At 34.0% G+C, this 72,089-nt stretch overlaps 4 protein-coding genes across 7 annotated transcripts in view; 2 read left to right on the forward strand and 2 right to left on the reverse strand.

Moving 5' to 3' along the window:
• Positions 1-349: 349 nt before the first annotated feature.
• LOC125053382 (membrane alanyl aminopeptidase-like) lies at positions 350-17,719 on the reverse strand. Its single transcript, XM_047654730.1, has 15 exons — positions 17,649-17,719; positions 14,404-14,957; positions 13,700-13,864; positions 12,669-12,983; positions 11,630-11,813; positions 10,346-10,584; positions 9,736-9,928; positions 8,800-8,989; positions 8,230-8,330; positions 7,131-7,307; positions 3,338-3,522; positions 2,839-3,009; positions 2,140-2,286; positions 1,387-1,456; positions 350-717 (listed from the first exon to the last, which is right to left on the reverse strand). The coding sequence occupies exons 2-15, from the start codon at positions 14,955-14,957 to the stop codon at positions 403-405; spliced, it is 3,006 nt and encodes a 1,001-aa protein (XP_047510686.1). The 5' UTR covers positions 17,649-17,719; the 3' UTR covers positions 350-402.
• A 2,370-nt stretch (positions 17,720-20,089) lies between these two features.
• On the reverse strand, positions 20,090-46,945 carry LOC125053383 (aminopeptidase N). Of its 2 annotated transcripts, XM_047654731.1 has the most exons (15): positions 46,857-46,939; positions 37,082-37,084; positions 33,162-33,893; positions 31,849-32,004; positions 30,569-30,862; positions 28,259-28,442; positions 26,866-27,022; positions 26,208-26,467; positions 25,407-25,605; positions 24,568-24,848; positions 22,845-23,044; positions 21,962-22,129; positions 21,263-21,406; positions 20,743-20,821; positions 20,090-20,242 (listed from the first exon to the last, which is right to left on the reverse strand). In XM_047654731.1, exons 3-15 carry the CDS (start codon positions 33,875-33,877, stop codon positions 20,093-20,095), a joined length of 2,988 nt encoding a protein of 995 aa, XP_047510687.1. In that variant the 5' UTR covers positions 33,878-33,893; positions 37,082-37,084; positions 46,857-46,939; the 3' UTR covers positions 20,090-20,092. The 2 variants fall into 2 exon arrangements, with proteins under 2 accessions (XP_047510687.1, XP_047510688.1); XM_047654732.1 differs by lacking the exon at positions 37,082-37,084 and having other exon boundaries at positions 46,857-46,945.
• A 2,583-nt stretch (positions 46,946-49,528) lies between these two features.
• The window catches only part of LOC125053419 (cytochrome P450 6k1-like), a 31,622-nt gene continuing 9,061 nt past the window's right edge, over positions 49,529-72,089 (forward strand). Inside the window, exons 1-10 of one of the 2 annotated variants that reach the window (XM_047654793.1) lie at positions 49,529-49,641; positions 51,151-51,316; positions 51,998-52,195; positions 52,774-52,923; positions 60,663-60,847; positions 61,316-61,473; positions 63,103-63,221; positions 64,528-64,633; positions 65,231-65,479; positions 66,053-66,439. In XM_047654793.1, coding sequence (XP_047510749.1) covers positions 51,158-51,316; positions 51,998-52,195; positions 52,774-52,923; positions 60,663-60,847; positions 61,316-61,473; positions 63,103-63,221; positions 64,528-64,633; positions 65,231-65,479; positions 66,053-66,222 — 1,494 coding nt within the window. In that variant the 5' untranslated portion in view covers positions 49,529-49,641; positions 51,151-51,157 and the 3' untranslated portion in view covers positions 66,223-66,439. Of the gene's footprint in view, positions 49,642-51,150; positions 51,317-51,997; positions 52,196-52,773; positions 52,924-60,662; positions 60,848-61,315; positions 61,474-63,102; positions 63,222-64,527; positions 64,634-65,230; positions 65,480-66,052; positions 66,440-72,089 lie in introns of those variants that run through there. The other variant, XM_047654794.1, reaches the window with a different exon arrangement.
• LOC125053420 (cytochrome P450 6g1-like) overlaps positions 67,358-72,089 on the forward strand; it is a 7,544-nt gene continuing 2,812 nt past the window's right edge. The window contains exons 1-5 of one of the 2 annotated variants that reach the window (XM_047654795.1): positions 67,360-67,651; positions 68,212-68,409; positions 68,723-68,872; positions 70,455-70,639; positions 71,862-72,016. In XM_047654795.1, coding sequence (XP_047510751.1) covers positions 67,493-67,651; positions 68,212-68,409; positions 68,723-68,872; positions 70,455-70,639; positions 71,862-72,016 — 847 coding nt within the window. In that variant the 5' untranslated portion in view covers positions 67,360-67,492. Of the gene's footprint in view, positions 67,652-68,211; positions 68,410-68,722; positions 68,873-70,454; positions 70,640-71,861; positions 72,017-72,089 lie in introns of both variants that reach the window. The other variant, XM_047654796.1, reaches the window with a different exon arrangement.

A 72,089-nucleotide genomic window follows, 5' to 3' on the forward strand; every position in this document is an offset into this window, starting at 1 on the left:
ATCCAATAAGTTTTTACATTACAAATCGTGATACAACCGTGTTTTTTTTTAAAGACAATTCACACCAATTGACCTAGTCCCATGCTAAGCTGGTGAAGCTTGTGTTATGGGTACTAGGCAACGGATATACATACATATTATAGATAGATAGACATATAAATACATATTTTAAACACCCAAGACCTAAGCACTACACCAAATGCTCATCACATCGATGTTCGTCTCAGCCGGGGATCGAACCCGGGACCCATGGATTCGCAGTCAGGGGTACTAACCACTAGACCAATGAGTCGTCAAACAAAACTCTTTATCTCAAGGCTTTTTATAACTAAAATAACTAAAACAAACCTTTAAAAAACTTTTTTTTTAATTAAAATATAAACTTTAATAACAAAAGCTTAACTATAGAATTATGTTAGTGATTGCAGCAAATGCAATAACAATGATCGATACCGCTGCTGTCATAGCTGATCCAGGCAAATCTGGTGTTGGTGGAGGGGTGACATCTGGTCTTGGAACTGTTGAGGGATCGACAATGGGGTCTGGTGGTGGGGTCGATGGCCCAATATTATCATCTCCATTTGTCAAATAGTTATCAAGGTCATTTTGAATCTGGTCTGCGAAGGTTAAACTATTGCGAGCAGATTCTGCCGCTCTATAGATGCTTGTGTAGGCGTCACCCAAGTCAGCTTGTGTTTGGTTCAGCCATAATTGAAACTGAAAGACAAAAATACATACACAAATAAAATATGCAAAGTGGAGATTAATTCATAATAACCGAAACAACAGAAGCCACAGTTTGTTTAAAATGCCAAATGTTGATCTATTTTAAATATTGGTTTATATCTTATGAGAGAGTTAGATAATTCGGTGTCAGTATCTCATCCCGAAGACCTGCGTTGTTCTCCTTCCGTATTTAATGGTTTTTATGGAGGAAAACATCATAAAGAATAATCATTGAACTTGTATTTATGAAAACTTATCAAGGAAACAGAAACCTAAGGCAAAACCCCGTAGTTTGTAGTAGTAGCTATTGTTTTCTATAATAAATGTTTATTTATTTATTTTATTTATTTATTGCATTTTAGGAAGATTTACAGTATTTTAACAGAAGGTAAATTATGGTTACAATAAAATAAAGTCAGTACTAATTACAAATCTCCACCTATAGATAATCCATAAATACCTTAAGGAGATAGGAGGAATAAAATTAACATTTATTAATTTATAATACTATGAAACAATTAAAGAACTTAAGTTAATTAAAAAATTAAAAAAATAGTATGACTATTCTAATGGAAATAGTTGTAGTGTAGTAATGTTGCCAGTATTAAATGTTTTATTAATTCAGGTTGTATTTCAAATACAATAAATATTACACTTTACCTCGGTGATTTGTTCTGTTGATCTAAGTCTTGCAGCAACGCTTCGTAACGGAGACGAAACCGAGCCGAAGCTAAAATAAGTAAAATTCAATTACGTACTTGTTGATATAATATTAACCATATAAATAATATACAAATTGTGTATTCAAGCACTGAGCTGCACTGAGTCGTCCAATTGTCAAAATGGTTTGAGAACTTTGGTACAATTGTGAAAATATTTTTTCATATAAATTATTGCATAGCTAATCCGAGGTCTTAGAATGGATGAAAAGAACTGACAATAAACTTTAGGTCAATTTATTAATCGGCAAGTGTCTTTAATAATAATCGATTATTAAATGATATATTACAAAAGTAATTAAAGATCGCACCCAGTTCCGAAATTTAAGCGAGTTAAGGCATTCAATTTATCGGAAACTTTTTAATCTTTACCAACAGTTGACTTTTAATTGAAGCCTCTGAGTGCAGATATCAGTATGAAATTTATATTTTTTTAAACTAAATATATAGAATACTAGCAAACTCGGCGAACTCCGTTTCGCCACCAGATGGCTTCGTTTTATGTAACATTTCGTTTGGTGATCCCGCTTTTCTGTTGAAATTTTTCCTGAATTTTCTTTACTATAAACCTCACGGAGCCCGAGACCTTTCCAACGAATGCAAAACCGTGGAAATCGGTTCGTGCGTTCTGGAGTTATAGCGTCAGGAAGGAAAACACGACTTATTTTTATATAGTAGATTTCACAAAACTTACGCATTCTCAATATCTGTTAAATTACTTTTAATAAAGTTCCACACGATCTGGGTATTTCCTTCATTCCCTGTTAGAGCTGTGTTGAAAGTTGTGGAATAGTCTTGTTCTCGAATTTCATAATTATCTTTTACTAGTGAAGTAAGCAACCTGTATAAAAAAGTAGATATAAATCCCCCAACCAGTAATTATTGTTTAAAAGGCATTCGACGCAGAAGCAAAATATACGGTATCTCTTATTTAGAATGGGCCCATTAGACTAAAATTGGGTTAGCTGATGACGACGCGTATCTCGTTCGTATATACTTAATATTAAATTTCTCATGTAAATAAAAAATAATTTTTGTAATGAGAAATAAAGTTCTTTAAACATTAGTATCGCACAACTTATCATTTGTCAAATTAGCCACGTCATAAATATAATTCTACTATGTAGCTACAAAAACAAAATATATATTTCCTCTTTTTCTGTCCAAAATACTATTCATTTGTTGTGTAAAATACTGCTATTACACACAGTACAGTTTGTATTTTCATTTAGCTGTTGTTTTTGTACAGGAAACATTTATATACCTTAATTGTGTTCACTGTGATTGTTGTAAAGAATTATTATTGTAGCGTGAAAGATACATAAAAGCCTATATGGATATAGATCCATTGTTTAAATTAAAAAAAAACTAAATTTTGTCAATAACTACTCACTCATTCAGCGCTCTTTCCAGAGGCGTGCATCCTAGGGTTTGAAGCAATACAATTTTCTCAGTGTAAACGTTGTGTTCTATGAATCTCTTCCACATCGTTGCATAGTCATTGTAGTTATTGCTGGCGCGGAGTCCATTACAGTACACCCAGTTACGATTGTTTACTGCTACTCTGAAAATCCATTACATACAATTATTATATGGGAACAAGCCCTGCGATTCTGTAACTCACTTTTCGAACTCACACAGCGGTTTTCGCATCGGCGGTCGCTCTCAAATCAGTCGTGAAGCAGTCATTTTATGATTTGGCTTTCTGATAAACAATAAACTACAAGCTCCCACCTTTTCAGAATACCAAATCATAAAATGACTGCTTCACGACTGATTTGAGAGCGACCGCCGATGCGAAAACCGCTGTGTGAGTTCGAAAAGTGAGTTACAGAATCGCAGGGCTGATGTGAAATATATGCAATGACGCAATAGTTTTAATATTTACATACTCCAATTGATCGTCGATAAGCCGCCGGAATTGTGTAGTTGCTGATGTTCGACACGCTTCAACGCCCATATTACACATCACTGGGGCAATTTGACGTCTCAAGTACGACCTTATGAAGCTTTCACCAGAGATTGGAGTGTATCCCAATTCGTTCATAAGTGGTGTGGCCCATCGTATAATTTGTCCCTGGTAAATAATGTTAATAGTTTTTTTTTTTTTTTTTTTTTTTTTATAGAACGGGGGGCAAACGGGCAGGAGGCTCACCTGATGTTAAGTGATACCGCCGCCCATGGACACTCGCAATGCCAGAGGGCTCGCGAGTGCGTTGCCGGCCTTTTAGGAATAGGTACGCTCTTTTCTTGAAGGACCCTAAGTCGAATTGGTTCGGAAATACTTCAGTGGGCAGCTGGTTCCACATAGTGGTCGTGCGCGGCAAAAACTGCCTTGAAAAACGCTCAGTTGTGGAACGGCGGACGTCGAGGTGATACGGGTGGAATTTCGTATTCTGTCTCGACGTCCGATGATGAAATTCAGCTGCAGGTATTAATCCGAACAACTCCTCTGAACACTCTCCATGGTAAATGCGGTAGAAGATGCAGAGTGACCCCACATCTCTACGCAACGCCAAAGGATCAAGCCGCTCGGAGAGGGATTGGTCGTCGACGATTCGAACCGCTCTGCGTTGTATACGGTCAAGTGGAAGGAGCTGGTACTGGGGAGCCCCCGCCCAGAGGTGAGAGCAGTACTCCATGTGGGGCCGAATTTGCGCTTTATATAGTTGCATGCGGTGGCCCGGAGTGAAGTACCGCCTCGCCTTGCTGAGCACACCAAGCTTTTTGGAGGCTAATTTAGCCTTTCCCTCCAAGTGACCGCGAAACTGAACGTCGTTCGATATGTCAACGCCAAGTATTCCAATGCTGGCTGTGGCATTAAGAAGAGTGTTTTCGAAAAGAGGAGTAGCGACAAAGGGTGTTTTTTTAGCGGAAAACGCGCAAACTTGTGTCTTCTTGGGGTTAAATTGGACTAGGTTTTGTCTGCCCCAGTCTGAGACTCCACGTAGTAGAGTTTCAACTTCAGACACAAGTTTGTTCCGGTACTCATCAACAACTGCCCGAGAAATACCTGCCCGGCCAGTGTAAAGAATATCCCCAGTGCTGTCATCCGCATAGCAGTGAATGTTGCTAAGTTGCAACATATCATTGATATGCAGAAGAAATAGGGTCGGGGATAGAACACAGCCTTGTGGGACCCCAGCGTTCACAGGTTTAAGGTCGGAGCATGCTCCGTCGATGACGACCTTGATGCTCCGATCGGCCAGAAAGCTGGAGATCCAATCGCATAATTTCTCGGGAAGCCCATAGGCTGGAAGCTTCGAGAGCAGTGCTCTGTGCCACACCCGATCGAAGGCTTTCGCTATGTCCAAACTTACCGCCAGCGCCTCCCCCTTGGACTCGATTGCCTCTGCCCACCTATGGGTAAGGTATACAAGGAGGTCACCAGCTGAGCGACCACGACGAAAGCCGTACTGAGAATCGCTAATCAACTGGCGGCCTTCTAGATAACTCAAGAGCTGGCTATTAATAATGGTTTCCATTATTTTGGAGAACAAGGAGGTTATAGCTATTGGGCGATAGTTGGACGGATCAGAGCGATCGCCTTTTTTTGGGATCGGATGTATCGAAGCGGTCTTCCAGCACATCGGGACAGTGCCGAGCGAGTACAGGTACCGGAAAAGGCGCGTTAAGACCGGAGCCAACTCAGGAGCACAAGTACGCAGCACAATTGGGGGGATACCATCCGGCCCGCTCGACTTATGAATGTCCAAGGAAGATAGTGCTTTGCGGACAGCACGTTGCCGGAATGTGATTTCCGGCATCGAGGAATCACACCGCGAAATGGTCGGTGGTGATCTCCCTCGGTCATCCAAAGTCGAGTTGGACGCGAAGAGACAGCCCAAAAGGTCGGCTTTCTCCTTCGCAGTGTGGGCCAGAGAGTCATCCTCCCTGTGCAGTGGCGGAATGGAGGGCTGACAAAAATTCCCCTGGACAGCTTTGGCGAGAGACCAGAAGGCTCGAGTCCCTGAAGGGAGTTGGGCCAATCTCTCGCCAAATCTGGCAATGTGCTCTGACTTTGCCTTAGTGATTTCCAGTTTGAAGGACCTGGAGGCTGAGTTATATGCTGTTTTAAGTTCGCTGGTATTGGCATCACGAGATTTCGCCGCTTCCGCCCATGCCTTAAAGCATTCTCGCTTTCGACGCGAGGCCGCCTTGCAAGAACGTTTAAACCAGGGCTGAGACTTGCCACCGATCGGCACCGCAGAAAATGGAATAAAGAGTTCCATGCCCTGCAGAACCACTTCGGCGACAGAGGCGGCGACGGAATCTGGAGCTTCCGGCGAAAAGCACATAGGCCCCCAAGGGTAGGACGCAAAGAAAGACCGCATCCCGTCCCAATCTGCTGACTTATAGTGCCAAATACGGCGACAACCCATAAAGCGGGGCCGTGAAGGGCGCGTAGATGGCACAGTACTCCGGACCACACAATGATCTGATGAACCCAATGGCGGGTCAACAGAGACTTGATAGTTCTCCGGATGTGAAGTCAGCAGAAGGTCCAACAAAGAGGGTTTATGACCATCCACATCTGGTATTCGCGTAATCGCAGGGACCATTTGTGTCAGGTCGTAGGCTAAAGCAAAGTCGTGAAAGGATCTTCCCGCGTGATCGGTAGTTTCAGAGCCGAGCCAATCGGCATGGTGGGCGTTAAAATCGCCAAGTATCACGATTTCAGCGGTAGGAACCCTTTCGAGCAGGGAATCTGTAGCCATTTGGATGTGCTCAATGAGTCGGTCAGTTTCGGTATTTCCGCTATGGGACCTATACAGGCATGCGTAGAATCGCGGATGGTCATCGCAGTCTACGCGCAGCCAGAGGTTAGATAGGTCCCTTCCTTCAAGCGTCCCGAGGCGACGAGAACAGATATCCTCCCTGACGTACACGCAAACTCCCGCCCGCGGCACAAATGAATGTTCCAATTTGTACCCCGGGTAGGAGAGGTAGGAAGTATCAGCCGGAGAGGAAATCTGAGTCTCGGTAAGAAAGAGCAAGGCCGGCTTCGCAGTCTCTAAATGGTAGTGGACTGCGTTGATATTGGTATTGAGCCCCCTAACATTTGTGAAGTCCACGGCGAGTGTGGACGGGGGTGCCTTTGTAGGATTGCTCCGTTTGCCCCGAGAACGATTAATGTTATTTTTTCCGAGCGCAGAATTGCCCCCCCCAGAATACGAAGGGCAGCCTGTGCGTCCACCACCGGGCGCAGAGTGTCCCGGTGTTGGACGCCCAGAGGGGGATTCTCCACCGCAAGCGCGTGTGGTACCCCCCTGGGGTAGTTTAAGAAACACATTGTTTCATACATTGGAAGTTTATTTAATTGTTTCTTTGGTTACATTGGTATTGACAAGGCAAGAACGAGCCCTCCATTTCTATAGCGCTGAAGTCGCAAACTTAACATATCGTGACATAAAACTAAATTAAACTCAATACTGACGTTGTTATTAAAATTATTAAGGTCTCTGTATTGTCCCTATAATTAAAAGTAGCAAGTACCAAGCAACAGTATCCTAAGCGTGATATTCTAACTTCTATATTCGTCTGTTCAGATCTTTGGTGTATGTTACAGTAACATATGCTTTGCACAAAAAAATATCTTGCACAGAAAGGTTGACGTGTAAATGAAGCGCTCCATAAAATTATTATAAATTAAAAGTACTTAACGTATATTGAAGTAATAGATACCTCTAATCTCGCTAACAGGGGGCTACCAACTAGTCTGTTTCTTATCCAAGTGAAACCAGTCATGGCGGCCACCCAGGGGGCGTAGTCCTTCTCATATTGAAGGAAAGATAGGATGTTGAAAGCTCGTGTGTAAGTCATAAGTCCTGATCGCGCGAATTGAAGAACATCGTCTACTATCTGTGGAACATAAACAAATGATAGCAAGTGCACTATTTGCTTAGTTCTGATGAGGCATCTTTAAGGACCTATCGGGTCGCCAAACTCCAAAAAGTACATTGTTTCTTTCCATTTTTCATCGTTTCTTGGAGTAGGGCGAATGGAAAAAATATGGTGGTGAGTTCATGTATTAATTTTGAAAGATACATGATTTAAATAACTTCGCTCGATAGAAAAAAATCCAAACATTGCCAATTTTTGACACTTTGAATTCATTTTATGACGAAAATGTATATGGAACATGATTTTGAAATTTAGACGATATATTTTATCGCAAGCCAAGTAATCCATTTCAGAATATAAAATTGATAAAACTACATTAATTTAATGTTTTACATAACTAATTGTTAATACGGGCCGGCGCGCCTCAGTGCTCCAGCTCTCCACTGCGCACCGCAGTCCACCCCGAGACACTGACACAGCAATTCGTGCTGGGATAGGGCCTTAAGATCGTGCATTCAAATTTCAATGCAATTAACAATAACTGTTATGAGTTTTGAGAGAGATTAACAACGTTAAATCACATCAAATTAATGGTTTTAAATGATTTTTCTATAGGCCATTGCGACATAATAATCTATGTACATGACAGTAACACCATTACCATATTTGCAAAAAATACACAGGGATAGAGCGGGTGATTATTGTGAAACAAACTGTGATATACGTCCTTGTAACAAGATACCACAAATAATATTAAGTTACTAATTTGACCAACATTTCTGAAAAGTACTCGAAACGTCAAAATATTTGTAATTACACTTGTTTGATCCGAGAATTTAATACTAATGGAAATTCAGTATCACGTAAAAGAGTAATTTTTTTCCTATTCTTAAAGTTAGTAGCTTGGTAATTATGAATAAATAAATTTATAATCACTTACTTGGGCACGATTATGTTCATGTATTTTGGTTCTGTCAGCACCTCTTAGTGCCACGATAATCAAGTTCCAGGTGTAGTCGTCGTAGTTTACTCTGTAGTAACCTGAAACATACTACTTACTAAGAACTCATATACTATATAATTGTCAACTACTGCTATAATCAAGTTTTTAATGTTAATATTTTTTGATATAAATATTTCTTATACATACACACATTCGTATGCCACAAGGAAAAACATTTGAAAAGTGTTTCAATTTTCTTATTATAAGTTTTCAATAACTAAAAAATATTTCGTTAACTTACTGAAATTAATATGAGTTTGATGTAACTATTACATTAACGGCTTAATATTTAATTACATTGGACAAGATTCGTATAAATAATATGACTTTATTTATGTTTTTAAAAATTGATGCGGTGAATAAGAAGAAATTAAACTAATCATATATTTTAAAAAAATATGGTTTCAACCGCTTTAATTCGGCCATTTTTTTCAATATAGCCCGGTACCATGATATTTCACAGAAGAAACAACATTTTAATTATCATAGATAATTTATAATTCTGACCTGTTTGTTGTTTATTAAATATGACCCATTCGTCACCCACAGTACCACGGTTCACAACAGTTACTGTTGAAGTCAACACATGAGATGGCTTCGTGTCCGTAAAGTTGGCATTACTGGCTGTAGTGAACGAAATTGGTATTTGCCAGTTATAATTAACTCTCGCGTAACCCGTGTTTATGTCAAAACGACGCTGAAATTGAAAGAAAATTCGTGTAATGTCTAATATAATTGTTAAGTCAGATTTATCCCTAGCTGACCCGGCAAACGTCGTTTTGCCACGTATATTTTTTCTAGGAAACATTTTAGTTCAATATAAATATATAATAATACTATAATAAATAATAGGGGTTAATCATAGAGGGGTGGCAATCTAGGGTTGTAAGTATTATTGTATGTTGTATCAAAAAAAAATTGTCAATCTATTATATCTATATATCTATAATTGATCAAAATAGATGATGTCCGATTCTCAGACTTACTGAATATGGATAAAAAATACATAAGAATCGGTCGAGCCGTTTCGGAGGAGTATAGGAACGAACAAGGTGACTCGAGAAATAATTATATTAGATAATAAATTAACCAACAAAATGAGTGTAGGTTATAAAGTGGAATGAAATGTTCTTGCAACAGAATTTCGAATGAATAAGCGCACAATTACAAAATAAAAAATTGTATGTTTATAACGTGAAAACTACTGAACAACAATTAATTTAACTAGTTAAAAAGTAATGTCAATCTAGCAGACTTTTAGGATTACATAACATATCTGAGAAATTCTTTATTAAATAAATATTTAAATAGTTTTTGCATACTCATATAGACAGTAGCTCTACGATTGGAGAATAAAAATTTGATATGTATTTTATATAACAATACAATATTTATTAAGATATTTTATTTCACATACACGAAATACGTAAAATTTAATAATACCTGTGTAATAGTCATGTCACCAGTTGTATGGTTAACATCGACGTAGATAACTGGTACTCCTGGTTGGTCATGCCATGTCTTATAATACTCAACAACTGAGAAGTTTCTGCCATATTCTGAAATCGCACCCGCTTGCACTGCAGTATTGTGCAGCGTTTGTGACAAGTCGCTTGGTACGACCGTTTTGTAGGAGCTGTGCAAATTTTAGGTTCATCAGAGGGATTAGGTCGATGGCTAAGTGTACTTAACATTTACCATTTTTATATCTAACCTTTGATCTTTACAGACGTGAAATCTTTACTAAAATTATTTATTAATTAAAAAAGCTATTGTTCAGTCTATGTTTTTCTTATAAGAAAGAAGGTGATCAGCCTTTAGTGCCTGACTTGCACTTTTTCGGTCTCGGATGTTATCACCGCATCAGCTAGTGTTAAAAGTTGCCTAAATTATCGCAGTATAGCAGTAGCTCTAGACAGAAGATGAGTAGATGCTTCCAATGGGAAGTCACTCCACATGACAGCACCACAGAAAAAATCAATCATAGCCTTAGGGCTGATTGCAAATAACCGCAGAAAAAAATTAATCGCAGTATATTCAAACAAAAACCTACTTGTTCTTTAAATAAACTCGTAGGCCTTGTGTGTGTACGTCAGTACCGAGCAAATGTTCCGTCATTCTGATTATTGCTGCTCCCTTGTTGTACGAAATTGTGGAGAACATGTTACTAATATCACTAGGGCTACCAACATTTGGGTTGGAGAGAGGATGATTGTCTGCTGAATCCGCGAGCATAGATGTATGCACTTGTTCCGTTATGAAACGTATGTCAAAACGCATTTCATATTCAACCTACAAATAAATGTATATTACAGACTTAAATAAAAAAATATCAGTTGTAAAAGTAATGAATGTAAGTGCTGTAAAGCGTTTAACTCCCGAACCCAATAAGTTATCCACAATCTCGGATTTAAAACAATCTGAGATCAGACCGTCACAGTCGATCGACCTCCTATCTGCATCCCAATAACCAAACCCTACGAAGACAATCCATTTTTGGCGACGGATAAAATGCTCTTTGTCGTTCAATTTTACCGAGTTTTCACTCATATTTGATAATCAATGTAAACCAAATAAAGTAAATAAAACCATACAAATAAAATTAAAATACACATGAGTATGTTTAAAACATAACAGTTTTTTAATTATTTAAAAAACTGGTGTAAGTTCAAATCTGTTAAAATAATTAACTGTTGAAATCGAGCTTTCGTCAACTGTTTTTCATACAAAGGTCTATCACCGATACGACCTCCCATGGATAGCTTGTATCGACATATGGCTATTACAATCCGTCCATTGGTTATTGGCACACTTGTTACAACATTTGGATACTACTATCTCAGATAGTGGTTTATCGATTGAGATAGGTTATTGGGCTCGGGCATAAAACTTTGTGTTTAGGTAAATTAGTAGATAATAAATTAATGTTTTACTATGAATTTGTTTATATTTAAATTATACTTCCATGTTTTGTTATTCTATAAATCACAATGATTATCAATATTATAAATTGTTATATTCTATTAGTTAAGCAAGTTATTAAATATGTTAAATTGTTTTCTATAAAATGCGTCTAATAAATTAGTATATCAGAGCAATGGCGCTGGTGTCAGTACATACGTAGTTTAATAAAATCAAAGTCAAAGTTTCAAAAAGCCTGTTAATGCATAGATCTACTAATATTGGCAAATAAAATAAACCATATATAATAAAATAACCACGACGGTTTCGAACTAATTTGACTTTGTTATTACATTATAAATACAATTGCAGCTGAAACCAGCGCCATTGTTCCGACAACTATAATCCAATTTTCTATCTATTCTCTAGCACTCACCGAATGTGTAAGATAATATTGGTAGTATCTAGCGAAACCCTCATTTAGCCAGGTGTGACCCCACCAGTCACAAGTAACTAGGTTACCAAACCACATATGGGCTATCTCGTGAGATAGAATATAAGCGATAATTTGCTTGGCTTGATCGTGAGTTTGTTCAGGGTCGTACATTAGGTATGCCTCTCTGAAACGGGACGGTTGCTCTTTATGCTGTATTTAAGTAAGGTAGGTATATATTTTACATCGAAGACCAATTCGCCTTCGAAAACATTGTAAAAAATAAAGTATTTCCAATTGGTCATTATTTATGGTTTTATCATCAAGTATTGTAAGTGATTTTTTTATAGAACAGGGGGCAAACGGACCGGAGGCTTACCTGATGTTAAGTGATACCGCCGCCCATGGACACTCTCAATGTGAGAAGGCTCGCAAGTGCATTGCCAACCTTTTTAAGAATTGGTACGACATTTTAATATGATTTTGTCATTAATTTACCAAAATATCAAATACTTAACACAAGCGATTGATATTTTAACACAGCTGTTCGGAATTTGTATGATACAGTTCAAACTCAAACTCATAATATCTTTATTCATATAGGTAAACAAGTAGAATCGTCAAAAAGAAGTTAAATTAATTGTAAATTTACATTTACTGCCAGTTTGCAAGTCAAGGGCGTAGAGAGGGTAAGAAGAACTGGCATGAAACTTTCCGCCACTCTTTTGAATCGCCAAGTATTGAGTCATACAAATTCTTTGAACTGGAGCAAATCAATCCCAAGGATTAGAATTATTTCAATATTCGTCAAATTTATAAAAAGCTTTATTGATTAATTTTCGTTTCGAGGGCTTTGAATTTATTTAGTGACAATTCTCTAATTGTCACCGGTACAAAGTCATATGGAAAGTTTGTTGAAAAAAAAAGGTTTTTGAGTAAAACTAGGCAATACTGGTCACTTGCCTTTAAAATAGTACACTGATTGCATTCTTTTTTGATTGTATGTATTAAGCCAAAAATACCCTAGGTATAAGTAACTCACCTGTAAGTGAGCAATCCCCAGTTTTCCATGGCCCCTGCTGAGAAATCCGGAATGGAAGCTTGAGTCATTTTAAGGTTTGGTGATAGGCTAAAGAAATCCATATCCGTGTGTTGGCTCATATTGTCTAACAACTTTTGCCCCACGTCAAACGCGTAGTCACTTTGATTTTTACCCATTGCTCCAGGCCGAGCAATCACTTCGTATTTCAATAGACCATCCTCCGGTGTTTTATTGGTATCATACTCAGCAACAATTAGTGCTATTAGGTATGTTGACATAGTCGGTGTTATAGTATAGACATCTTCATCAAAGCCGCTTAAACAAAATAAGTCCTTATGAAGTTTGATAAAGTATTAAAGGGATTGTAAAATTAATAATTTGACCAACAACCGTAGCTCGTAAACAAATATATTTTATTATATACAGTACTAGCGTCCCACCGCTTCGCTTACCGCTAACTTGCGTACCAAATATATGTACGTGAAAAAAAAACAGTTGCATGGTTTCGACTGGAGGACCCGAAACACTGAGATTTTTATACAGATACTCATAGATAATGCGTATATAGTATTCTTTTTTGAATTTAATATCATTGATAATTTAAAATATTAGTAACTTAAAGAAAAAACTTTTTAACCGGATTAAAGTTATACAGTATTATTATAAATTTACAATTATTTAACATAATAAGTCACCGTGACCACGCACGCTATAAAGCACGCGAAACGTCGGTTAAATTTAAAATTATGTTAAATAATTGTAAATTTATAATAATACATAACTTTAATCCGGTTAAAAAGTTTTTTCTTTAAACGTGTAAAGGTTATTTATCTATTTATTTACAGCCCAATGGCCAAACTTAGACTAAAACAATAAAATACAATTAAGATTTACAAAATTAACAATAAATGCTACCCCAGGTATACTCTGAAATCGCAGTATACTACCTCCATAAGCTTCCCAATTTGTTATGTCAATAAAAGACAATACTATATTAGTAACTTACTAAATAGTCATAGGAAATTACTTACTTCATTACGTTTACGATGGTAGTGTTTTGGCGGGTACAGGACCAACTCTTGAATCCAGTGGGTCGGCGAATGCGAATGCTAAAGGTCGCTTTAAAAGATGGTTCATCGTAACAGGGGAAGGCAGTCCGACCACTAGTCGGCTGGAATTGTGTAGTTGCCATCCAGCTAAATATTTCAACAACAATATTTTGTGCATAAGTAAAAATATAGTCGCTGAAGAATGATAACCTCGTATGTCCAGAGAAACAAACATTACAGGAAACGAACAAAAATGTTTAATTTCGTCAATGTTCGTTAAAATATTATTATGTGTTTGTCCATAGTTTTAGATGGTAAAAAGAACGTATTTATTAATAACGTAATTAAGTCCTTACTTCATGATTATACCAGTTAAATGACATAAGAGATTAGAATAAAAAATAAATGGCTTTTTGACATACGAATTTTTTTTTTATATGCAAACGGGCAGGAAGCTCACCAGATGTTAAGCGATACCCACCGACCATGGACACTCTCAACGCCAGAGGGCTCGCGAGTGCGTTGCCGGCCTTTTAAAATACATACAAAACCTACAATAAACTTAATTTTAAGCATATCTTGCATACTTCCCAAGTATTCAAGTTTTTTAATGAGAATTTTCTTGAACCTAGTAAGTAAATAAAATTGAAAAAAAAAACCTTTACATTATGACAAAAAAAACTAACCTTACGGATTCATTATAAGAATTTCGGAACCAACTTCTGTATAACCCCGCCATATCTTTTCTTAACCCAGCTCCAAAGCCAAATTGTAGTGTGTATTGAACAGGATTTGTTGCATTGTACTCTAAAGCTGCACCGGTTCGAACTTTCAAAAGTTCCAGCTCTACATCCCGCACCATATTTCCTAGTCCTTGTACTAATACAGTATCTCCTCGAAGAAGCCTTAAGGAAGTTATATCTAAATCCTTAGAATGCAATACAATTTCCTGAACATTCGCTTGAGTGGCAACAAGTGTTATTTCCACCGTGCCAGAATATGTTAGCTGATCTATGTCAACAACCCAAAGTACGTCATAATGGATAGGTCTGGTGGTAGTGGGAAGTCTGTACTGGGAAGTGCTTCTTGCGGCAAGGTCAGTAATATCTTCAGATTTGACTTCAAAGATTTGTCCCTCAAGTTGTTCGTCGATGAAAATAGTATTTCTTGAGCTTGGTGGTGGTGGTGGAATTGCCGAGGCAGCTAAGGCCAAGGACAATACTAGAAAAAGTGTCGCCATCTGAAATATCAGAATGCTAAATCTTTACACAGAAAGTCACTTTTTACAATGGATACCTTTAGTTTTAGTCAAATACGCAACGCAATGCGTCAATAAATTGGTTAAAGATAATAGATATGTTTAGTCATTTCGTAAACAGGCGAAATTTGCAAGCTTTAGTTTTTTCTTAATAGATTATTTTATGAATTAGGTCTACCAATGGGCATTTTAACTGGAAACACAGCTTGCTTTAAATGTGCAAACCACTAACAAACCAATGCTTGAAAACTATGATGATATTGACATTTCGCCTTTTGAGAGCAGCCTTGCGATTCTGTAACTCACTTTTCAAACTCGCTAAACTTCGCGATAAGGAAGAAGCTTGTAGTTTATTGTTTATCAGGATGCCAAATCGTAAAATGACTGCTTCACGACTGATTTAAGCGCGACCGCCGCTGCGAAAACCGCTGTGCGAGTTCAAAAAGTGAGTTACAGAATCGCAGGGCAGGGATTTTTTCACGTTTATTGGTGAAAGCAATCGTGAGCAAATATCAAGTCTGGGTGGGTTCTTCAAAATCTTAATTTGAAATCAGACATTGATTAAATAATTTCACCTATCGACATTTAGAACTTATTCTAAATTCACTCGGCAAGTCATTCAAGCGAAATTGATACTAATATTAAAAATAGCAGAAGTTTTCTATATTTCCGAATTTACTGATATATTTTATTCACATTAAAAACTAGATTATTCTGGTATCATTTATTAGCCTTGTTCCTGATACTAACTTATCGTTTCGGTATATTTATATTATCGTACTTTTATAATCATAAACACGTGACAAATGACAAACAAAAGACCCCGCTTCGTCTACGAAAACAAGGATACAATTTCTTCTACTATTTTTGAATGTTTGGACCAGGTTTAGAGCGAGTGCAACAGTAGGGTAGCGAAAGGGGATATGAAAATACCATTTCCATCTCGTATTTAAAAAAAGGCAAGGAACATTATTGTTTCGCTAGGAACTGAAACCCGCTCTTTTCCACGTGCCCTTTTTAATGTAAAGGAATACATAAAGAAACGTAAAGATCATATTTATATAAAATTAAATATATGCAAACCAATGTTGAAAAATTACATTAAAATAATTTATTGATTATTTTCCTTATCAATTAAATTCTCACTTTTTTTTCGGTGTGTCGTAAAATTAGGTATAATATTATTTAATAACATTGATAAGATCTATAAAGAATCAACTTTTAGATAAAATATTGAGTATGTCTTTATATTAAATATCAAATTCTTTATCGTGACAATCATTATGATAAAGCTATATAATTGATACAATTAGGTTGCAACTCTGAAGTAGTTATTCATAGTCTAAATTACTTAAGTAGAGCAAGTGGCTCTTGCCTAATAGGGGTAGATTATTATTCTTTTCTTTTCGATGAGAAAATTTAAAAATCAATTTACAATATAATTGAAAGTATCAGTTAGAAGAAGTTTTTATTGCAATTGTGCGCAAGAGTAAATAATAATAAACATAAGTATGAAATGGGTGTTTACTTTATTTAGTAAATAAGTTAGTAGAGGGATTTAACCGAAAGCTGAAAGAAAGTAGTTTATTTAACAAAGAAAATAGTAATTTTATTTGCTAACTAGTTTTGAAGTAAAGCTTACTTTTATTAAAATAACCGACAAAGTAATAATAAAAATAAAAATAAATCAATGGCGCTACAACCTCTATAGGTCTTTGCCTCAGATTTCTGGATCTGTTTCATGATCATTTTTAAATCTAATAGGCAAGTAGGTGATCAGCGTCCAATGCCTGACACATGCCGTCGACTTCTTGGGTCTAAGACATGTCGGTTTCCTCACGATGTTTTCACGATGAAAGAAAGCCGGGGATCGAACCTACGACCTCAGGTATGAGTGTCTCTCGCTGAAGCCACTAGGCCAACACTGCTCAAAGTAGTAATAATAATAATTAAAAATGGATAAACAGAAAAAAAAATCTTGTCAACGTGGCAGTGTATCGTTGAGCGAGGAAAGCGCCGACTCCAGGTTCATTGGTAGGTTCTATCTACTAGGCGCCAACTGAAATCTTTAATTAGCGCCTGTGCAGTTAAACCCCATGGTCTAAGAGTATTTACTTCCAAAGATACAAAGTTCTCTTATATTTTAGTCGTATATTATTTTCAAAAAACAAAATTATTTATCAAATAACTTGGAAAAAGTTATTATTATAGTGTCAATATGATGAGTTGACTAACACATGTAAGACAGTGACACCCGGTTTATATTAATTAATAGATACTGTGCGCAGCCGGGTTTGAACACTTCTAACACAATGGAAATTAATTATTTCAAAGAATGTATATTCCTTCAACTTTCAGGCACATTTAAATTCCGACCGTCCCTTTTTTGAGGATTATTCTTTTGTATTGCGCAATAAACGGCAAAAAAATGTCGAGAGGAATATTTTAGCATGTTTCTGGAATAGGCAGTGTACAAAATGGGGAGAAACAAGTGATTAATATTTTTGAGAATAAGCATCATTGCTGGGTTTAAAGGTCATCTAATACTACTATTAAACTATTACTAAAGTATCTTATATCGCATAGAAATATATAATTCCTTATAGATTTAAATATACTTATCTTTATAATAGAACTAGCAGATATTAAAGTACTGTAAAAAAAAGGACTCACCTTAAAGCGACTCCACCAGTCGACTTCTCCAATCCTTGTAATTATGTTTGATCCAATTTCATATCACCAATATCTCATACTATCTTAGATAATCATATTGTAGTATAATTGTACTTAATGATAAAATTTTCGTCGTCGGTTTTCACGGAAAATCCTGTTTCATATTGTTATCTCACTTCGGAAAACATTTAAAAAGAATAAAAATATTAAAAGTAAAATTAGTATTAAAATTAAATTAATTATTACCACCCTTAAAATTTAGGGGTTTAAAAGATAGACAGTAGCCGATTCTCAGACTTACTGAATATGCATAAAAATATCATAGGAATCGGTCGAGCCGTTTCGGAGGAGTATGGGAACGAACATTGTGACACTAGAATTTTATATATTTTTTAATGAAGATACGTGTGTATTTATGCAACTGCTAAATTATTTATAATTTTTAATAATTAATATTGTAGAACCTGAAGTTGTTAAAGTTTACAAGTTGAATATATATAGGTAGAATTACAGGACATATAGATATCAAATCTTTTTATCAAACTATTTTTGGAAAGCATGTAGCAATATAATGTATATGTCACCGTAAAATTGTAAAAACCGTTAGATTGTAATCTATCTCGCGAGATTGTAAACTGTCGAAAGATTGTCAACTCAACATACTGCTTGCAATTTAACGTATTATTATTCGGTAGTTATATGAAATTGTTGGGAAGTAAAATTAATCTGTAATTGACCAAAGAAGTTTGAATGATAACTAAGTTAGTGTAGTACAATCTACCGAATACCGATAACCGATAGATTACAATCTAACGGTTTTTACAATTTTACGTTAACATATATAAGAAGATCATTTTGATTTGACGTAGTCAAAGTGTAGACGCCACGAAAGGTTCAACTACGCTTTGGAGGTTTGCCATTATTTATAGTTAAATGTATTAAATGAAGTAACTCGATGTCTTCTTTTATTATTATATAAATTCTTATACAAAAATCTTTTATTATATATCTCTGAAGTATATTGTTTTTGAAAAAGGGGAAGGGCGAACAGGCTTAGGTTGTTGTTTATTTAAGCGTCACCCATAGACAACGACAGTGCTACAAGTACACTGATATCAGATTTAATGATTAAGTAATATACCTTATTAATTAATTTTAAAAAAATACTTTGTGCAGACGCTGGTGGACCCCACAAAGCAGTTATCCCTGCATTGTGGGTAAACTCATCCTAGGTATATGTATGTATGGGTATATACCACATGTGTGTGAGAATGTGCGTTTGTCTCAGCCAATGTATATGCGTATCTAAGAGAATAAAAAATATTGTCAGGGAGATGTTTTTATAATTTAGTTTATTTACATGTTTTTTCACGAGATTGTAAGTGCGTGCTCCTATTTCACGATGCCTCCTGCTCATAGAGGACAAATCTTTGTTTTTAATTTATTTTATTATTATTAATTACTTAAGATGTCAATTGGAACATAGTTCAAACAAACAAAAATCTTGGCGATTAAAGAGTGGCGGAGAGTATATTGCCAGTTCTTCGGTTCCGTTCTACGCCCTCGATTTGAGAACTAGCAGTAAATGTAAAATTAGAAGCATTTCATATATATTTACTTTTTGACGTTCATAAGTGTACATTGTGTTACCTATATGAATAAATGATTTTGAATTGAATTTTTTTTAAACATCGCTTTAAAATTTTGTTTTTGAGATACTATAGAAAATTTTACAAAATTGTCGATTTACATACAGACATTATTGGGCCAATAGCTACGAGCATGGCTTGTCCATAAAATAAAGACAAATAAAACGACATAATTGTGAATAAATTTTTACTTATATTTACATAAGGTGAGAATTACAAAATGTTTTAATCATTAATTATATGAACATCGACAATACAAAATAATTATAATATAACCCTAATAAAATACATCTTAATAAGATTTAGGGACTACAAAAATACATGTCATGGAGTTTTACGAATCATAAAAGTTGGATAGCTATTTCTACTAAATTGCACTGATCAAATAAAAATTATTTAAATTATTATCAAATTAAAAAAATCTTATTTGCGAAAAGCAATCATTATGATATATTCATTAAAAAAATATGTACAGTGTCAGTAATATTATTAATATATTTAAGCTATTAAATCTAAATTTTACTAAAATAATAATATAGTAAAAAATAGTACGACAGTTACATTACAAAATTTGCATTAGCTTTTTATCATTACACTGCTACGCCGTAGAATGCAACGTCTACGACGCAAAGTTTGAGTATTCCATTTACATTACAACTTAAGGTAGTATATAAATAACTATGCAGTGTTACTTAATATTTCTTACGATCAGTTTCACATGCTCTACGTAAATTTGGTGAAAGAGCAAAAGGCTCTTTGGTAAAAGATATATTACAAAACCGTATATTTCACTTATCACTCAATAACGGATTCAGCTTTTAGGAGCCAAGAAACGATAGTTTTATAATTCCTATTCATCCATTGCACGTTTGCTTCTGTTCTTTCAAGAACTTGCTGTACTGGACGACCAAGCTCCTTGTCGTAAGACGATACGAATCGTTTTAACTAGAAAATGTTTAAGTGTATTAGTATTATGACGCCTTGAAAACAAACAAAATACATAGTCCTCCTTTATTGACACCTCGGATCAAATATTGTTTGGCATTGTATCAACGGTACTGGTAGCATTATTAAATTTTATTAAATTTACGGCGCCAAAGACACAATCCTTAATCGGACCAGCCTTGCGATGCAGGCAGATTTGGCATTCTGATAAGAAGGGAGCTTGTAGTTTATTGTTTATCAGAATGCCAAATCGTAAAATGACTGCTTCACGACTGATTTGAGCGCGACTGTCGCTGCGAAAACCGCTGTTAGAGTTCGAAAAGTGAGTTACAGAATCGCAAGGCAGATGTTAAAGAGGACTCCATACTGAATGATAAAACAATATTATTTACCGATTTGAAGATTCAGTAAATTCGTAGAACATAAATTTTCTGTACCTTATTAATAAGAAACATCTAAAGACACAATGTGACACTCGTGCCACCAAACAAAGAACTTACCTCGTCAAATTCATGAGCTTGATTTATTCTTCTCGTAACTACCTTCAGTATTGAATTCATGGTTGATACAGAACCAACACTGAAACAAAATCAATATAATAAATATCTCGTTTTTTTTACAGAGTAGAAAAAAAATGCATTTTCATACATTATAAAATTGGCTCAGGATTCACGGGCACTTTCAGAAATAAATGCATTCAAATCCGGTTTTTAAATAAAAAATAATATCTCTCAAATGAGTATAAATTATTTTTAAAATCTATTTGATGACAAAGACATTATTTTTATATGCATAGTTACCACTACACCATTAGGATATTACAAAACAAAACACATCTTCAATAATAATGAAATATTCAACGCAATAAAACTGTCACTCTACACGCCAGAGTTAGAACTTATAATGCAATTGGCGAAAGAATTTACGAAAACAATCCAGTATTTTCAGAGTCTCAGTTACATAGATTACGTCTATCATATTACAATTTAATCATCATGATTCAAATATATTTATTCTTACAATTCTTTAAGTCTCTGCCAATTGTCTCTGACGAAACTAAATGCGATGGGTTCTCCGATAGACGAACTGGCAACGGCTGAGAACACTCTTACTGTATCCTGCTTCCGTATTCCGCTATCATTTCGCAAGGACAACTCCAGGTATCTGTTAAAAGGGTTTATTAACATTGGTGTAAAGTAATCAGTGAAGTAACCAAAAGACTTAGGGTAACGTGCGACGAGTGTTTCATTGGTATTTTTTCTCCATGGATAAGTAAGTAACCTCTGCTTAAAAAACGTCGTGTATTTGTTGGGTCTTCATGATTCTATACAAATCAATTGGTGTATAACCTATGCCAATTTACTTTTCTAACAGAACCTCTCACATCAAGAAAAGAGCGTACCAATTCTTGAAAGGCCCGCAACGCACTTGCGAGGCATCTGGTAATGTGAGTGTCCATGGGCGGTATAACTTAACTTCACTTAACCTTTGCCTCCTATTACATTAAAAAACCTATCATTCTGTATCGGAGATCATGCGAAAATATAAATAATTGTATGAGTAATAATCTCATACTATTGAGTTTTTTATTAAGTTATTCTGCGTAATATAAATTTGATTTTTGAAATAAACATCAAAAGGTTGGTTTTTAATTCATTATAATCTTAGAATTCATAAATATAAGGTACTTTACATTATATGTACAACAAATAGTAATACCTGTACAATAAGTATGGCGCCCTGGTACATCCGAGAACAGACAGCAGAAGTTCCCTTTCCGAGGGCGCACTGGCGGTCATGAACCTCTCCCAAGCAAAGTTCCACTCACGGGCACCACCAGCTTGAACTCCAACGCAATATACAGTGCTCCTTATATCAGCGTGAATTCTGAAAAAAATTTTGAAACGTTAAATTTGTGTCCGTTTTGGTTTTTTCATAATGTTTTTCATATCGATACAACTTCTCGACTTACTCGCCTCTGGAGCCTTCAGGCCAGTCAAAGGTTAAACGAGTAGGTATCCTCCATTTAGGAGGAAGACAACAACCTTTCTTCCTAAAGTAATTCCCTACTTATTCTGTAGTTTGGATATGGTAGAGTATAAAAATTTGTTTAAAAAAAATAACTCTAAAAATGATGATAGGCGTGTACGGGGAATCCCCTAGTTTGTGCTGTCATTATGATATGTACATAATATTATGTTTAACTATCTACATAGATATGAAACATTGCTAAAGATTACATACACTAATTAAATATACTCATTCATTATCAAATGAAACTACCTAACTAGAAATAAATCGAAATAAAATTGCTAAAATCATGTTAGTTAACAGCAAAAAAGTATCAATAAATGAAATCTTATAAAATTTCTAGACAGACATAATTCTTATAATGAGTTTACTCAATTAAGAGTCAATAATTTGACTCCCATCAAATATTGCGTAAGTTTATTTAAATATGGCCTAAACTCGAGCTCATTCATTGTGTTGTATGGTTAAGTTTGATTGAGCGGTCGTTCAAAGCAGAAACAATTATAGAAAGGGTGACGTTTCGAAGGCTTCCGCACACAAGATACTGTTATAATCTTCAAAAGGAACCTACTCGTTAAATGTATCAGGATTCGGAGTCAGCATCCAGTTTGTGTACATTCTTACAGCATGCTCCAAGCATTCCACTTGTTGAAGGTGACAAGCAGTTGATAAGAGATCGACTCTGTGTTGTGCGCGTACTACACTCTCGTTGGTGGATACTTCCCAGCCGAGGTCCTTAACTGCCCCGTTTAATAGGCGTAGAACGTAACGCTGAAAAGATCACATTATCTTTTGGTGGTCACACAACTTACAATAATAACCTATTGTATTTTAAATATTAGACCAAACATTTATTTTTTTAGAATATGAGATCACATATGGGGGGGGGGGGTGTTTAAACTACCAATAGCAAATTTTTTTTTAAAGTCCAAAAAAAGTAAATAGAAAACTTACGTCATTTATTTAGCAATAAAATAATTGTATGTTATTAAATGGATATTAAGACGATATAATATTACAAAGATTATATTATCATAATTGCAACAATTCTACGATTTATTATCTTTATTGGTAGATATAAAAGTTATAAAACATTAAGAATTTAATAATGATTATGGAAATACACACATAGCCAATAAATTATGCGTTATCTTTGAAGCTTAATAAATTAATACTTTTATGGTGTACGTAACGCCATCTATTGGCATAACAAAATATTTTAAGGAACAGGAAAATAATTTAATCTTTATCAAAATTATAGATTTTTGGGTTATCATCCCTACTTTTATAATATTTAGGTGAAACTAGATAATATGGATTTTTCAATTTATCTATAAAATATATATTTTAAACGACAGAATATTATATTTTGGTTCCGTCATTTTATTTTTATGCGGTATAACACTAGAGGTCGTAACAGTGTTAAAAAATAATTTAATTTAATAATTCTAACATCAAATAAAAAAAAATCGGCGATTAAGAAAGCCTGACGGAGAGTTCATAGCCAGCTTGGTTTCGTCAGTTTTACGCCCTTGATTTGAGAATTGGCAGTGAATATCAATTTAGAATCTATTAATTCTTTAACGTTGATAAGGCTATTATTATTTTAATTTGATTAAGTTTTAATTTTTTCATCGTAATCACAAATCGATATATTTTATAATTTCGGATAAATTAATTAACAAATGAAGACCAAAGACTTTGACGATAACAAAGGGCTGGCAACGTTTACGATTTCAAAATTACCAACTCTGACAGAAGTATAAAAAGTAGACCTTAAATTATGTTGCTAAGCGCGAAACACGTAGAAGGATGGGCCAATCCGTTTTTAAGCGAGATTGAATTAATATCAAAGAAAAAAACTTGCATTAATATCAAAGAAAACAAAATTACTGCATAAATAAAAATAAATAAATAATTATAATAGCATAAGTTGAGAAAAATATCAATGCAATAGCTTAACCGCGGCAGTCCCCAAGTGCCACGCGTTTTTTTTTTTCTTTTTTTTTATGGAGATGATTTTTTTGTAATTGTGAACGCAACTTCAGAGGCGAAAGAAGTTTGCACTATTTTAATTCTTTATCTTTTCATTACAGCGTAAGAACAATTTACATATAAAGAGAAGAGTTCAATTAGACTAATTAAGTTTTGCATTGTAATTTGGCTTACGTTATTGTAGATTTAACCCAAGATCAATTTTAATTGCTACGATATCTCTTTACAAAACTTGTAGAGAGTAGAGAAAAAATCTCGTAGTATCTGACGATTGGTAATTGAGACACGAAAACTCTCACCTGGTATTCAAGATAATAAGCTCCTTTGGATAACATCGTGTCTATATAACCCAGTGCTACCAGCCCAGACTTCCAGGGTACGTAACTTCTCTCGTGTTTCAAATAACTAGTTATATCCAGAGCTATACGATAGTCCAAACGACCGGATAGGGCCAAATTCATCGCATCATCTATTATCTGCGCCCGGTTTATTGGATGAATCTCCTCGAACCTCTTCGGGTCATTTAGAATTTTTATAAGCATCTCCCAATTTCGTTGATCGTAATTGATGCGGTAAAATCCTGGAAATTTTGAAACAGATTTCGAGATTTAATGTTCAAGATATTACATATTTTTTTTTTAGAAACACTAAAATATACTTTATTTATATAGGTAACAATGTACACTTATAAACGTCAATAACGAAAATTGTTTTGTTTTTGTTGTATGAAAATAATTCATTTACATTTACTGCCAGTTCTCAGCACATGGACGTAGAATAGACGAGAAGAACTGGCAATACCCTCTACGTTGCGTCACATCATTTATTTAAATTATAACGAAAAAAGTTATCTAATAAACAAATGCTTGCGCAAAACTACACTAATTACGCACAAAGAATATAATACACAATAAATTTCAAGTATTTGGTATACAAGGGTGTAGCTATTGAAACGATATGTTTTTAATTTGAATATAGGACAAAAAATATAATATAATTTTTTAAATTGCATTTATGTAAATATTTGCAAATAGTTTATGCATATTTTAATTAATGATGGAATTCAAGTGATATTATCAAATATTACATATCATAGTGAGTATCAAATATTTATCAACGAATGTGAGTTAAAATTCACCTGTCTGTTGTATATTCGCAATGATCCAGTCATTTTGGGCAAGAGATATATTTTTCGCTACTGACGATCTCTCTCCTTTTAACCATAATTTTGGTTGAGTCGACTCAAAGTCTTTTTCGGAAGCGGTAGTGTAAGAGATTGGAATCCACCACACTGGTTTCTGATCATCCACAGACCCGTTGATGAGGATGAATCTCTCCTGAAAACATTATATATGTGATTGAAATGCTATTTGTAAAAATCTAATTCAGTTCAATTATTATTAATGTCAAATATTGAAAAAATGCTTGACTCTTCTTGAAGGTACACAAATCCTTGGAGTTTTAAATAAAAAAATTAATTTAGCACCTTTGAAGAGAAGTTTTCTTCAATATTTTCTTCTTTTGTGTAAAATTCTCATCCACCGTAAATTGTAGCGACTACTTTTTACTTTTATATTAATGTATATTTTACGGTTTGAGCAGTGTTAACCTATTGGTTTCTGCGTGCGACTCTCATCCCTGAAGTCATAGGTTCAATCCCCGGCCGTGCACCAATGGACTTTCTTTCTATGTGCGCATAACATTCGCTCGAACGGTCAAGGAAAACCGACATGTCCTAGACCCAAAAAAGTCAACGGCGTGTGTATCACTGGAGGCTGATCACCTACTTGCCTATTAGATTTAAAAATGATCATGAAACAGATTCAGAAATCTGAGGCCCAGACCTAAAGAGCGAGACTGATTTTTATTTTTAGAGTAGCGCCACTGTTTTTTGTTTTTATATGTTACGATTCATAAATTATTACTTAATAAAGGGTACCTGTTTAAACATTACTGTCCCTGTTTCGTAGTCTCTGGTTACAGTCAAAACTGGGAAGCCAGTCTGCAAAGTCCACGAGTCCATGATGACGGCGACATCTAGATCACTGTTGCCTCTTTCCCTAGCGGCATTTGTGAGGGCGCTCCACAGATCCTTTTGCTCTGCGTCACCATACTTCTTGGCATTCAGGTAGTCTGTGATGCCGGCATTGAATACGTCATCCGTAAGAAAATGATTCATCATTCGAAGTATTGCTGAACCTAAAATAGTTGTCATAATTACATATCAGAATCTAGATTAGTCGTGATTAATTTCAATTTTGAGTTCACGCGAACTAAAATGCCTTAAATGCTTACAAACAACGAAAGTTAAATTACTCACTCTTGGTTTGAGGCAATATTAAACCCGCAATTTTTTTTGTTAAATATCATACAATTTATTAGCTAACAACTTGTCCAAAACAAACATCAATATGCCTTGTGGAATAGAGAATATAAATCCTCTTTTTTCAGTTTTTAAAATATAACATTGTTTATATATCAGAACAAATTTGTTAATTTATTTGAGTAGAAAATACAATCTCATCCTATTAGTGCAATCAGTTATTGTAAAATAGATATTTTTACGTATCTTCTATTTTCTTCTTCTATATATTTACCTTTTCCATAAGATATCTTATCGAAAATCGCTCCTATTTCTTCTGGGTTTCCAACTTCGACTGATATTTGGTGTGATGATGTTAGCGCGTCCAATTTGAATACACTTTGAACTTCATTTAGCACGAAAACTTCCATCAACTTCCAAGTTTTTTCTACCTAAAAAACGAAACAAACATACTTTATTTTCTAGTTTCATTATTAAAACAACAGACTCAAGTCGTATATTGGGATCGTTAGATCAATCAAAAATGTATCTTAGTGAGAAATGCTTTCTTAAATTAATCTTATCCTTAGCGGGAATTTAACTGTAGATAGGGGCACCGTTCCTTTGGTATATAATTATGAAACTTACGAATATTAATAATTTAACGCTTATGGTAAACAAGAAGGGGATAGCCGGTACCATGCTTTAGGGTCTGCTATTGGCCTTAAAGCATACGTTACACTCTTATCTCGAAGGTTCCTAAGTAATTTCGTTTGTTTTCCTAACATTCTGGTAATATATAGTGCAAGGGAAATATATACCTGTTTATTATTTTAGTAATTTAAATTCCGACGATAACATGGATCAGATAATAGTTTTGGCTTTGATCACAATCAATACTTCTAATCAATATTGATAAGCTCTTACTCATTATACAAGTAGGATAACCTTCACTAGCGCATTGTATACAACATATATTGTAAGAATAATGGTGTTTAGTGGCGCCGCACCACTGCCTACACTCTTCCCTGTCTTCGGCAAGCCTCTGCGCCTGGGTAAGACCTGTAAGGGCCTTGGCTTGATCGGTCCAGCGAGGTCTGGTGCCCCCACTTCCCAGCCACGATGAGTTTTTGTAAACTTACTGGATCTCTGCTTGTTATATGCCCAAAAAGCTCACGATGCGTTCGTAACAAAGTGTCGAAAAACGATTTTTTATCTGTAACCGTCTTAGCATGGACACGTTTGTTCCTTAGCTGTCATGGGAATCCTTAGCATGCACCACCAACACCACATTTCCATTACATTTTTTTTTATAGAATAGGGCGCAAACGGGCAGGAGGCTCACCTGATGTTAAGTGATACCACTGCCCATGGACACTCTTAATGCCAGAAGGCTCGCGAGCGCGTTGCCGGCCTTTTTATTTATAGGCAAAGGACCCAAACAAAAAATGCATGCCCAAGCTTATGTGTTGGAGGTCCGTAGCGTGCATTGCTTTTATTAAATTATCTACTTAACATTTTATAGTAAGTTTTATTGTTATACTAAATGTCAAGAAAGTTTTTATAACATTGCATGTTGACAATGTTTCGACATTCCTCATTCTTTTACCAGCAACAGAAAAAATTATAAGCATAGAAATTATGAGCTGGGACACGAATGATCATTCTTAAATAGGAATGTTACTCACAGCATCAACAGCAACATACTCTACGTAGCTCGCGAATCCTTCGTTGAGCCATATATCAGACCACCAGGCTGGCGTCACCAGGTTCCCGAACCACTGGTGAGCAATCTCATGGGCAACTACTGCAGCCACTCTAGCTTTTGCCGTGGTTGGTGAAACTCCATCGTCATACAGCATTGCTATTTCTCTGAAAATCGTTTTATGTTTTAATCATATTATTATTTATGAATCAAATTAAACTAGGCAATAGATAAAAAAAAAAACAAAAAAACTCTTCCGAAATGGCTCGACCGATTTTCGTGAAATTTTTTGTGCATATCGGTTAGGTCAGCGAATCAGCCAACATATATTTTTCATTTCGCATTTCATGGTCCACCCCTAAATTTTATTTTGTTTTATTTTTTTATCATACAGCATTCAAAAATACATACAACCCTTAATGTTCCCTCTGCAATCAACCGCGTTTTTTTATTATAGTAGATAGTTATTTTTATTGAACTAAATTTTTTTTTCCCAGAAATAATATAACCGAACATGGCAAAACAGCGTTTGCCGGATCAGCTAGTAATAATATACACTGTTTGTTTGAATATCTTCTCCTGAATAAGTCTGGGAATCTTTCTCTGGAAAGTAACATGTTAGGAAGACTTTCACTAAACGTCATACGCTCAACTGACGAATCATTGTTGATGCCATAAGTTGTTTTAAAACATGTTTCGAAAAAACGTGTAACCATTTTTATTACCATCATTAGATGCAATATTTGCATTCTATATTTTAGCAGGCGTTAAATTTTTCTTACATTATTAAAACTCATTATTTGTAACATCATTCAATTAACGCTATACAATCTCATGTTTGGTTTGATTTTAAATTGACTATAATAAAAGTTTAAAGTCAAAATCATTTACTCATATAGGTACAACAATGTACATTGTACACTTACGAACGTCAAAAAATAATGCTTCTAATTTTACATTTACTGCCAGTTCTCAAATCTAGGGCGTAGAACGGAAGAGAAGGCACTAAACCCTCTGCCACTCTTTTTAATCGCCAAGTTTTTTGTTTTACACAACGTTTGTAAGGAGCTGCAACCATGTACCACATGACATCTTAAATAATAGATAATAATAAAATAAAATAAAATAAATCAGCTAATAGCAGAATATACCAAGTGTTAGTCTGGCATTTAATATACAAAGTACCCTTCTACTCAATTGTCTCACCCCAATGGCAAAAACGTGATTGATGATCTTAGATAATAAGCTTTCTCGTCACGCTAGTAATCGATTGACACCCTCATCCTGATTTACGATTAATTTTAACCACTATTTGTCAAGCCCTCTGCGGTTAACTTATACATTAGTTTGCTATTTATGCTATTGTACCACAGACCACTAGTGAAATTTGTATACCTATATTAAGTTACAAATACAGTATCATTCACATAATATATGTGTTTAAGGGTCTGTTTCACAATGTATGGATAAAGTACCAAATAGCTATGCAATACATAAAATATTAGGAAGATAAATTGTGCTATTTGCCACTTCATCGGACTCATAACTTATGATGAACTTTAGGTATGTGACGAATAGCGGTATCTAACAGTGGTGAAACGCAACAATAGTGTTTATCCTACCAATAAGTAATAAATTGCTAATTTCGAACTTATTATATGTAGAACTTATCCGTACATTGTGAAACAGAACCTAAATGTTTTTAATTGATGTCGTCGTTCAGTCTGGTTCAGACAATTATAGTGCCCAAATTCTTAGTATAATTTAGTATATTAAGGCAGAACTCGGAGTCGATAATAAACGCTAAGCACGGCAGTAAGTGAAAAACCTATTGGATTTTTAGAAGATGGAGTCTATAGTATTTTTTTATGTTACAGGAGGCAGACGGGTAGGAGGCTCGCCTGATGTTAAGTTATACCGCCGCCCATTGACACTCGCACTGCCAGAAGGCTCGCAAGCGCGCTGCCGGCCTTTTAAGAATTGGTACGCTCTTTTCTTGAAGGACCCTAAGTCGTATTTGTTCGGAAATACTTAAATGGCTATAATATTATAACTTTCAAGCTTATACCACGAGGTCAGGCGCAGAACTTAAAGCTTTTCGTGCTTTCAATTACCTTCAAACACATCCAGCATAGAGCTATGATACAAAAATAACATCGAGAGGTTTAAATAAATTCGACTTTTGGGCCTTACTCCGTGATCTACAGTAAATAAGAGAAAAATAAGCCAATCAAAATTAAACAATCTAAAATATATCCACTTAACTTAGGTATAAAGAGAATTAAATATTTACCTAAATGTCAAAAGTCCCCAATTCTCCATGGCGCCGGCCTTGAAATCCGGTAACGCAATCATGTCAATCTTCGGCAAGGGGAATTTAATCTTATAATAATCTTCCAGGAACTTGAGTATCTTCGGGCCAATATCTAAGGCATAAGCTGCAGAGGATAGAGCGTCTTTTCTCGCCCATACGGAGAAGTTATCGCGACTCATATTACCAAAGTCGGTCACCGCAAATGCGACAAGGTAAGTTGACATAGGAAGAGTTTCAGCATAGTGGTCCCATATGTAACTATCCAGATGGTCGCTGAAACGCATTTTTTTAATTATTGTTTATGTTTTTATTCAAAACTCGGTGCTACAACGCTAATACTCTCTAGCTCTTTTAAGCGGCTGGTACGGAAATGGCCTTCAGTGCCGTACAGACTTTGCTCTTTGGGTCAAATGTCGCGGAATATACATTCACCATTCGTTAAAGTTTTGTTTGCCAAACAGAAATGAAAATAGACTAAAACTCCTATTCAATAATGCAAATATTTATAGGTAATTTCAAAAGGAAGACGAAACGATGGCATGATCCGTTCCAGCTTTAGTACAACATTACATGAAACGTCAAAATGGCTATCAACCAAATATAATATTTATTTGCCTTATTAGACTTAGGGTCTGTTTCACAATGTATGGATAAAGTACCAAATAGCTATGCAACACATAAATTATTTGGAAGATAAATTGTGCTGTTTGACATTCATCGGACTCATAGCTTATGATGGACTTTATGTGACGAATAGCGCTATCTGACAGTCGTGAAACGCAACAATAGTGTTTATCCTACAAATAAGTAATAAATAGCTAATTTGGAACTTATGTAGAACTTATCCGTGCATTGTGAAACAGACCCTTACGTTTATAATAACTCTATCACCATGATACGGTGCGTTCATCTTTTGTTTTACATTCTCCAAGAGGTAAAAAGGGACGAAGGACGTTACGAAAAGATTCTACGCTACGTTCGATTTTGATAGCTCAACGGCATCCTATACGCGATGATTCACCCTGTTGATATGATATGCGTATATGTTGTCGTAGTTCTGTTATATTTTAATTACTTCTAAAATACAATGACGAAAACAAAGGCAGTAACTTTTTATAGAGGTGTAACCATATTATGTATCATATATGACTCGTTATATCAAAAATAATACGTTGATACTACAGATTTTGTAGGACTGCTAACGAGAAAATGTACTATACAAATGTATGTTTTCTTATACTTATTGTTATTTTACTTACTGCCCCTGATGTCCAACGATGTTCATATTCGATATGGAACTCATATTCGCAGGTCGAGCGATGCTGATCGTAAACCTGGCCTTAAGAGCTGGTTCATCCCAGCAGGGAAATGCTCTTCTTGCGTCGGTCGCTTGAAACTGCGTCACAGCTATCCATCTGCCGCAAAGTTACTTTTAAGAATCCTTTTAATAAGTCCTAGTAAGGCTTCAATTAAAAATATTAAATTCTTTTAGATGTAACACGAGATCTTAACACTAAAACAAACTTGAGACCTGAAAAATTAAGCTTTGACATGTGATTCTAAATTACACTTATTTTCTTTTCAATTTAAGTTAATATATAGATTAAAGGTGTATTAACCTCGTTAAATATACTGTCACAGAAGACATCCTATCAACAAGATTCAAAACAATCGCAATTAAAAAAGGCATTACTATTCCGGAAGGATTGCCAATAGAACGCAAGTGACCGTCAAACTTACTAAATGTTTAGTTCATCGCCGCGCTCTGAATATTAATGAAAACAGTAGCCGAAGTTTCCGATTTGTAATGAATATTTTGTTTTATACAAGTATTTAAGATACTTGTATAAAACAAAATATTCATTGATTGATTTGGTTCGTTACCTCTTATTACTACTAAGTACAATATAAAAAAATACTACTAAGACTTTAATCCAATATCCGTTCAGTATCTTCTATACAAACAAGCTTTACAAAATTTTATTGACAATAAAGTACACAACAGCGACAAAATAGACGTAAGTTATGTAACTATTAACTAAATAAGATAATGACCAATACGACCTGACCAGGACCAGATCCCTACAAACGAAATTATATATTTAAAGGAATGTTTTTATGGATATCAAATCAAATGTTTCATTTGTCAAAATGCTCATATGCAAGTGTTATATACAAATGGGAAGGCCACAACATTTGCAAAGATTTTGCATGTAAGTACATTATAATTACTAACATGCCTATAAATTACTTAGGTAAATTAAGACCATACAACTCACAGGAAGCATAAGTATCAAAATAAATAAATAAGACTATATATAACACAAATCTTACGATATACTTTCGTAAAGACAACTAGACCTGCTCTTCAACAAATTTAGGCTAAGATCCAGCAGTAGCTTGTATCAATCAATGTCTGGATTCGAAACTGAATTGGATCAATTTTTAACTATATTTTTAGGAAACCCTTTATTGATATTGATCATGCTCAATGAAAACTTAATTAATAAACAGAGAACAAATGCGTATTATATACTGTATTTTATAAAATTTTGATTACACAAAACCTTACCGTTTGTCCTTTTTTTCTTCGTATGAACTCCTATAAAACCCATGGAGATTGTCATTTAAAATCCCAGTATACGTTATATTTAAAACGTATTGCTGTCCCGCCTTCAATGTCTCCGCAGTTACCAAAATATGGAACTGCCTTTCCATATCCTCCGTCCTTTGCTCTATGTCGATCTCTTTTCCATCGACCTTCTTGAACAGTCCAATTGTATGAAACACTAATTCAACACCATGAAATGTTACCTTATTTGTATCATTTTTCACTGTAATAACAACACTTATTTCACCATCGAATGTAAAGTTGCTTTCAAATATATACGGAGTTAGTTTTAAGTAATACCGATCTGGTTTGATACTATTTGGTAACCGCACGTCAATCACTTTGTTTATTTCAACTTCAGTTGTCGTTTCAACAGAATTGGTCGTTATTTCGAAGTTCGTAACGCTTTTACTAGATTCAGTACTTAAAGGTATAACTGTTAGTTTATTTTGATCACAGTGGTTAAGTTCGAATTTCGTAACATTTGCTAACTGGTCTGTCCTTGGACAGGCGGCGAAGTTATAAACTATGAAAGCTGTAGCTATTAATGCTAGAGTGAATATAATGAATATCACGGAAGCAAGGCCCTTAGAGAGGTAGACTCCTCGCTTGGGTTTCGAGGAGAACTCTGTTTGCAAATTGCCGTCCATGTTTGTTGTCTTATGGATGTGAGTCATCGCACCATCTTTTGATCTGAAACAATATAATCAGACACTATATTATTTTTCTAGAGCTAATTTTACATTTATTAAATCTTATTGATCTGAATCTTTATTATGATAAGTATTCTGTGTATGCTTACAATAAATACTATTACGTATTTTGTGTAGTTTATAGACTTTATCTTTTTTATATATAAAATGGAGAGGCAAACAAACCTATGCGTCAGCTATCAAAAGGTAAAAAAAACAATGGCGCTACAACCTTTTTTTAGGTCTGGTCCTCAGATTGCTGTATCTGTTTCATGATCATTTGTTAATCTAGTAGGCAAGTAGGTGATCAGCCTTCTGTGCCTGACGCACGCCCTCGACTTTTTGGATCTAAGCCGGTTTCCTCACGATGTTTTCCTTCAACTTTCGAGCGAATGTTAAATGCGCACATAGAAAGAAAGTCCATTGGTGCACAGCCGGGGATCAAACCTACGACCACAGGGATGATAGTCGCACGGTGAAGCCACTAGGCTAACACTGCTCTAAAGGTAAAGGTAGTTAAATATTCCAAATAAAATATATGTATAGATTTTAATTGCTATCAATTCTCTAGGCTTTGTATAGGTCTAATCATTGATCAAGATGCAAGAGCACGCGTCTTGTTATTCATGTTATATTTATAATTTTCCAATGAGCTCGTAATTTTGATGTCAATGACCTTTCAACTATATGATAGTCACTTTTCAAAGCCATAAAATGATATTTAATTGAACATAGAAGTACTTTTTCACACGATAAACGAGAATGGTACCGGCTTTATTGTGATCATCTTAACAGAGCAATGTCCAAGCTCAAAGTCTTTCAACAACTGCAAACATAATAAAACATGTATCCTCAAGTAATGAGTTCTGGCTTGGCATGCTTCGTGACCTGAATGTCTTCCATGAGTTTTACACAAAGTTTTCTGTATCTGGAATTTATGGTTCATCCATTAAGTTGTAAGTACTTTATACATTTTATATTCAGAAAGTACCATTTTACGAGTCCTATCTGACATAGTTTCGACAACGTTCACTTTAATATTTGACACAAGTGCATATATGTTAACTGTACTGTTCATAGCTTAATTAACATTTAATACAACTCTAAGACAAAGTTGCCAAGGTAAGCTATGCATATTCCTAATATAGCAATAAACGTGATTATATACAAATCGAATTATAAGGTAATGATTTGAACGCAACCTAGCTTGAGGATAGATATAGACATAGACATAACATTTATTACTAACGAAACACACAAACAGAAACACACAAAATAACAATAATAGTAATCAAAAAATTACGAAAAGAAATAAAAGTATAAGGTACATTTTAAGTGTGTAATATGTGTGTGTTGTGGTTGTAACTGGCCGTGGCTCAGCATTATGCTGTACAGCAGACGTGTTCCACAGCGCCGGTCGTTCTACCAGAGACCACAACAGTTAGCGCCTCAGACGCAAAAAAAGAAAAATAATGTAATAATAATAATAGTACAAAAAATAAGCACACGACTGCTATGTTTTTAGTTTTAAGTCTGTTCAGAAAAGCAAATATGACTTATTAACAAAAAAAAAATCTGCGGCGCTACAACCTCTTTAGGTCTTGGCCTCAGATTTCTGAATCTGTTTCATGATCATTTTTAAATCTAATAGCCAAGTAGGTGATCAGCCTCCAGTGCCTGACACACGCTCTCGAATTTTTGGGTCTAAGACATGTCGGTTTCCTCACCGTTCGAGCAAATGTTAAACGCACACATAGAAAGAAAGTCCATTGGTGCACAGCCGGGGTCGAACCTACGACCTCAGGTATGAGAGTCGCACGCTGAAGCCACCAGGCCAACACTTCTCAATGACTTATATACAAACTTTGTAAAAATATTTAACTGAAATTTCATCACAATCAGATCATTAGATTAACCCTTAAATAAATTTTAAATAATTTCGTATTTGCTTTACGGTTGTTGATGCACCAACCATTTGTCCCTCTTTTAATTTTAAATCTGTTAAAGTAATCCGTTTTGAACTAGCACAAAGCCACAGATTGAATAATAGACACAAAGCCCTTCGAATGCCGAGTGATATTTCAATCAAAATCAAAATAAAGTGATATAGCAGTCGCCTGTCGACGAATCGTTAGTCGATTAAATTCGACATTCAATTTCAAAAACCATTCGATTCGAACTTTAATTGCGATAAGCTTTTTTCAGCTAGATTGAAAAGTTTTGTTATCGGGGCCGATACATCAAAAAATGCTAACAGTTTATGGACGAGGTTGGAATGTTTACGTATGGACGTGTAAATTGAACAAATGAAATTAAAGAAAAATGACCTATTACTGTTTTTCCATTCAAAAATAAGATAGTTGGGATAGATAAAACTACGTTTTATTATATTTAAATTAAAATATTACCCTTTTAAGTTGAACACAACAACCTTCTTAATGAATATGTCGCAACAAGCTTAATTAGCCGATTAATTTACAGCCTAGCCTTTTAACTAAACGGCGCTGTTTAACTAGCGGCCTGAAACATATATATATATACGAAACAAATATTTTTTTGGTGGTAATTGAACACTGTTTAATCCATTTGAATTGAAAGAAAAAAGGTAAAACGTAGAACTACCGTTCTGATTTAGAATCCTTACAATCTCAAGGATACATTTCATCCACTTGATACCCTAGCTAGCTTTAAATTTAGCGTATTATGTTACAAACTATTAATCAAAGCAATTAAACAATTGTCAGTCTTCTTTGTTAAAGTTGGGCTTAAATTCTAACTTTTTATGGTATGGAGGATGTAGCTGAAATGGCCTTTGATGGATTGAAACCCGAAGTGTCCGTGGTAGAGGAGATGGTTTCTCTGAGAAAATATGGGCTGGAGCCCTGGAGGTGGATGAGAGAGATGTGAAGGAACTCGTTGAGGAACAGTCTCAGAAGCTGACAACCGAGGAGTACCAACCAACACGACCTACATTCTCAGCAGCATACGGTGGTTCAACAATAAAAAAGTTTTGAAGAGGAGGTTATCTCTACAAGAGACATAAATGTGATCTTGGGAATGTTGTAGAGTGCGTGGATAAATATAAACCCGAAAAAGTTGCAACTTGTCGTGATCGGAATGTTTCAACGAAACTTGAATGATTCATTAAAGAGTGGAAGAAACAAACCTACTTAGACAGTTTTTTCAAACGATCTACAGGTGAAAATGAGCAAAGCGTGACGAACAAATAGAAGTTGAAGAAGAAGAACCAGTGACGAAAATTGAGCGTTTTCGTAAGCACTTTGCTTTGTTTATGTTTTTATAAATAAATTTCTCTTATTGTAAATACTTTTTTTTTTTAATTTAAACACTGAACAAAGCAACTGAGGTATTTTTTAGGAGCTGGAACGGACTGAGCTGGAATTTCAATGGGGAAAATTGCTTTGAGATACGAGCAAGGTTACGGAACGAATTGCACACGTATGACGAGGTACCACTGTAATTATATAAATAAAAATGAATCGCAAAACATATTTCTAAGCGTAAAACTCGATTGCCTGGACCAATTTTATACCGGAAAAGCGGTCAGTCTCTATTGGGTAGCACTGCAAAATATATTTGTATGTAGTAACTTAAAAGGTAGGCATATAAATAAAATCTTATTATGGCGAAACGAAATTTGCACGGGGGCAGCTACAACATCATATTTCTAAAACTGCGACTATAATCTTCTGTATTAAAGTATTGTACAGAAGCTGTTACTTAAAGTACAAGCCATTAATCAAGGCCCTAAGCCTAGTTAAAGAAGAAATTAGTTGTGCAAGACCAACCTGATAGCAACGAAGAACGCGAATGCTTTAGGAATTCTTCTTTTTTGTGGTCTACGTTGTACGCAAGTGAATACTCGTACGATATTAAAGCGCTCCCATACTTAATGCGGACGAAATAGTCTCTAAGTTTCAAAAGCTTTTAAACGTGAAAATGAAAACACTGCTATTATAATGGCACCAACTCTCACGGGACAGCCTCGACGCCTGCCTTCTTAAGCCTTGGTTAAACGGAAAAAATAAATATACATCGTAAAATGGCGGGCATGAATTAATTTTTTTTTGCAAATTTCTTTTATCTCTCTATATTATCAACTTAATTAATAAAAAAATTGTTATGTTTAATTAATTTTTTTTACTATTATTATTTTGTGTGTTTTGTGTGTGTTATGTCTATCTAAGTAAAGTTACATATGATTCATTGTGTTTGGCCAATCATTGATTATTTATGTATTTGTTATCTTGAATCCTCAATCAATATGTTTATGAGCTTTATAATACCTATCTTTGCTTAAATGCAAAAAAGTGTGGCAGCCTTCAAGTTCAAGTTCAAAATTATATAACTTACATGTGGATCTTTAAATTTAAAATAGACCTTAAATTAAGACGTTTTGGTTATTTGGTTTCCAATAAAAATATTTTTGGGACTAAAAATACAATTTTGTCATATCAATAAAAAAAAAAATAACATGACATAAATTTATTATTTATTAAACTATCTCTCTGTCAAACATACAAGACAGCTAACTTGAAATTTACTATAATTAGTTTTCGTTAGTACTTTACCAGTTTGACAAGGCCCTTAGTAACCCGAACAATAAAAGACGCTAATGTGTTTATAAATTATTAATCCACATCCCTGTGGACACGTCCCCAAATACTGAAGGTATTTTCAAAGGAATTTTTTAAGTAACGCTTCAGTCCTTTTTAATGGATGTAAATATTTTGTTATAACTAACTATACTTCAAAAGCTATTTTCTTGGCGCCTTGGCTTGGCTTTTACAGAAGTAAGGAAAGGGATGACGGGTCTGGGCGTTACTGCATACGATTTTTTGCATTTTCTGAGAAGATTTACTATGGTAATATATATATATATATATATATATTTACCTTAGGAAAGTAGAGATTTCAACGAACTAAAAGCACACCAACTTTTTGTAAAAAGCTGATATTTTGACGGGTGAATTTTCGATTGAAAACTAGGGTGTTTTTTCGATATTAATTCAAAATAAGGTGAAAAAATAAATATTTTTAATCAAATAAATTACAGCGTATTTGGGACATAGAAAGGTAAGTTTTCACCAAATTTCGTTAAAATTTTTTTTTTTTGTAAAAGATAAAAATTAAAAACCAATAACTTGGTTTTTGGAATTTTTCACATAAATTTTGAGGTTATGTGAAAAATGTGTGAATACAAAAGTTTTAGATCTTTTTATTACCTACAACTTTGCCATTTAACTTTCTTCGATAGGACTTTTAGTTTTGCCGGAAATCGAGATAAACCGTTTTTTACCCTTTTTATTTTATTTACATTTATTTTAAATAAAATAAATAAATAATAAAATAAATTAAAAACAAATATTTGTCCTCTATTTAGAGCACGCATTTACATTCTCGTGCTTACATTAATTTAGGGTTTATCTATCCTATTTTTTTTACAACTATTTTTTAAGTATTTATTTTTTTTGATTTGACATTAAAAATACCGTAATATATATAACCCTTTCACCACCAAGTCTTGTTTTTTTAATAATATATTTAATAAGCATTATAATATGTCAAAACAAGGTTGGCCGGGTCAGCTACTACTTTATTATATTGTGACATATGTATGGTAATATAATACTATGGTGGTGTTAAGTGGTAAACAATGTGTAAGATAAAAGATAACAGGAAGTAATAAGGGGCTTGTAAGAAGGAAGACACTTTCATTTCCTTCGCCTTATAAGTGCACGTGATATTTACTACGAAAGTCTTGGGAAAATCTTTTAATATACTATATAAGAACCGCTCAATCTTCCATTATCGTAATATAGCGGAAACATCAACACTTTATGTAATACATTGATACTATTATTATGAAATTACAATACTTTTAGCAGTATATAAAATATTTTTACGGCCTAATAAAGCCACGATATTAAAATTCGAAATATACGTATGTTAATTTATTTTACTAAAATTATAAAAGCGAAAGTTTGTAAGTATGGATGGATGTTTGTTACTCTTTCACATAAAAACTACTAAATGGATTCTAATGAAACTTTACAATAATATAGCTTATACATCAGACTAATACATAGGGAGTATAATATGGGAGTAGGAAAAAATCTACCATCTGCAACCTATTCTGGCGTGCGCTGCCAATACCGCTAGTTACAAATATTTATTGCATGGTTCAAATATTTATCTTAAATAGTCCTAAAAAAAAGCCCGCCACAGTATATGCCTTTGTCTAATTATAGCAATAATAGTGACCCATTACTACAATAAAAATTTATAATTTATTTTAAATGCACATTTGTTAGTAATCAATTGATTCCTAAACATAAATAGATATCTTTATCACTTCTGGTATTTAAAGTAGATAAAATATGTCTTTGACGCTATATCATTTGGACAAATATTATTTTAATTCTACGCAGATGAAGTCGCGGGCACCAGCTAGTATAAGATATTTTTTACGGCCTGATTAAGCTATGACATTAATATATTTCAGTTAATTTATAGAAAATATTTAAATAAATTAAATGCAATTATTTATAATAACAATATTAGATTTGTACAGTTTCTCTTGCTTACTACGATTATTGAAAATAGCCATGTAATTGTAAAAATATGCCTCAGTTTTCCATTACTCATAGCAGTGTGAAATGCTTACAAAAGCCGAATAAACAATTATCGCACGCATAGCTGTTAGTTTTAAAATCATTGGACCTTTAAGAGTAAATAGGATTACTCTCGTTAGAAGTGTCAGTGCAATAACAATAGCGGCCTTCACACGTACAGTTCGAACCGTAGGAAACAGCCCGCGCCATTCCGATCTGCCGTCCAATCCGTCCGTGTAGACGCCTCAAGCGCGTGGTGGTTTGACAGTTCGATGCGGCGCATTGGTGTGTACGAAAGTTTGTACAGTTTTATGCGGGTACCTCGTGTGGATGACAATTATTTCAAAATGGCAGTTTGGAGCGTGGAAGCAGTGACAGGTTTTATAAGGATATATCGGGAACATCCATGTTTATGGCAAGTTAAAAATAAGTCGGCTTATACAAACCGTAATTTAAATCTTCAAATGAACGTCCAGTTGCCAGATATCTTAATGTTGCGGAAAGACGTTCTTCTGGTGTTATGCATTTTCTCATAACTGTTTCTTGCTTAGTAATTCTGTGACGGATAAAGTTCCAATAAGCAATCAAAATTATCGCCGTCCATCCTTAGGTAATTTTTTAAATCTTCTGGATAGTTTTCTCGTATTTCTTTTAACATGGGTAAATGTCCGAATTTTCGTCTATATTTCTTAACCCATACACCTCTCCTTTTTAGATTATTAAAACCAACCACAAAACCAGCTAACGCGATCACTAGACGTGTATCCATTTCTACTGTACCGGTTAAAACTGAGAGAAAACTTTTAAAATTGGTCGACATTCCACGCGCCATTCCATACTGCGATCTAAACTCTCGAAAAGCATTTATACGTACAGTTTTATCTGCAGGAAAGCGAAATAGACAGTTTGAACCGCAGTTCAAACTGTTATTACAATTGAAGCGTAAAGTAGAAGCACAGATCAGCGCGCGGTCTAGTCTGCACAGATTTATCTGCAGATTGGTGCGCAGTTCCAGAAATGCCATTCCAAACTGCACGTGTGAAGGCCGCTAATACGTCTCCGGCAGCGACATCTCATTGAATCGCAAATTTTGTTACTGCTTCGTTGAGTCGACCTTCGGAGTATTGAGCTGAAGTGGCTCAAACATATCCATACTGATATAGCGAAACAAATATTTGACAAGATATTTAATGGGATGGTTTGTTTTGCGTTATGTTACAAACATAAATGAGTATTAGTGAAACATCTTTGACCAGTGGCCTATTACGGTCAACCATGAGATCCATATTTCTTTATTGTGAAGGCAAAAATCGTGAGCGTTTCATAAAAACCTAAAAATATGTGTCAGGGACAGAGAGCGGATTACCTACATGTCATAAGAAATAAAAACAATTAAATAAACGGTGTAATCTGCAGCCTAGAATTATTATTATTAATAATTCTTTGAATGCCAATTGAATATCATATGTATATAATGCAGCAGGTGTTAGATGATTGTTTCGTATAATCTGTTTTCGGATAAAAGTAGTCTTTGGTTCACGTGAGTAATTATTACATTGTTAAAATTTTAGACATAAGACTGAATTGCAAATAAATTGTAATATTTAATGATAATATATGAATAGTAAAATAAACGATCGCTTATTTAAAAGTTGCATAGTATCGCGTTATGGCCAAAATTCACCAGTCCAGATTGAGCATACTGTGAAACGAGCTGGATCTGGATATCCATAGTTGCTCCCCTCACACTTTAAGAGCGATTTTCGTTTAATGTTTATTTAAATTATTGTTTTGCTTAATTTCTTTTTATTATTTCTTATATGCTATATTTGCCTGTAAGTGCTTGACACATTACAAATTGTATTTTATTTTTCTTTTATCAATGTATCAGTGTTCCGAGCGTTGGCAAGCATTTATAAATAAATAGTAAAATGACAAAAGCCGATTTTAAAGCTTACTTGATACAGTTCAAGTGTTTTACTACGATTTTTTAATAAAGCTAATAAAATCGAATTTCATGCGGGCAAAGTCCTACTAGAAGAAAATACGAAGACAAAAATACTATGTAAGTACGTGGTTACCGAATTAGCTCTTATTAGCCGCTAAATAAACAAACAATCCACTGATCTAACGCACGTGGCACATAAACAAACCTATAGTCAATTATTCACTTCGTTTAACGCATTCTATTTTTGTTTTACGTCGTAAATACTTGATGGCAAATTAAACCAAAATCATGCCAATGGAATTTTTCTGTGTTAATTAAATTTAACGGTAAGTTCGCATTTGGGGTTTTAAAAGTTGCTAACTAAATAGCAAAGCAGTGTTGTCCTAGTGGCTTCAGCGTGCTACTCTTATCCCTGAGGTCGTAAGTTCGATCCTCGGCTGTGCACCAATGGACTTTCTTTCTATGTGCGCATTAAACATTAGCTCGAACGGTGAAGGAAAACATCGTGCGGAAACCGACATGTCTAAGACCCAAAAGTCGACAGCGTGTGTCAAGCACTGGAGGCTGATCACCTACTTGCCCATTAGATTAAAAAATGATCATGAAACAGATTCAGAAATCTGAGGCCAAGACTTAAAGAGTTTGTAGCGCCACTGATTTATTTTTTTAACTAAATAATAAAGTAGTGGAAAATCTTTTTAAAAATCATAATATAATATATATAATATCAACATTTCTTAGACAATTAGATCCTATATAATTAAATAATTTATTGCCTAGGATCGAACCCAATCATCCTTTTCTAAGACACACTTTACAAATAAACCACGAGATAAGGAGAAGTACGTATTAAGTAATATACACCAAAGTAATATTTAAGAATCTACATGTATCTCTAGGTACTTACATAACTTCCAATCAATTAATGCTATAAACGCGGCAATCATATCTATTGTTCTAAGGCAATGTGTAGCGAGTGACTCATTTTAATATACCTGGCCAGTTACGTTTCAATTCTCTCTAAATCTTACTCAAACACAAAAACATCGCTAACTATAAATATTTAAAACTATATTATCTAATTTTTAATGTTAGTTAAATATATTTATTACAGTTTCTTGGAAGATATAGAGTTGCTCTTCTATTAGATAATTTTGTGTTATCAGACAACGAACTTAAACTCTTGAAATGAAATTAAACTGGATCAAATAATCTATTACTTATCCAATACGTGTACATTATTTTCTTGTATCAATGTGGAGTAATCCATATTATAGAGTATTCAAGGGAAATTTCTCAGATGTGAAACAGTTAATCCACAACCAACCTACATTGACTATTAGGTTCATTTTCCAAAGCATTTCAACATTTTCTCGTGACTCAATAACATTGACACAGTCGCCTTGCAAACTTGATTCACTAGTTCTCTTCAATCAAATCAAGTTTGTATATAAAGTTATATGTTCTTCTATTATCCTTAAGTTCCACAACAAATTCTTTCCAAGTAATAACGGATTTTTTCTTCTTTTTATCCAGGACAGGATATGGCAAAGTGTAATTGTATGGAAACTAGTCTGCAACTTCGATTAAATATTCTTGAAAATTGAAAACAAATGAAGATTTAATCTTATTTCAATAGTTTTTTTATTTAATCTTAAACTAATGAGTCTAACTGACATAGTGATGAGAGTGAAAAAAAAAATGAGCTCCTTCAATTAATCATACAAGGCAAAGTGGCAGGTAAAAGGAGACCTGGCCGCAGACGCACGTCCTGGTTGAAAAACTTGAGACAGTGGTTTGGTCAAAGCACCAAGTCATTGTTTAGAAGCGCGCTTCAAAATTAAAATAGCCATGATGATCGCCAACCTTCGCAAGGAGATGGCACTATAAGAAGAAGAAGTCATAGTGATTCAAGTTACATATATTTTATCACCACCATTTTTTATAGAATTGACTACATTTAAAAAAAATATCGTTAGGCATCTCTGCCATTCCGCTCAAACTTATATAAACATTTTCACTCAGAATATCGAGTTCAATCACTCCTAGTGAGGAGTGATTGAAGTTGAGTGCAATTTAATAAAAAATCCCAGCCTAAACGATAAGATATCTAATAAACTGCCAATAAATCGAAACGTTATCACACATTTAACTTAGGGGACCTATAGCGATCCCCTGCATGGCCCCTTTGTAGCATATTACACTATTCCATCCTATTGTTGTGATAAAGGGCTCTCCTCCCCTCATCAAACGTGAGGAATACAAAGGATTCTGAACAACCAAACTTTACTATTATTATTAGGTAATAAAAAAATAACCCGATGCTCACATTGTCGAACGCCGCAGTGAGAATTAAAATGTAACGCTCTGAGCATCAGGGGTGACAGAATGTATGAGCTGGTAATACGTTGGCTATATTCATAAGACCTTTAAAGCTATTTTGAACTTGTATAACAGATTTTAGGGTGTTAAGTTAGCCGTCAAAGTAACGGTTGTTACTGTTTTGAATCTATAGAATTTGTATGGTACGAGTAATGTGCAATGAAATGATAAAAAAGTTCTACTTGATTAGCTTATTGAGAAACTTGTGAGCCAGTCTTTATGAAATTCAGATATATATACAAATATTTAAACTGCATTTGAATAGAATTATTTAAAAAATATAAGCTGCTTTAACATTTTATAGAAAACTAGCAGACCGGGCAAGCGTTGCTATGGCTAAGGTTTTTGTTATATTACATAATAGCAAACTATTCAAGGGAAACGGTAGGAGAGCACCAGTCATGGGAACCACCATGCTTTTTTGGTGGTTATGCCATTAAATTGTAGCTTATGTGACACGTTGGTACTTTCAACACAGCGCCATCTGTTAGAATTGTGACTATCAAATAATAAACAAATATTTTGCAATCAAATAATATTGCGGGTATAAATTGAGATGTAAGCTATCCTTTCTTTTAATTTCGATCAAACCACCCACGGTGTGCAAATTTGATTGATATCGGTTCGGTAGTTTAGGAGTCCATAGCGGACAAACAACGTGACACGTAATTTATAGATATTAAGATTGTAAGATTAAGATTAGGTTGATGTCTGTAATTTACTATATGTCACATCTGTATTTATTTATTTTTGACATGGAAGTCATACTTAGCTAAGTCTCGATTCTGGATCTTATTTTAAGAGCGATAGCAAATGAAAATCGTCAAACACATTTTAGTATCACTTTTTAGGTTACCATCACAAATTCTCACATAATCAATTTATGCTATAAAAACCTTATTATATGCTATAACAAGTGTTGTTGTCGCCACTTATAACACGTACCGTCCTTGACATTGTCTGATTGGCAATAGATAGATAACAATTGTCTATTACTTTTCCCATTATAGTATGTATTATTTAATAGCCGATTGTTTGTATAACCTCTTTTATGTTTTGTTTGGTATAAAATTAAAAACAAAAATATGTTTCGACTGTCCAAATTTTGTTAGTTTAATATGTAATGGTAGCATGGCTTTAAGTATAATTTAATTGTGTCGCATAACGCCTTCAAACCTTCTTATCTTAATACTATTTTGCACTGTTAAGAGTTTCGTTCTTACAATTTAGAATCAAATTTATCTTATTTAAGTGTGAGAACCTTAGACAAAAATCATAGAGTGCCAGTATGTTTAGTCAGTCGAAAAATTTTGCGATTTAGGAATCTTTGGCAAATATATTAACTTTAAGGATATTAATTAGTTTATTATAAAGTGATATTCTACCACTTTATAATTAACATTATAATATGTATATATAATATGTTCACGTGGTTTCAAAAAGAAGAAAAAGCTTTTTCGAAAATATAAATAGTCCGAAGGTCAATGCTAGCCCGATAAACATTGACAGAAATATAAACAACATAGTGAAGAATGGCAGATGCCTCACCGTAACGTTATTTATCTAAGATTCATTCGTTCAACATAATAATTACTTCACGGAGAATGTACCTGCGGAAAAGTTTTTATGTACCTTTTTTTATAGTATAATGCCACTCTCACAAAACTTATGTCAATTATAATATGTCAGTCAATCTGCATTCTTGCTTATAGTTCACAAAAATGTATAATTAAAGCATAACAACCATTTGTCGTAATTTTGAATTACGAACTTAATGTAAAAATATATAATATATATTGCATTAAGTTCGAATGATTCGATAACTTGATAAGATAGAATCTATAATTGTATGAGTGCCAAAATATACGATTTCTAAGCCTTGAAGGAGCTTTCCATCCCTTATCAGAAACATAAACATTTGCGTCTTAATATATCAATCAATTACTCAGAGTAATTATTGTTTTATATAAAGAAATTATTATTGCAATAGAAAATTTACCTTAATATGACATAGTATCCATTATTATGAAATTGCGGTAACGCGGGAATGCACAGTAGGCAGCAACACAACCTGCTCACTCGAGTGTAACGTAGCAACTGACCACAGCCACCCGATTTCGCAGAGGAAAGGGGAGAATGGAAAAAGCTTCATGAAAATGCGATTACTGATTGCCGATTTTCAATAAGATAGATGATGGACAGATTTTGAATAAAAATACATATCTTTCATACAAGATTTGTGAAAATTTGGCTATGAGACTGTTAATTCTGGCCGTTAGAATTCTGCTGTTTTCTTCGAGAAACAAGGTATTACTTAATATTTATTTTCTTTGATTTTACATGAGTAAATATTAGTTTTAATGACTAATTGCGTCTCCTTATCTCCGTTCGAACCCCGGCATAGATGCATAGATTTTCTAGGTGCAGTTTACATTTTAATTCAGAGAGTTATGTAAAGGTTAGACAACATCTTGGTGCCGGAACTTCAAAACTTTCCTGGCTATAACCAGCAGGACGGAGCAACGTCACACTCGTTTAATACGTCTCTGCCACGTCGAACAAATAAATATGAACTTTCTTTTGAGACACCTTGTGTACTGTCATAATGACATTATGAATATGAAATTTACTTCCTATCCTAACCCAAAAGCTCTGACCCTGTCTTCTTTAAATTCAGTTTATAAGCAATACTTGTAAGTTCCATAATTTATCGTCATTCATGCCCCTTATAAAGTCTTAAGATTTAGTTGTGAATAATTAAAATTATTGTATATTGTCTTTAGGTTCCCTCTTCTTAGTTCTGGGAAATTAACATACCTTTATTGTCTTTATGACGATTGTGATTAGCAGTTACTAGTTTTTATGCAACAAAGTGTTAAAGATATAAATAGAATAATAAAAATAGTACAATTCAGCAAAGCAAGCGTATTAGGATCTTATGTAAGCATTAAAATCTATATTATTCTATTCATGATACTGATGTTTAAAATGTAGATGTATTACTTGTTACCGAAAGTTTGGCCGTAAATTATGGATATCATAATCTATATATGTAAAAGGAAGTCGTGTTACTTATAACTCAAGATCGGCTGAACCGATTTGGCTGACAATTGCTGGGGATGTAGATTAGAACCACGAGACGTACATACTTTTTATCCTGTTTCAGTGTGACGTAACATAAAACGTGGTTTAACAATACGCAACAAACCGAAAAATTTATCAGTCAAAATATCAGTCTAGCCGTTAATTTATTAAAAATGGTATAACAAAACGCAACTAACACAGACTAACAAAACGCAATTGACAGCTAAACGTAATGTTATCTATGATTAAGTATTATTAAAAATTTTACTATTAAAAGAAGTTGATGTGCTTATATCGAGTTTCATTCAGTTTCTTTCAGTTATCATTAACAATGCCACGACCAAGACGATCGATTTTTTCCCGACAAAGCCGTAATGCAATAAATGGGTGAACCGATTATGATGAGCGTTTAAGTGAATTCGAGCATAGTTCAGATTATTTACAATTAAATGTATTTTGTTTCTTTGCATAAGTTTAAAATTTTGTATTTAATATGTGTGTATAGGACGTCTGTCGGGTCTGCTAGTTTAATATAAAAATTACATCAATATGTTTCTAGAGCACAATTGCTATTAAAAAGTTTCAGGCGTTAAAATAAAATAAAAAAGTTTAATCAACAATCTTAATAACAATGATAAGGAAATATTGTTTAAGAATACTAAATAAGTTTATCAATATATTCTTAGCATACATAATATTACGATATATATTGGCGACCTCAATACACTGATAAATAAAATAAAAATATTGTTGGTACATATATACCTATACAGAATACATATATTTTTACTAGATGTCCCCGCGAACTTTCTCCTTAATATCTAGCCTACCTTTTTAGTACATACCAATATGGAAAATTTTGCTATACTACCCCAGACCGTTCGGTTTTCCGGAATGAAAACATTTTAGGTTTTTCTGTGATTTTTCTCTATATAAACCTCAGATTTCAAGTAATAGTAATATATACATATATGATAATATCTTGTAAGAATTTAATCTACTTTTTCCTTAATTAATTGCTAGTCAAAGCTTTTGCAAAAGAAAATGTTGCCTTTACCTTACCTTAATTTGATTCGTCAAAAGATGTGATTGCAGAATAATTTTCGAGCAGGCTTTTTGTTATTTAAAATCTAATTTAACTATTTACATGTAAGTCTAATAAATTTCAAATATACCTCTCTTATAAGATAATTTTTAATTCAAAATAAGTTATTTTACGCTAGTCTACCGAATATAAAACAAATTCAATAAAAACAGACGGAAGAATTAAAAAATATCACACATGATTTGTGTGATACTTTTAGATTCTTGACATTTCAGACAAAGAAGGCCTCATCATGTCTCCATTCATCAGAATGTCTTCAGAAGCCCTTGCCTTCGCTGTTAATTCGTTGAAATAATAAAAGTAATTTGGTGTATAAAAATATGTTATTGAAGAATTTTCATAAAGAAACTAGATTAATTAACAAACAAATCTAATTTCATTAAATGAATTATTTTATTACATAAACTACAAATCGAAAGCTGAATGATGTCATATTAGCCAATAATAATTTCCTGATACGTATTAAATTATTAATGAAAAAAACGAAAATCATTGTATTACACCTTAAGCGATAAGGTCCACTAATTATTTATACGAGAATAGATGTAAAATATATCATTTTAGTGGCTTCTTTAGTTGGGACAGGCTGCTAGCTGTGAGTACAATTTTAAATTGATAATTTGTTAAATTGTTTTAAGTTTCTTTATCTAAATACAAACATTTTTTGAATCATGCGCTCATTATATCATACGTTTTTTATATAATTTGTTTACTTCCTCGTTAACGAATGTATCAATTCACGAATTATAATGAATTCATTAATTTATATAATCTAATCTCAGATTTATGTTTGTATACGTATAGTTACACACAGAAAATTCAATACATAGCTGAGATTCTATAGACGTTAGGGGTTCTTTAGGGAAATATTACTGTTATACTCTTGGATGATAATCGTAATGCTTTTTAGGGCTGAAGTGCTGAACTGATTTAGAATTTATTTAATTACTTTTGCTGATTTTCTATCATAGTTATATATTTATATATAGTATATATTTCTATAGTTACTTGTGCTTGCAGGCGCATGTTGATGAACGTGAAACGATAATTAAGTAGAATTTGCGTTATAGCTTTTCAAAGTCTTATATTTAATAGTGTGTTTATATTATCTATTTTTGATAATAATAAATTTGATATCGGCTGTATTATATGGACAAAATATTTATTTCTTGCGAATTTAACACAACATCTTCAAACTTAAATTTAATAATAGACTTTGTAATTCCGTTTACCCGTGGCGTGAGTACGAAAACAGTACATTTAGTTTCGTCAGCTTATAAGGCAAAATTAAATATCAATACTTCATTTTTATAACTTTATAAAAACCAGTGGTTTAGGTCTGGGCCTCAGATATTGTGATCATATGTTTATCTAATAGTCAAATAGGTGATCAGCCTTCTGTGTCTGACACACATCGTCGACTTTTAGACATTCACAAAACAGAATGTCCATTGGTACAAAGATCGAACCCATGACCTCGTGGGATGATAGTCGTACGATGATACCACTAGGCCCACGCTTATAAATTCTAAATTTATAATACATAGAGCAGTTAAGTTTTGGGGACGACTTTTTTTCTTCAGGGTTTCAGGTACTCACCGGCCTTGTCAGTTTCAATTATCGATTTCTGATTATCAAATAACATAAATTTTAACTAAATAACACGAATTCAAGTATTTCTTCCCTTTTTAAGAATATTATTATTATTGGATACATTAAATGGACTATATACTCTCTCTCTATAGATACTCTTTTTTAATTTTAAACATTTCTCCACTAAAAGTGTTTTTTTCCGTACTACACCGGGCATGTGTGGGTAATATTTAGGAGTCGAGACTTAGCTTTTACTGTAACTCCCGTACTTCAAACACGTGAATTTTGAAATAATATGAGAGTTATAGTTTGCACTAAATTAATCTTACCCTAAGTTTGATTATCAATCAACAAGGGCGTCTTAGATATTAATCAATCCATAATTATTATTAATCAATATATGAAATAACGATAAATGGTTTTTCCGTAACAAGGTTTAACCTCATAAATGGTTTCCCTCGGGGAAAGTAAACGCAAAAATAGGTCTCCATAGTGAATTCAAATGTTTTAGTTTCAGGATGTTTGTGGTTTTATTCAGTGCAATAGTCCTATGTTTGGTGTCATGGGTGTACCTACGATGGACTAAAGTGAAACAGTTCTGGGCCGAAAAGGGCGTACCCCATCACCCACCACACCCAATATTCGGAAGCCTTGGATTTTTACAAAAAAAGAATTTTGTAAGTATTTTGTGTTATTGTAAATTAAATTGTTCCTTAGTGGTAAGGTTGATCCTAAGCGACTAAATACAGCATACGCACTTAATACTTTCGCAGCTAATATTTTTTTACCAACTGAATATTTTTACGGACATATCATAATACGTATACCTCGCACTGTTGCCATGGTAATCATGTTTTTTTAAAGTGGTAACCAATATAAGTGACGTCCATTTCTTTAAATAAACCTAGACTTAAGTTCGGTGGCGGTTGTATGAATATGTTAAAATAAAACACTTTGTTTGAAGCTGGGTAACAACTAGCTTTAATTGTTTAAAACATGAGCTTATAACTAAAATAATATTGGGAGTAGTAGAGTTGCGACGCTGGATTAACAAAAAACTAACTTGATATATTGAAGTGTTCGTAAATCTATTTGGCACTTATGTTAATGGACATTATCGGAAATGAGAATGGTAATTACAATTTATGAGTGTGGTAAAAACTAAAGGGCTCATATTGGCTTCAAGTGTGCGATATTGTCTACATTTTGTTTACGCTTCTAATTTTAACTAAATTATATATATGTAACTTAACTAATGTTAGGTTACATAACTCTAGTAATAATTAATTTTACTGCACCAAATACTAGCTGTATGTATGAGTTCATATTACAAAGATTCATAAATTCACATTTTTCAGAGCATATGGCTGATCGAAACCATACGACACTTCAAGTCCCCGTACGTTGGAATATGGTTATTCTGGAGACCTGCTCTTATCATCAATTCACCAGAAATAGCAAGAAATGTTCTTGTGAAGGATTTCGGCAGTTTTAGGAACAGATTTGTTGCTGCTGGACCTGGAGATCCAATCGGGCTTAATTTATTGACAGCAGATGTGAGTTCTTAAATATTTATTTTAAAATCCAATGTACATTTGACAGTGAACTTCAAATTTCTGCATCAAAAATTAATCCATGGCCGAGGTACCGACACACAATAGAGTTATTCGCTACCTGCTGTGAAATTTATATAGTTAAATGAATCAATCAATTAATAACAGAAAAACAATAACTAACCTTAAAATATATTATTAAAAGGAGTCCCGTTAGGTAAAGTTCCGAAGATACCTACTGGCAACATTCCCCCTTTGAATAGCAGGACTAAATCTTTGTCAGAGATAGCCGCCAGCTCTTCGGTCTCCTGTGATGTATTAAAAACAATAAATTTTGTCTAAAAAATAAAATTTTGGGGTGGACACCCCTTATCACTTAGGGGTTTGAAAGTAGCCGATTCTCAGACTTACTGAATATGCAAACAAAATTTAATAAGAATCGGTCGAGCCGTTTCGTAGGAGTATGGGAACGAACATTGTGACTCGAGAATTTTATATATTAGATATGTAAGCTACAGGAACAGTCAATCTACTGTTTTAATAGTAACCATACAGATATAACGTTACTTTGACACCTTCAGGATCCATTGTGGTCTTCCATTCGACGTCGCCTAACGAACATCTTCACGGCATCCAAATTACGGGCTCTGCAGCATCTCTTTGACACCAAAACTAGTGAGCTCATCCAACGTATAGACAACACTGAAGATAAAACGAAAATAAGTGTTCGGGTAAGATTATTGAAATCGTATTATTTTTTAAAGGGTCGCTACCCAAGGTTCATCTGTATTGTACGTCAACTTCGTTTCATTTCATTCGTTTCATTTATTTTTTTTCATTCATTTCATTTTTAATAATTATCAATTAGCACGTTATTCTACGAACTTAAACAATGTTTTACGTGATTTATGTTTGTTTAATTAGTGAAATATTTCGAGGGAATAATGAAAACGGAAATGAAATACACAATCTCATTTCAGTTTTAGGAATACACTAATTTCATACAGAAAATATTTCTTGCTTAACTTTTTAAAATAATAGAGGTGTCTATTATGACACAAAGTTGTTAAAAGTTACTCAACGAGTACGAGTATATACGTAATAGTAAAAGTATAGTAGCATAGTAAATATATATAATCTGGGGGCACATCAAGTCGATTGCTATTATTACCTTGACGATTGGATATAATAGGTATTATAAGAAAATCCATTGCTTTTCAAGAAGTACAAATACCGGAAAGGATAAAAAGTAGGGCAAAAAGAATGAGATGCCATCAAAAATAGAACTTCCAAACAAAAACCAACTCACAACGCATCTCACAACTTTTTACGGTCAAACTGCGAGACTAGGTTTTTTTCATAAATATGTTTTTGATGACTATATGTTTTAAATATATCCGACCAGCACCAAGCACAGCGCCAAAACTATACATGTCGCAGCCAACTAAGCAGTTCATTAACCATCCTAGCCTCTTAAGTAAACAGCGCCGTTTAACTGGCGGCCTGAAAATATTCAGCCGAAGCGTTTGTAACAACATTTAATATACTGGCTGGCTAATGCTTAGGCCATTCGTACGATAGAGTGACCATGTGTCAGAACAGACTGTATGTTGTAAATATATCCGACCAGCACCAAGCACAACGCCAAAAGTATACATGTCGCAGCCAACTAAGTAGTTCATTTACCATCCTAGCCTCTTAAGTAAACAGCGCCGTTTAACTGGCGGCCTGAAAAATATTCAGCCGTAGCGTTTATGAAAAAAAAAATGAAAATGAAAAAATATTTATTCAATCACTTACAATGATAACAACATGTGGCTGGAGCCTCCATTTAAGTATGTATAATATACTTGTGTTTGGAGTATCCGCTCTTCCTAGGTACACTTAATTAGGTATGTAAGTTTAGACAAAAGGGAATAATATTACAAAAACAAAACAATATTTATACAAGTTAAAAGATGCATCGTGTATGAGTGATAAATTGAGGGGTGTTCGTTGTATTCAGTTAAGTGTATGTTGATGTGTGAGAGTGTAAGTGTGTGTGAGTGAGTGTGTATGAGGTATGTGTGTATATGTCTGTATCATATGTTTGAGTGTGTGTGTTCTTTTAGAGTGTAAGATAAAAGTAGACTTTAGAATAGTAATTCTTAGATAATAGATTCAACTTCTTCATAGGTTTGAGTTTTTAACCAACAATTTATAGTTATTTTACATTTATATTTATTCATATTATATAGATTTAATTCCTTGTTTAATTTATTATATAAGTTAGCAGACTGGTAGCAGTACTGTCTATGAGCATATTTAGTTTTAAAAGTTGGTAAAGGTGCCACATTATGCCTTCTACGTCTGTTCAAAATACTAGGATCATATCCAATATGTCGATGGGTTCTAAGAGTAGTTTGCAGTACATACAACTTACGTACTGACAGAAGATCGCTAACCGCATATAACATTTCCGTAGGGAATCTGTATGGCTTAAAATGGATAACTTTGAGTAGTGACCTTTGTGCTCTCTCCAGTTCCAGGAATTTTATTTTAATGGCACCACCCCAGGCCGGAATGCAGTATATTAATATTGACTGCGCAAGAGCAGTATAAATTTGTTTTAGGAGGGCCGAGTCAGCTACGTGTCTTAGATTTTTAAATAACCATATGAGTTTTCTTACTCTAGCCATAACTAGCTCTATATGATCGCGCCATGATAGGCGTTGGTCTACCATAGTACCCAGGTATCTTACGCAGTTTTGCCGCTTAATAAAATCGCATGAGCATATTATAGAATGAGGTGAGCCACAAGTATGTATTTGAATAGCAAACGTCGGAGGTGGTTGAGAGGAGTTATAATTGGAGAAGCATACATAGTTAGTTTTAGAGGTATTGAGGGTCAAAAGGTTATCGCTGAGCCACTTAGCTATTCTTGCAAGGCCCTTTTGGGAATTATTTTTAACAGCCTCCCAGGTGTCAGCTACAAAAACGACAGCAGTGTCGTCAGCATAAGTGAACATTGTTCCCTCTTCTATATCCATGTTACATAAATTATTAATATATACAAGGAATAGAGTGGGCCCCAATACACTTCCTTGCGGAACTCCGAAGGTGATTTCACATTGTTCACTTTGGTGTTTTCCTATTTTTACACTCTGTTTTCGATTGCATAAATAGTCTTTGAATAATTTCAAGGGAATTCCTCTTATACCTATTTTCTCCAACTTGTCGATAAGGTCTGTAATTGATACTGAGTCAAATGCCTTTTTCATATCCAAAAACACTGCAGCACATTTTTTGTTTTTATCCACAGCATTAGTAATAAGCGATGTGAGATCCAACACGGCATCTTCTGTCGATAAATCCCGTCTAAAGCCATATTGACTTGGGGAGAGGATATTAAATGTATTAAGGTAGTTCATTAAACGTTTATTAATTATTTTCTCCAGTATTTTGGCAATAGGTGGTAAAACAGAAATAGGCCTGTAATTGCTTATATCCGTTTTATCATCTCCTTTGTACACTGGGGTAACTACAGCGATTTTCAGTGCATCTGGAAAGACACCTTGAGCAAAGCATAGATTGATCAAATGAACAATAATAGGGACAATTATATCAGCAGTTAGCTTTAAGAATTGGGTAGGAATGCCATCCCAGCCTGGAGCACTATTTGATTTTAACCCCATCAGGACATTAAGAACCTCATCATTGTCAGTATCTCTTAATACAAATGAAGTTAAGTGAGGATAATTCGAAGTAGTTTTGTCAGAACAATTGTATGCGGGTTGTTGTGCAAGGATACCTTCTGCTAGTGATTTGCCAACTTGGGTAAAATATTGATTACAATGATCTATAGACTCTTGTGCTGTTTCTTTACAGTGGAGCAGTTCGTAATTGTCGCTTTTATTTTTATTCCGATTTGTAATATTGTTGACAGTTTGCCATAATTTTTTTGAGTTGTTTTTATTTAGAATTAGTTGCTGTTTATTATAATTTCTTTTTAGGTTTCTGATTAATTTATTACAATAATTTCGATATCTACGGTAAGTTATTTTTAAAATTTCATTATCAGGGTCTAATTTTAGCTTTTTCTGCATGTTATTCCTATTTCTGACACATCGTAGAATGCCCAAAGTCATCCATGGCTTAACTACACGATATTTGCATGTAATGATCTTAGTGACTGTATGTAAATCTAAGGTTTGTCTTATTTTACTTAGTAAGAGCTCTATAATCATGTTGGGGTTGTTTAATGAAGTTAAGTCAGCCACCAATGTGCTATCTCTTAGAGTAGCTATCGCCTTATCGTAATCAATGAATGTTTTTGTCTTAGTGGAAGCACCTGACTTTGGTATATTGGAGAGCCTTAAGAATATGGTGGAGTGATCAGTGACAGAAGTATTTATTACATTTATATTTGCGGAATGTTTATTTTTGTCTAGTCTCAGCATAAAGTGATCCAGACAATTACCATACCGTGTAGGTAGTACATGGCCAGGTAGCAAGCCGTGCATAGCCAGCATGTTTAAATAGTAAAGCCGGTTATTACGCTCCTGCTGCGGAGCATCATTTCTGTCAATCAGGTTAATGTTAATATCCCCGGTTATAATTAAATTAATACAATTTTTCAAAGATGTTAAATGTCGGTCTAATGAGTCCGTGAAGGGCTCGGAATTAGTATGTGAAGGGGACCGGTATATTCCTAGCACGGTAACTCCACAAAATAAAATTTGGAGGCAGGATGCATGTGTTAGAATAATTTCTTTGACATTGACACTGTGTTTTCTAGAAACATAGATAACAACACCATCACATTGGTTTATATGGTTTGTAGTCGAATAAGAAGTGTAGTTCTCCATTTGGGGTATTGGTTTATCACTATCTATTCTACATTCAGTTAAAATTATCAAATCTGCTTCAAAATTAAGCTGGGCAAGGGTGAGTTGGAAATCATCTAACTTGCTGTATACCGACACAATATTCTGAGAAATTATTTTTAAATCATTTTTATGAAATTTAGGGGATTGGTTACATATGTCATGAACATCACATAAGCTAGAATTAGCCACCTCACTATTGTCAATTTCTGTTATCAATGAGATTACGTTATCCATAATTGGATGGAATTTTAAATAAACCATTCATTTTATTAGCTTGTTGGTTATGAAGTGTGTTAAATAGTCTACTTATTATGAAAGTATCGCGTACTGATAATGTGTGAATATGTTTGGAGAAGGTGTGTGTGTAGTAGTGTAGGGCCGAATCCAAGCCTTTGTTAATAAAGTATTTATGTGTCTTGGTAGTAGTAATGAGTAATGTGTGTACAATCGGGAACAAAATTTGATAAAAGAATAACATAAGATATTTTACTATGTAGTTAAAAAGATGTGGTTTGGGTGCTATTGGGGCAATATGTAAAACTAGTATGAAATAACATAATATGGTAAAACAAAAATATAAAATGGGCCGAGCAAGCAAAGACAGAGAGAGATAACAAGGTTCAAGAATTAAGTCTAGTCATTGCTCTCCTAGTAGTTTTTGGACGATTGCTTCATTATTTATAGTGATAATGGGTGAATTTTCAGATTTTCTGACGTAGACACGGCCATAGGAAGTCCAGCAAAACTTATAAGATTTTGATCTCATTAGATCTCTAGCAAGGAAGTACAGCCGAGCCCTGGAGGCGGTCAGCTGTTCTGCTACGTAGACAGGGATATTTTCTTGACCTTGTGATTTTAATCCTAGGTGTTTAGCTCGTAATTTATCCTTGTTCTTCAAGTTGTATGTTTTACAGGCCTGTAGAAACTTCATTTTTAATAAGGTAGTGCTTAATTCAACTATTATAGGGGAACTAGCATTTCCCTCCCTCTTAAATCTTATCCTGTAAATATCATTAATGTCTTTTTCACTCAACTGACAGTTGACTGATTTAGCCAACTCTAAGGTCATAATTATAAGGTCTTCTTTTGTTTCCTTATCAGCCTTGGGTGCATTTTTTATTTCAATGTTATTCTTCAATCTATCTCTTTTTAAGTCTTCTAGCTGTCCCTCCAAAATAGAAATATGTTCCTTGTCCTTTTTCCTTTCTATTTCGAGAAGTTCTAACTTCTTTTTAAGTTCTACATTCTGTTCAGCGAGGAAGGACATAGTTGTCTGGATATTTGTGTTTGTCTTACTTATTTCGGTAAGAGTGGATTCAAGCTTTTTGGAGCCACTTTCTTGCGATTTAAACATTGTTAAAATGAGTGTTTTTATCTCTTCTCTAAAAACGTCAAATCGGTCCACATTCGTATCATCTTCTCTTCTTCTCTTGTTTCTCAAGGCCACATAGTTGGGAGGAGTGATTTGTTCCATTTCCATACCAATTTGATCAATGGCAGATTCAGATAGTGACTTATCTCCAATAGGATTCATCCTTTATTATAATGAGTTTAACAGTTGTCTATTCGATAGTACAAGCAGATGTTTGCAAAAAATGTGAATGCACTAAACAATGGAATGTCCGATAAGAAGTTCCCGATGGCTCAAGGTAAATAGGCCAATAGATAATTAGTGGGCGTGGCCACAGTCACCTGTTGCAATCAGCGCGGGCGCAGGACGCAGGTAGTGGTGGTAAGCGGGGCACGAGTGTGACGCTGGTAGGGATGTGGGCGTGGCGTAAATTCACAGCTTTAGGGGATTCGATAAGATTAATATTGAGTGGGATCAATACCTTCGATAGTGGGGTGATCGGGCGCAGTACCAGGAGCGCACGTAGTAATTAGATGGTTGCTTGACTACACTTCACTTTGTTTATGTTCTCCTAGTAGACAGTTATATTTATTTTTCGATTTGAATTTATTAAAATTAAAATACAAATAAAAATAAAGCACTCAGCACGTCTACACCTTATGGCGATCCGGGGGGAAGAGGAAAAAAATCTTCGTTTATACATTTAATAAACTGGCTGGCTAAAACTTAGGCCATTCACAAAGAACACCTTTCTTCCACATGAGGGAGACCTTCCTCACATTGTCACAGTTCTTTCTTAAATACTTATATTCATATATACTATATTTGTTAGTGTAAGTTAAGTCAGTTAAAGGGGCGGCGTAGTACATCGCCCATAGCACAATCACTATGTAGGTGTGTTTTGTTTTTGAATGATTTGCAAAAATTTTCACCAAATAATGATGATTACGCCTAATTAGCCTTATCGTTGATTAAAGATAAATATATCTCGATTAAATACAAAACTATTATGCAACAAAAGGTTCAGGGTTATGAGAATATGAAAGTCATCTTTGCGTCGATACGGGTGTCAGGTGTTTGTGACGTATTTATTTATTTAAAGCCGCGCCAACACATGAGAGAACAAAGAAACAACACGAACTAGAATCAAAGTGTGGTCTCGGTAATAGGTGCGGGCGGCAGGCTCATATTACATATGATACAACTAATAATGTAAATTAAATTATTTATTTATAAGTTCTAAAACAACGTGTATGACATAACAAATTTTACACACATACACATAAATTATTTTGAACATAAGCTAGCTAGCAAGGGAAAAAATTAAATAAGGAACCACAAAATGAAAAATAACAACTAAAACTAAAAACTAATATACGAAAAGAGACCAAAGTCAAGTGCTAAAAGAAAATTTCCTTCGTATCACTAATCAGATGTGCGAGCCATTCGGGCCTTGAAGCAGAACTCAACTCCACTTTCCATAAAATTTCTATAGTTTCCTACAATTAGTAGAATATTCAAACTCCTATACACTTTCTTTCATTACAAATACGCCCACAAATTTATAAAGTGCTCCACATTATAAATTTCCTATACAAAATGTATCGTATTGTTCGAGCTATGGCCGCCGAAACTTTAACAAATATTGTAGTGATTCTTATAGAACTTAAATATGGCACGTACATATTTATTACTTTTAACGGAAATCTAGTAGCCTAATGTTAACAAAAATATCAATGGCCTCTAAGTGATATAACTATACGGTTTCCTCATAATGTTTTCTTTAACCGAACGAACCGGTGCGCTCATAAAAAAGTCCATAGAAAAGTCCATCCGTAGATAGAGTACACGACCTTAGTATTGAGAGAATCACGCTCAAGCCACTAGGTTACTACTCTAAGATTACCACATCTGATTAGAGGCTAAAATATTGAAAAAGATAGCGATAAAATCTACTGACACAAAATTTAAATAGAAAAGCAATCGTTTACAACTAAACAGTAATAATAAACTTACTAAGCTGACAGAACTAGAATTCTTTAATTTGTTTGGTCTTCAATTGGTAAATAAATATTATTAAGAAAATTAAAGTTATTATTGTCCTAAATTAGATATATTTATCTAATTTAGGACAAGCAAAAAGCAACTTTTAAATTTTCGTCTGTGCTCAAATCACGTGTTAAATGTATCATACATAAAAGATGTCCACGATATCACGATGTTCTATTTTACAATTATATCGACTTTCCAGATGATGTGTACGGATTACACAACAGATGTTGTAGGAACAGCTTCCTTTGGAGTAAAAACCAATGCCACATTAACAGGAGAAGACCCAATCAGAACCATCACAAAATCTTTTATGGACTTTGACCTCCTGAGAGGTATCAGTTGGAGCGCAATATTCTTCTTTCCTAAAGTCGCCGAGTTTTTCAGGTATATTCCTTTCAAGTAATCATCTATCGTGTTATAAACGAAAAATTGTCATAGTAATACCATCAGACAACATACAACTATTACAAAAAAAAAATTACGATTTAAATCGCTAGTGTTCGGAATTGCGTCACATAGAGGCTTATTTAATAATATTATAGTATCATTAGATACAGAGGTAGTCTAGGTAAATACAGAAGTATTTTTTTTATTTATTAGCATAATAATGTTTAATATTATTTGATCGAGGTGTCAAATGGTTGAGATTTGCAATAAATAGTCCCATAGGAAGACTGTTGTAATCAGATCTATAGTAATCAAAATATTTTAGTACATTTATGAGTTGGTTGAGGCAGACACGTTTCTATATATTTTCTAGGTCCTCTCATTCTCAGCTCATGCTGAAAAGAGAACATATTGGGCAATACGAGACCTTCCAAGCTAAATTGTCTAATAATGGATTGATTACAGGTTTAAAATGTTCCCCAAAAAATCTACGGATTTCTTCAAGAGGATCTACCTTACAGTTTCCAAACAGAGACAGCAGCAAAACGCACCTGGAAGTTCTCCTAAGGATCTCCTTGATGCACTAATTAGCTTAAAAGAAAATGTTGGGGGACCTAATGAAGGTAACATGAAACTTTTGCTAATATTTTATTTATATACTAGCTGACCCGGCGAACTTCGTTCCACCTTACTTACCTTACCTTAGTCTAATAATACAGTGTTAAATTTAGTTAAACTTATTTTAGGATTTCATTAAGGTTAACATTAATACGACTTTTTTTGCAAATACAGAAATGTTTAACTGCTTGCCATTTCGAAAGAAGAATGGCCGTTTTACACATTAGGCCTCCTCTCTCTAGCGCCAATATTGCGATACTGCATGATAAAGCACTTTCTGATATACAAAATTTTTTGATAAGGTGACATAACTTCTATCAAGATCAAAGCCTGGTTATCCTCATTCACCTCAAGATCGGAATTTCTTGAACTGACACGAATTCGACGTAAAATGATGCGTAGTTTTGTCAACAGATGGCACCACATGCTGTTTGCATTCGTAAAATTAATTTATATATTAATTAATTTATTGTTATTCGATGACCTATCCGATATTTTATTACTTATTCTGCTATTTTTCTCCACCAAAAAAGAGATAACTAACAACTAGTAACTAACACGACTTTGTTTCATACATTAAGATGTTTCTTATCAAGACCCTTCTTCCTTTAAAATTATGACAGAAATATGGTTGTGCCCCTGTGTTGTGAGTGACTGTGGTGATTAATATTCGATATTATCTTTAAAATATGTTTTTAAGAAAAAGTAGTCTTGGTGTCACAACTAATAAAAACAAGTCGTATAAGACATAATGTATACGTGAATGTATGAGTGTGTGCGTATGTATTTGAGAGTTGTGATATGCGTGCGCTGTGTCAGTTTTTGGAACCAAAGAGTCATGCCTCAAGCATTTTCTTTCTCAAAAAACTGAAAATGCAATTACATTAACCGAAGTGCTTCAAAACGAAAGCTCCTTTTAAAACTTTGATTTTTTTTTTACAACGTAGAGAGTTCTAAAGAGAACTGACAATTAACTTGGTCTACTATTTTAAGGGTCTGTTTCACAATGTACGGATAAGTTCTACATAAGTTCCAAATGAGCTATTTATTTCTTATTGGTAGGATAAACACTATTTTTGTGTTTCACGACTGTCAGATAGCGCTAATCGTCACATAAAGTTCATCATAAGTTATGAGTCCGATGAATGTCAAATAGCACAATTTATCTTCCAAATAATTTATGTGTTGCATTGCTATTTGGTACTTTATCCATACATTGTGAAACAGACCCTTAGTGTTACAATTACTAATAAAAAACAAGTCGTATAAGACATAAAGTATACGTGAATGTATGAGTGTGTGCGTATGTATTTGAGCGTTGTGATTTGCGTGCGCTGTGTCAGTTTTTCGAACCTCAGTTTCATGCCAAAATAAGTAGTAAATATAGGAGCATTTTCTTTCTCAAAGCTATTACAACGACAATAGACGAAAACTGAATATGCAATAATTACATTAAGCTAATTGCTTCAAAACGAAAGCTCCTTTTAAAACTTTAATATGTATTATTATTTTACAACGTAGTAGAGAGTTTTAAAGACTGACAATTAACTTAGTCTACTATTTTAAACATTACATAAAACTTTTCGTTCGTTTACCAATTAAATACTATATTTTTACACCTATTTTTTTTTCAGAATTATCAGACGATACGATTGTGGCCCAGGCTGTAGCATTCCTTTTCGCTGGTTACGAAACTTCCGGTTCCTCCCTGGCGTTTGCACTTTACGAACTAGCATTTTATCCAGAAATACAGGTAAGCTTTAGACTCTTAGGGACTAACTTAAAGAATATTTCAGATTACTTCGAGCTTAAGTAATAAACTTAAACGCTTTTGAATAGCACTATTAGTTTTTAGTTTATTTTATTGACATAACTGTTACACATTTAAAGAAAACACTTTTTTACCGGATTGAAGTCATGTATTATTTATAACTAGCTGGCCTGGCGAACATCGTACCGCCTAACTGTCGATTCTTTATTTGTTTAAAATACTTATTCTGCTATTCGGGACACCGGTCTAGCTAGTAAGATAAAAAAAAGAAAATTGATAAGACAACAAATACATTATGTCAAAAAATAAAAATTTACCTTCCCGGAACCCCTCCACTAACACTTGAACTTTATGCTATGGTATTAAAGTTCAAATTGGCTTTTAAGTATTATTACGAATATTTTGTATGGGAATATAGAAAAGTGTTGTTTTTAGACTCTTTCACTAATTTTTTTTTAATTTTATCCGTAAGAACCATCCTCGTACTTCAAGGTATATTATATAAAAAAATCTGACAAATCGGTCAAGCCGTTTTCATGTTATGTCGTGACAACGGAAAACGGGTTTCATTTTTATATATATAGATTACATAATTTTAAATTTTTCCGACGTTTCGCGTGCTTTACAGCGTGCGTGGTCACGGTGACTCACTGAGGTAAAAAAGTGTTTCTTTAAACGTTTTTTGTATTATTTTATATTAAGTTTGGTATTTTTAGTGTTACTTGTAATTTTATTTTTGTTGATTTGGTTATGCACTTCTTGCACTTTACCTTTTAGTTTTTTCCTTACTAGGATTGCCTGGAAGAGATCTCTTGTTAGCGATAAGGCCACCCGTTGCATATAATATAATATGACCTTTGTTTTTTTATGTAACAAAATTAAAATAAAATAGGACAAACAAACAATTACTTGGCAGTCAATACTTTTGATCGTGAAAGAAGCCTTATTTGTTTTCAATGCCTATATCTCTAAATTATACTATTTATAACTACAGTTTATGCTGAGCGCTGATAAAGAGAGAAGGATTATTTTTATTTTTATTTATTTTTACATTTAAAATTTTCCTGCACTATTGCCTTCTAAGTTTTTTTATTGCTTTTTAATCTTGTATCTTTATTTTGTTAGTGACTTATGTATGGAAATCCCGAATTTAAAAATTGTTTTTATTAAATTATTGTTAATCTTTTTTAAGTGTTCCATATTATACGTGTGTCCCAAAGACGTCAATAATGAACCCATTTTTATTCATTCTATTATTTGATAAAACTAATCAAGATAAAATTTTTAGGAAAAATTATACGCAGAATTGGCGGAAGCAAAAGATAAGTGTGCAAACAATAGCTTGGATATCAATACCCTTGCTGATCTGCAATACCTCAACTGCGTTATTAAAGGTAGTAATAATTTTCTATATAAATTTAGAACAGTACAGCCTAGTGGCTTAAGTGTTATATAATTAAGTAACACACCAAACATGAATAAAAACAATTCTTGATGAAGAAAATCATTAAATTAATAATTACGTAATTCTGATGACGCCAAAAGAACAAAGATTTCATATGACAAAATCCCTTCACTTGTATTGTAAGGACTGGACTAAATAAGAACGATGTTTACAGTTCGAAGATACATTTAATACTTTCTGCTCTAATACAAAGCATGTGAATTTATAATAATATAATCATTAATATAAAAATAAGGCATAGGTACGCCACAGTATACTTGAATTCTACTTCAAATATTACTTAAAATCTATAAAAAACTGTTCAGACACATATAACTCCTTAGTCATTTTTAATTTTAGTTCCTTACTTTTTATTTTTCTATCTTCTTCGTCCAATAATAATCTTTCAATTCTTATCAATTTCGATTTCCGTATTTTACATATAATTAACATTATTTTTATATTTCCTACACAAATCGCCAGGTAGCGATCATTAAAAGCGATAAAATCACCGATTTTATTAAGTAAATATTAATTTTCTTTTCAGAGGCTCTAAGAAAGTATTCACCAATGGGTTGGATGGATAGAGTGGCATTGGTCGACTATAAAATTGACGACAAATTAACCATACCCGCGGGCACACCTTTGTATGTTAATGCTATTGGAATGCAATATTATGAAGAGTTCTACCCAGAGCCGGAAAAATTTGACCCGGATAGGTTTTTGCCGGAAAATGAGAAAGAGTCAATGCAATTCACATATCTGCCATTTGGAGAAGGGCCCAGAAACTGTATTGGTAAATATTTTGATCACTTTTGTTTTTCTATTCTACGTTTAACTGAATATTATCTATTTTATATGAAGTGGATAGTTCAGATTAGGTCTGGCTTTTTGGACAGATTACCAGGCGGTTCAATATTAAATTATTTTGTTGTAAATGATCTGCTACACAGGCATACGAGCTGTGTTAGCCTAGTGGCTTCAGCGAGCGACTCTCATACCTGAGGTCGTAGGTTCGATCCCCGGCTGGGCACCAATGGACTTTCTTTCTATGTGCGCATTTAACATTTGCTCGAACGGTGAAGGACAACATTATGAGGAAACCGACATGTCTTAGACCCAAAAAGTCGACGGCGACAGGCACTGGAGCCTGATCACCTACCTGCCTATTAGATTTAAAAATGATCATGAAACAGATTTAGAAATCTGAGGCCAAGACCTAAAGAGGTTGTAGCACCACTGATTTTTTTTTTACAAAGGCATACTTACTTTATGTCTAAGCCATGTATTTTTTGTTCACCAGAATAGACGCTAACATCCAGCCCAAATCGAATTGGTTACGTGACTCATATCTCATTTTGTATTCTAGGAAAAAGATTCGCCCAGATATCCCTACGGAGTGCCCTTGCAAAACTGGTTTTGAACTACAAGTTCCGACCTTTACCCGGCCAGCCTAAACCCTCTGAAATTGACATAGACAAACTTGGTCTATTTTTCGTCCCATCGCACCATCTCTACCTTGACTTCATACGACGATAGATTAAACGAAGAAAGGAGAAGAACGTTTTCCTTGATAAGGGTTTTCTCTTATATTTTTTATATATTATCCATGACATACCGAAAACTGCAGTCTCATGTATTATTTGTTACAAGTCCATACAAACTCATTTGTTGTTAAACAAATATCATCCATTTTAATAACATAATCGTCAGTATTTAATTGTATAGTTGATAATAAATACATAATTTTACTTTGTATCAGTCTTTTATTTATGGTTTTATAAGTATAGAATTAAACAGACAATAAGGCTATGTTCACATGAAACGCGCGTTAACGCGCGTCAACGCGCGATCAAATTTGAAGAGCGTTCAGATGATGAGCGCTAACGGGCGTTGTGAGAGTACTCGTCAGTCTAGTTCGGTAGAACGTAGAAAATGGACGTGGAAGAGGCTATTATTTTGTGGTTATATTATAAAGAAAAATATAGAAAAAGAAAACGTACACATTGGGTTCATCCAATTTTGAAAAAAAAATACAAATTATATTATATTTGTTATACAAATTTGCTATATTCCAACTTGCTGGCCTTTTTTCTACTTCATCGATTAGTAAGTCGATGTCAATATCTTCAATTTCACTCATTTTAAATGCGAGAACAAAATATAATTACGAAAATTAACAAAATTACATGCGATCGCGATAAAAGCGCGCGCTTATCTGAACAGCAAACGGACATTACATTAATATCAAAGCGCGCGTCAACGCGCGATCACCTGCGTCTAGAGACTTTTTCTCTGAGCGCGCGTTAACAACAGCTAGTGCGTTGTAGGCCTTAGAGTCTTACAAGAATAGAGCGTTCCTTCTAGAAAAGCCGGTAACGTACTTCGCCTTCTGGCAGTGGGAGCTATCATGGGCGGTATCACTTAACATCAAGTGAGGCTCCTGTCCTTTTGCTCTATTCTAAAAAAAATGGGTAGTAGAAGAAACTCTTATACGCAAGCATAACGGTATTCCGTAACTTACATAACTCACTTAGATAACAGTGGGTACAAAACACAAACATGTATTCGATCAAAGATAAACAATAAGGTTAAAATTAATAATATATTTTTTAGTCAGGTCAGTATTTGACCTAACTGACTGATACTGAGAACAATTTAAGTTTTTTCTGATACCTACAATCTTGAACTTGTTATTATATAAAGTGACATCAGCAGCCAAATACAGCAGCTTTGTTGAAACTGGTTTCAAATTAAATTCTTAAAAATCAAAAACGTTTAGTCCTTTAGAATTTTGTTAAAATATAACATGTTTTTAGTAATTTTAAGTGTTTTTATGGTATGCTTAATATCATGGGTGTATCTTCGTTGGAGAAATGTGAGAGAGTATTGGGCAAGGCGTGGTGTGCCTCACTTGCCACCTCATCCCCTCATGGGTAGTCTTACCTTCTTGCAGCAGAAGAATCCTGTAAGTACAATATAGAAAAATACTCTTTAACTTATTTTATCAACTGTATGTAGAAAATATCAAAATCGACGAGAAACTTTGACATTTTGTATACGTGTACCATATTTAAATCCATATTCGTGCTTCCGCTAAGCTAAATATGCCCACGCAGCGTTATTCAAATTGAGACATTCACTTTTAAAACAGTGTATCTTAGGAATTTTTATAATTTGTAAATCAACTAGATAAAGTTTATGGCTTAGCTACAAAATTAACTTAACCATACCATTCATATAACTCTGCACATGTTTGAATTTCTAAATTTTAAATACATGTACATTTTAATTACAAACAATAATAATTACTTAAAGGACACAGAAAAATACATAAATACAATGATGGAAAACTTTCAAATTTCTTTATTTTTACTACCCAAATTATAATGCAAAATCTAATAATATAATGAAAATTCATTTATACCACATCACTACCTTAAACTAAAAACAAGTTAAACGAACAATTTTCCATAGACGCAGGTAAAAAAATTTCTTAGCAAAAAATAAATTATACATTACTTTCAGGCTTTATGGATGATTGATATGTACAAACAGTTCAACACTCCATACGTGGGTATATGGTTGTTCTGGAAACCAGCGGTCATCATAAATTCACCGGAAATCGCAAAAAATGTACTTGTCAAAGACTTCGCGTATTTTCGGGACAGATTTCTGAGATTGAGCTCCAACGATCCGGCTAGGGAGATGATATTTACAGCTAAAGTAAGATAATTTAACGCATACGACCTTTTTTGAGTCTAATAAATGCCTCTATTCGTACTATGTTTACCCTTACTGTGCAAACAACTATTAATTATATAATTATTCCAACGTACCGGGGGACTGAAATAATGGGTATCAAATATGTATCATTGATCAGTATTAAACATTACAACTCTTTTACTACAAACAAATACAGCCAGCACTACCACGTTAAATAAATAATATTACTTAGAGGACTAATAATTATTAAAATATTTAAAATAGTAATTAATTTTCATCTAAAGACTGGTTTAATCCTCCCCAAATATAATAGGATCCGCTCTGGTCGGCGATTCGTCATAACCTGTCTTCAGTATTTACCTCCGCAAAATTGAAATGCATGCAAGCTCTCTTTGACAGTAAAATCAAGGAATTAAATCAACGAATCAAAAATACAAAGGAGAAAAGCAAAATTAACTTAAGGGTAAGTTATGTAGTTAAAAGTAGTTAATAAAAGTAATAGTATTAAAAGTAGCTATAATAAAGTAATTCCAATATGTAATATTATCCTTTTATTCTGCAAAAATTGGATCGTAATATTTGAATTAAAAACGCAAAAACAGTTTCACTTCTCGGACCGATGGCGCTGGTATCAGCTACCATTGTTGACACATTACCATATCACAGAGCTTGTAAATTAAAATAGGTCAAATTCTTATCATTTTATAACCGTTAATAGTGGTTTATTCGATTTGCTAATTTTAGTGAAGTTATTGTCAGCTGTCATTATCATTTTAATTAAATAACAACAAAGTAAAGCTGGGTATCGATTACGCGCTCCTGGCGCGCGCGCCATGAATGACCGCTCCGAGAGTGCGTTCCGTGAAACGCGTTCCAAATATTTGAAGTATATCAACTAAGCGCGCCTGGCGCGCGTGGCAACTGTTCCAGTGTTCGACCCTTCATCATGGAAGCCAGTCAGCTTAGATTTTAGATACTCTCCATTTTTCTCTTCTGTACCATGATAGGAGCACAGTCATTTTTTTCTTTAATTCCGACATAGGGACTCCCATATCACTACTGATTTTTCTCTAAGCATCTTCTCTAAGCGATTTATTATGATACGAAGAACTTTTGCTACAGTAGTTCTTTTGTACCACACAGTTGTATTAATTTACGGCAACTTTGGTTATCCATAATTGGGAGCGCAACAAACACAAAAAAATACGATATGTCCGTCCCAACTGGAGCGCGCGCCACGATTGATGCGTGGTAAAAAACCGACACCCGTCGGAACGGACCGCTCCGCGTTCGGGCGCTCCAACGAACACATTGGCGCGCGTTCCAAAGTGGTATCCATTGCGCGCGGCTGGAGCGCGCGCCAATGTTCGCCCTCTTGGAGCGCGTAGTCGATACGCGGCTTCAAATTAGCTAACGCTTTTGCTCCGACATAAATACGAATGACTATGTGTAATAATCTTTCATAATTTTTCATTTTTTTTGATTATTGTTATTTTGTGTGTTTTGTTAGTAATAAATGTTGTCTATGTCTAAATTACTAATACTACAGACTATAAAAGTCTGAGATTTTTTTTAGATCTAGCAACATTGACAAATCAAATAAACCATTAGTATTAACGGTTTTGAACTGATAAAACGTGGACTACGCGGTATGGTCGAAAAACTTTTTTTGACTTTTGACTATAGTTTAGTTAGTTAGGTTAGCATGGCGAAAAAAAATGAAAAAAAAACTGATAAAACCTGGACGTTGTTATTTTACGAGCTCTGTGACATATAATAACAATGGCAGCTTATACTAGCGCCATTGCTCCAACATACTGTATACACTGCGACGAAATAAAAATATACCATTATTAATCCCACAATTTATGTCGTCTATAAGTATACTGTATAGCAAATTCTAGTTTCCAATCCATGTACACTATAGACAGTATCAACAAATATTTTTATCTCGTATCTATTAACAAGTGGGGAAAAGTGTGGAAACTTAATCCTACACGACAAATCTAGCAAGAATTATACTGAATTGCAGTTTTTTACTTCAGATGTTATGTACAGACTACAGTACAGATATCATTGCCGCTGCTTCGTTAGGGATTCAAACCACGGCGACTCTCTCTGGAGAAGATCCAGTTCGGTCAATCACAAAAGAACTTATGGCTTTTAATTGGTACAGAGGCATTAGTTGGAGCACAATATTTTTTTATCCAAAACTAGCCAATCTTTTTAGGTAAGTAGTCGATTTCACGGTAAACCCTCTTAGCTGATATATAGTTTTACTTAACATTTTTAAGTTTGGATAATAGAGTTTGTTCGCCTTGTTGCCCTTATAGACCAGTGTCGATAATTTTTGAAACCGAAAAAAATAATAGTAGGATAAAACCTATTGGAAAACAAGGAGAATATTATAAAAATTAAAGGAAAAATAATTTACGGGCAATCTGAGGTCGGGAAAAGTACGGGAAGGGGGGGGGGGGGGTTTAAGGGTAAATAACAGTTTATCTCGATTTCCGGCAAAATTAAAAGTCCTATGGAAAAAAGTGAAATGGCAAAGTTGTAGGTAATAAAAAGATCTAAAACTTTTGTATTTACACATTTTTCACATAACCTCAAAATTTATGTGAAAAATTAAAAAAACCAAGTTTTTGGTTTTTTATTTTATCTTTTACAAAATTATTTTTTTTCCCACGAAATTTGGTGTAAACTTACCTTTTTATGTCTTTAATACGCTGTAATTTATTTGATTTGAAATAATTATTTTTTCACCTTATTTTGAATTAATATCGAAAAGGCACCCTAATTTTCAATCGCAAATTCACCCGTCAAAATATCAGCTTTTTTCAAAAAGTTGGTGTGCTTTCAGTTTGTTGAAATCTCTACTTTCCTATGGTAAATATATATATATATATATTACTATAGTAAATCTTCTCAGTAAATGCAAAAAATCGTATGCAGTAACGCCCAGACCCATCATCCCCTTCCCTACTTCTCCCAAAATCCCACGAAATCTAGTTTTTAATCCGCCAAAAAAAAATATACTTCTTAACAATTTTATTATTATTTTTAATTTTATCAAATTTACGTTTTTATTAAGATATACTATACACAAGACTTCATTACGTACACTGGTAACTTTTATTATTATTATCTTTTCTACAAGTATTTATAACATTCCTTTTATTTCTTTTTTTGCGACTGAGGCGCAAACGAGCTGCTGTGGTCTCTGGCAGAATGACCAGCGCTGTGGAACATTCTGTTCTGCAGCATAATGCTGAGCCAGGGCCAATTACAGCCACAGCACACACGCATTACACTCTTGAAAAAAACCGAATGGGAAAAGGGTTTTTTTTATTGTTTTTGATATTCTCTCATATTTTTTTTCTTCTTCACGCACATATTCATTTCTCTTTTTTAAATAGAAAGCATTAATTTAAATTCCGTTTTATCAACAGATTTCAATTCTTTCCTGCTGCGTCAACTAAATTTTTCGACAAAATATTACAAACTGTCACCAAACAGAGATTGAAAGAGAAAACCGATTTTAACGAATCGAAAGACTTGCTGGATGCGCTAATTACACTTAAGGATGGCTTGGGAACAGAGGAAGGTAGAACATTAGTTGAGTTTATAAAGAATGGGTAACTTTGGCCTTGTATGCGTGCTGTTTTTAACCTGATACT

The sequence above is a fragment of the Pieris napi genome, chromosome 10 (genome assembly GCF_905475465.1).
Source record: "Pieris napi chromosome 10, ilPieNapi1.2, whole genome shotgun sequence".
Lineage (NCBI taxonomy): Eukaryota > Metazoa > Arthropoda > Insecta > Lepidoptera > Pieridae > Pieris > Pieris napi.

Coding starts and splice junctions, on each gene's coding strand:
- LOC125053382 (XM_047654730.1), bottom strand. CDS start 14,957: ATGGCGACACTTTTTCTAGTATTGTCCTTGGCCTTAGCTGCCTCGGCA. Junction 12,984..13,699: donor ACCATCGTAAACGTAATGAA/GTAAGTAATTTC, acceptor ATTTTGTTTAAG/CGGCTTTGATGAAGATGTCT. Junction 718..1,386: donor CAACAGAACAAATCACCGAG/GTAAAGTGTAAT, acceptor TTTGTCTTTCAG/TTTCAATTATGGCTGAACCA.
- LOC125053383 (XM_047654732.1), bottom strand. CDS start 33,877: ATGACTCACATCCATAAGACAACAAACATGGACGGCAATTTGCAAACA. Junction 30,863..31,848: donor ATCGTTGGACATCAGGGGCA/GTAAGTAAAATA, acceptor AATGCGTTTCAG/CGACCATCTGGATAGTTACA. Junction 25,606..26,207: donor GGACAGTAATGTTTAAACAG/GTACCCTTTATT, acceptor TAATGTTTTCAG/GAGAGATTCATCCTCATCAA.